This window comes from Lepisosteus oculatus, chromosome 16, assembly GCF_040954835.1.
Source record: "Lepisosteus oculatus isolate fLepOcu1 chromosome 16, fLepOcu1.hap2, whole genome shotgun sequence".
Lineage (NCBI taxonomy): Eukaryota > Metazoa > Chordata > Actinopteri > Semionotiformes > Lepisosteidae > Lepisosteus > Lepisosteus oculatus.
In genome coordinates, this window is record NC_090711.1 from 20,389,032 (window position 1) to 20,461,120 (window position 72,089).

Consider the following 72,089-nt stretch of genomic DNA (forward strand, 5'->3'; position numbering starts at 1 on the left):
AACCTCCCACCCCTTCCCAGTAATGAGTCGTGCTGCTCCCGCTGCTGCAGAAAGTTCTCCATACAGGTGCTGCTTCTACAGGTTGGCACCCTGGCCAGTGGCTGAGAACAGCCTGTGGGTAATTCTGGATATTATTATCTTACTTGCGGTATAAAGGTAACGTTATACATTTTAACGCGGTATAACCTGCTTGTTTTGAATGGCTGCATCTGTAGGTTGTGCACTTTTGTCCAACTGAGCAATCTTTCTTTCATAAAATATACCCATTTTAATGTATAATGATTAACATGCTGTAATACAGTTGAATTTAGAAGTCTAAAGAGTATTCAACTTAAATTCTTAATTGAATAAAGATTCTCCCTCAGTAGTGATCGGGATTTGAAACCGGATGTTTTCTGGCGACAGCTCAAATGCTGTACAGGAGAGGTTAAGCTTTATTAGCTCCACCTGCCAGTTTTACAAGGTGATTCTGGATACTATTAATATAATCTAATTTGCATGTGGTACAGTGCGGTATACTGCGACACCCCCACTGTGTTCTACCGCAGCATACCTTGCTTGTTTTGAATGGATGCATCTGTAGAAGTTATTCAGCGCATCCAGAAGGGTGGATTCTCCATCACTGCCGCATGGAGTAGTCCTGTAGTCAGTAATGGCCTGGGAACATGTGCCGCGTGTCTCTGGTGTCCAGGAAGTGACCGTGAATCTTCCATGCGTAGTTGCACTTTGCCTCCCTGATGGCACGAGACAAGTTGGCCCTGGCAGTCCAAAGGGCTTCCTTGTCACCTGATCTATGTGCTACATTGTGAGTTCTTAGCAGTGCACGGACCTCTGCAGTCAGCCATGGCTTCTGGTTTGCCTGTGTGATAATAGATTTTGAGACAGTGACCTCATTTATGCACCTGCTGATGTAGCAGGACACAGATGCTGCATACTCCTCTAGAATAATATGTTTTTCATAGGTAGCGGCCTCCCTGAACATATTCCAGTCTGTGCTCAAAGCAGTCCTGTAATGCTGAGGTGGCTTCCTCTGGCCATACCAGGGTCTGTTTTAAAACCGGTTCTGCACGTTAGAGCAGTGGTCTGCATGCAGGAATAAGCATCACAGAAATGTGGTCGGAGTAGCCCAGGTGGGGGCGGGGGACGGCCTTGTATGCATCAAGGATATTTGTATAAGCTACATCCAGTATATTCACCCCTCTGTTTGCAAATTTAACATACTGGTAGAATTTAGGGAGGACTGTCTTAAGATCCGCGTGGTTGAAGTCACCGGCACCAGTAACACAGCTGTCAGGGTGAGCAGTTTGTAAATCACTGATGGCCCCGTAAAGGACATGCAGCGCCTCTTTTGAGTCGGCACTGGGCGGGATGTACACAGCTACAATCATAACAGTGGTAAATTCCCTTGGTGAATAAATGGGCCGACACTTCACCATCATAAATTCTACTAGCGATGAACAGTGACTGGAAACCACTGAAGCATTAGTGCACTACTTTCTGTTTATAGAAACACCCACACCGCCTCCATGAGACTTACCAGTCGCTGCGGCTTTCCTGTCTGCTCGGAAGGAGGTCAGTCCATCTAGCTGAACGGCCGTGTCTAAGATGTTGTTTAGCCATGTGTCCGTAAAAATAAGGGCACAGCACTCTCTCATCTCACGCCGGGTCTCCAGCTGTAATCTTAAATAGTCCAGTTTGTTCTCCAGAGAACGGGCTTTAGAAAGAAAAACTGACGGGAGAGTCGGTTTGTGAGGATTGGCTTTTAGCCTGGCATGGATTCTGGCTCTCTTGCTCCGCTTTTGTTTCCTTTCCCAACGCTTTCGGCTTCTCCTCATACGGACGACTGCAACAGGTGGCGCCGCCAGTGTGGGACCTGATCCTCGCAGTAAGTTAAGGTCGCCTAGTCTTGCCATCTGAATTTGAGCAGATAGTCCTTGCATCCTTGCAGGGTCAGACAATCATAGACTCTTGGGAAATTAGGACTAGAGACAAAATGTAACACAGGAACAACATTTAGCACCGTTTTTACCAGACCCAGATAAGCCGCTACATCTGTGCTCACCGCCATTCAACAGTTGTAGTGCCTGTTGCTCGTGTGCAGGTGGTTCAAAGAGATAAGAGAACCTGTGACAAGGGGAGAAGGGTCCTGGTACCCTTTATCATTAGTAGGTGGCGTAGTTATTCACAAAGCTGATGGACTTCCTACATTAGGGGTCACAATCCGTGACATAATCACACGTACCTGAATTATTAGATTGTGTTAAAAATTTGGCTGGAGAGAAACCAAGAACACTGAAGGCCTGGGACACTGACACCAGCTCTCTTCAAATATTGTGACAAGAATGTTTTCTGAACAGAAATCACAAGAACCTGTCATGCCCTTTTTTTTTAAACAGTAACATAGTGGGTTTCGCTGGTCAGCATTTCAGCAAATCAAATGAATTCAAATGATTACAAGGAATTCAACATTTAATCAAATTAAAATCAATTTAAAATAATTTTAAATATGAAAACATCACATCCAATTCAATAAATTATTTAGTTTTAAAATTGTAGTTCCATATCCCAAATCAGGTTTTTAGTAGGAATACAATTAAGCAATTATAGTATATGCACCACAGAATAGATAAATAGCAAAGTGATACCATAATTTTATACAATTTCTGTGATCATTGCACTAAGAACTCAACTGATGTTTTGATTTTGTGTGTTCAAAATCTCATCTCAACTAAACTGTCTTATTGCAAAATAACAATGTTAAAATGCTGGTTCAATACTATAACAGCCATAAAACTGTTAAGAATAAAGGAAAAAATAAAGAACACAATTATTTTACACATTATTAAAATAAATTCAGAATTAAAAAACTCGTAGGATTTAAGATATCGTACCAAATTGTTCTTAACTGCATAATACAGTAAACATGAAGGTGAGAATCAATTTCTTTCCCACATTTTTAAAGAATGTTTCAGGTCTTTTGTAATATATATTCATTGTAATATAGTCATTTTAAATACCTTTTTTACCAAATACTTAATATTTAAATGTGCAAAGCAGTTGTGCTTTACAATTTAACATTCTCAGTTTCTATCCAGAGATTTAAATGGTTGTTTGCAAAATGCTGTTTTTTAAACTTGTGATAAACTAGTTTTGGAAAGTACCCTTTCTCTATTAACTATGAAGATTTAAAAAACGTTTTTCTTTTTTTTAATTGGGCCTCATGTGTAAAGTTTTATTTTGAGCTTTAAGGAAGTAGGAAGGCATATGTAGTTTTCTCTTACAAAATATTCTAAAACATTAGTTGTACAATTTTGAAAAATTACTTTCCATCTTATCTGTTTTATGTAATGATAAATAATGTAATGTATAACACACTTGTTTCAATTGTATTGCATTTTATTATTTTTGAAATTTATATAAATTGCCATTCATGTTGCCAACCACTTCATTTTTCTTTTTCATTGCTTTTCATTTTTAGTTTTTTTAAATACCAAATTTACATATTTTTAGTACTTTGAGACATTCTTCACTTTGTTTTTTTACAATAGTAAAGTTTTTCTAAACAAATAAAATTTTCTTCAACATTTTGTTTGGAGTATAAAACTGTAGATATTGGATTTTAAACATTAGTTTAGTTTTGTGCATGAGAATGCAGACAAATGCTGTTTCCATTGGACAGCTGATCAATTAATTAACACCTGGAACACAGAACCCAAGCTATACAAGACTGACTAAAGGAGTGTAGTTAGGAGTACAAAATACATGTGGGCTAACTGGTTGTTTGAGAAAGTGATGGAAGTGGCCGATTATGTATAGGACAAGTGTAAGTTGACGGAAAAGGAGGGAAAATATAGAAATAAGCTGAGTTTATCAGAGGGAGTTTGGGGTGAAGATGCCTGAAAGAAAGTGTATGAGTATTGGTATAAGCACAAGGATGTATCTGCAGCCCTGGTGTGCGGCCGACACCAGTGGTGGCAGATAAGCGTGAAAGAGAAATCGCAATAAAAAAGAAATCGTGATAAAAAAGAAAGTGTGTTTATGGGAAAAAAAAACAAAGCATTAAATGAAAGAAAAGAAACTTTACTTGCTACAAAGAAGAGTATGAACAAAAGCAAAAAAGGCTGTGCAGGAGGGTCGAAAGCTGAAAAAGGGTACAGACTGTCAGACGGTGTTTGGTCTAAGCAGGACTGTCGGAAAGTGTCTGAGCAGTGGTGAAAGAATAAACAGACGGATAGTGGAATAAGTGATGTCGAGTTTGAGAAGTTACGCTGTTAAAAAAAGATACATAGAAGTGAAATAAAATACATCGTAGTACGAAGAAAAAATATATTCTTGATGTGTATGTATGTAAAAGAGCGCAGTGCGTAACTGTGAGTTTTGGTATAGTAAATGATGGTGCGAGTGCGTTTAGCCAGCCAGACTGGGTAGAGAATTAACTGAAGAGACTTAATGAAAACAAACGATGAAAAGCAACTTAAAGAGACTTGAAAATATAAGAGCGTCTGAAACGTATAAGTACAGTACAGGTGGACTTAAATGAGTTAGATTAACAGTTTTTGTATTTACTGTATATACAATTAGTTGAAACAAAAGTTGATTTATTTGAATGGCTTGAAATCCGATATCGCTAAAATGCTGTAGATTTAGAATCATGACTGGTGGATAATACTGTGAAATTTGTAGAACTAGATATCTCTATCGAATTGTGAGAAATATGTACACGAAGGTGAGAGCAAATCTCACGTAAATTTATCACCCAGCTAAGAGTTCTGTCTGGGGAGAATAGTCTTTTGAAAGATCTGTTTACCAAAAGATTAGATCCTGTAAATCCCTTGTAGCCTTCCTAAGTCTGTCCCAGTCCAGTGTGTAAAAGGAGTTAAACCTAAAATGTGCTGTTAGTGGTGTGTCAGTTTCTCTGTTATGGGATACTGGAGCACTACTGTAATGCGTGTCTCACTTCACTGTTCAACAGTGTGCTATAGAGTAATTTATATGGCGAGATGGCAGGAGGCCACAGGAGTATTGGGGCAGCGAGGTTTACTTGCTGAGTACCAGATTTTAACATTGATTTTAACATTTACGTGCACTTATCACCGGAATGTGGGTGGTTCCATCCCAGATCTATTGGGCTGGGATGTTATGCAGCATTACAAGGAATGACTATACAGAACAGGGTATCACGTGGCTTCAACTGACTGTGATCACTCAGTATGTTGATGATATTCTGAGTGCTTCCCCTGACGAGGAAACCCACAAGTCTGAGCTGCTTCAGGTTTTAGAGTTTCTAATATTAAGCAGTTATAATAAGCCCCTTGTGTGTCTAGGACTATGTAACTTTAACATTAAAGAGTGCAGTCCAAGGACAAGATTGCTTTGGTTCCAGCAGCAAAAGCCGCCTGTAATAATTTGAAACAAGCTCTTTTACAGGTGCTGAGACTGGGGTTTCCTCAGATGGATCCACCATTCCTTTTTTATGTAAGTGTGGAAAATGGGTTCTGGGCAGCTGTACTGACACAGGGGCATGGAGATAGGCACCGCCCGGTGGGATCCTATTCAAGACCATTAGATGCTGTAGCCAAAGGGTGGGGGACCGTGAAGATTTAAGAAGATGTAATACTGTTTACTGATGAGTCCTCTCTGATGCATGAGGGAGAACAGAGAACAGGCTGAGCTGTTACAACAGAATGCAAGGTGCTAACGACTCGAAAATGCCCCTCCACTGCCTCAGCGCAGCAAGCCAGTTAGAGCCCCCATGGAAGATTGTAAAAAGAAAGATGTTAAAGGGTTACTGTATATGTATATAACGTATGTATTTGTTGCATGTAGGCCAGAATTCTGGATGGCTATGGAGAAATAGGATTCTCTCACTATGGCAGGGACTTTAGTTAAGAATCAGTTAAGAATACTGGGTTTGTCTCTGAACAGTTAGAAGCTTTGCAGCTGCCGACTGAAGTAGCTGTGGTTAAGTGTAAATAACACAATAAAGAAATAATTCCAGTAACTCAAGGGAACAACCGTGCAGATGCAGGTGTCAGGTGAGCGGCACTGGGAGAGCAGGAGTCTGACCGCTGTGAAACCTCTATTGGGGAAAAGGGAGAATTTAGGTTGAGGACTCTAATAGACGTGGTTAGAAAAGAATGTGGGGTTGCGTGATGATGGGGTGTGGGGCCGTCAGCACACCGGACACCCTGCATGCCCTCACAGCCTAATGCACTTTGTAGCAGGACAAATGCATGCTGTCAGATACCCAGGTGTGAATCAAATGGTGCACCGGTTGTCCCAAAACTGGGTAGAAACTGGGTTTAACGCAGTAGCCATTGATGTTGTATTTCAATGTGATGCTTGGCAAAGGAAGCTCAGGTGCGGGTGCTATGGCTCAGAAGGCCAGCCCCCGAGGGACCTGTCATGTACTGGTAATTTACTTTTGTAGCTTGCCGAGATGTAAAGGGAACACTGGACTCTTAATGATGGTGGATCTGTTCTACCTCTGTAACTCACAAACATTTGATGATGAAGATAATCCCTTGGTGGGGACTGCCCTGCCACTTGGATACTGAGCTAGGGGTATAGTACACTGGGAATGTGTGTCAGGCTGTAATCGCCTCACTGGGGGTGAGGTGGAGGTTACATGGTCCCCATCATCCACAGTCTGTGACCGACTGTGAAATATCAACTGAAGGAACACCGTGGGTAGATGCTTTACCAGCGGTCCTGTGCAGTCTGCGGACTGGAGCAAATGTAACTGTGAGACTGAGCCCATTTGAAATCATCACGGGCAACCAATGACATTCCCTGGAGGGCCAAATTTGTATTATAGTATTATAGGTTGTTAACTGAAACGATGCACAGAGCTCATGAACAGGTGCTCGACGCTTGGGGACCTCCAGTAGGGGGAAGACATGACCCGAAACCTGGCGAGTGGGTGTGGGTGAAGAAGAGATACCCAGCTGGGATGGACCATATCAAGTGCTACTGACTACCGACTCTGCCATCGAGTGACAGGAGACCGCTGGATCCACACATTGCACTGTCACCGAGCCACCACACCACCTTTCTGCACAAGGAATGGCCTTCTTGTGACAAGACATTCCAGCCTTAGAGTTATGGCAGGAAAGGGGTCTAACTGATAAGGATTCCAGTTGCCAGCTAGAAACACCCCTTCTCAAGGAAGGAAACCTAACACTGACCATTTGACCAAAATCTGTGAACTGTCCAAACACCATGACCTCCCCCCATTACCATAATAATAACGTCAGAAGCGGCAGGAAAGGGCTATATAAACTGGAAGTTTTGTACCCGCACAAGTTTTGTACCCCCTTTGAACAAAGCTTCGGTTTTATTGTTCCTTGCATGCAATAAAACTCATCTTTTAAAACTTCATCTTGGGATCCAGAACTTATTTGTCTGTTACAACAAGGGTAAGGACAGCTGCATTTTACTTTTGATTACTGGAATATTGCTAAGAGACAATACTTTTTACTTGAGTAGCAAAACTGGAAAGGTGCTTTTACTAAGTTACTTGTTTTTGGAAGTAGCAGTACTTTTACTCAAGTAACATTATTTGAATACTTTTCACACCCCTGGTCTAAAGTGTTAGTGTGTTATTGTTTAAAAAGGAGGGGTACTTGAGGAAGTAGACTTATCCCGTCTGACCTTCACCTGAGGGCTATCCTTGAATCGAAGAAGCTGCACCCAAACACCAGACTGTATATGTGTAGTCAAGCATGCCTGTGCTTGAGGCTTTCAAACACTGTCCTCTCCAACAACATTGATAAGATTAACTACAGTAGGAGAACAATTCATTCAGGAGAAAACCCAAGAAAATACAGATGGTTATGGAATTCAAGGGTGCAAAGAAACATGCCCTACACCAAATACGTTAGAAAACCAGAACTATTCATGAACCAGTCCTGCAATTGTTTATGCCTTTTGGAGAAAGCAGAGATCTTAGAGCGGTACTAAATGTGGAAACAATGCGTTTAATACTGAGGTGGAACTGAAACATCAATCAAAGCAAGATGATGCAGTTTTGAGAGACGTCTGTCAGGGACAGAGAAAAGGTGATGAGAATAACCATGAACTGGCACATGCCCAAGCTGGGGGATAAGTGTGCATTGTTCATCAACCCTCTTCACTTTTTCACCATTGTCAGCTTGAGTATGGGCTTGTACAGTTTTGTTTCTAGGTTTATATAGAAACTATAGCCATGATCCCCCAAGAACATTTCTATTTATTCACTTGCTAATTTTGGGTTCAACCATAAAACTGTGGGTTCAAAACGTAACCCATGGCTTTCGTTAAGAATGGAAACTTGGGATGCACAATACGCAGAGATGCAAAGAGTCTTCTGCTGTCAGATAAAGCACTTGGCATGCATTTATCTGAGGAGTGGATTCATGGAGATGTAAGGAGCCCTTTGCAGAACCAATTGTGGAAAAAAAAAACACTGTGATAGCTTATCACATAAAAGTGCCGTTGATATTGGAGAGATGAAGCAAAATGAAATTCTCCCAAACAAGGTACTTGAAATTAATGCTAATTTAATTCAAGAAACCGCATTTTCATTCAGATCTGCCTATATGGTAGCCAAGGAAAGACTAGCTTATAAAAACTCCTCACTCTCCTCACTTTTTGTGTTGATCTGAATGGACCTCCTCTGGAGAGATTCGATCCTATGCCTTTCGTATCATCTGGGATTAAAGCAGGCCACCGCCTGTCCACTTCATAGGCAACAGGACGGACACCGAAGACAGCTGAGCCCAGACCTCAGTGGTCACTTCTATTGTAAAGGTCAGAGTTTTACTCTGGTCTCCACGGTGGATGATTTCACTGACTGTGTGAACTCTCTCATTTCATGTTGCAGCCTTGGGCTGGAAGTGTAGCCAGGGAGTCTAGCTGGCTTGTAAGCAATCGTTACACCATTACACTATTCTGTGGTATCTGGGTCCGATTCAGAAGTCTTTTTTTTTTAACTATTGTAAGATGATCAGGGGAAGGGTCATCCAGGACAGGTATTTCAGGAACGACCTGCTCAATATACTTCACTTAGACCTGAGCAAGATGGCCACGAAGAAAAACCAGCTGACCTTATTCCGAAAAACAAGGAGACACAGGTGTGTCTCATCAGGAAACAAAATATATATGCCCAGGAAACAGTGAACCAGCACGGAAGCCAGTAGGTGAATGCGTTTTGGAGGAGATAGTGGAATTAGGTTGGTGTTGGTACAGATTGAAGAAATAAAGGATTATGCTTTACGGTTTTGTGATTTGGATACAACGCGGATTTGTGGTACTTAACAGACTTTGGAATTCGGAATGAATAAGGATTGAGAGAACGGATAGCGGACTGGCTTGGAAGACTAACAAACTGGAGAAATGGAGAAAAACTCTACAGAAATTAAAGAAGAGAAGTGTGGTGTGAGTACTTTTGTCTCGGTTATATAAACCTTTCTCCTGGAGGCGCTACATTTGGTGGAGGATGTGGGCAGCCGCTGATCAGGATTTTCCCTCTCTCGGTTTGTGTGTGAGCTCTCACTAAAAAAAATGGAATAACTGATACAACAACTATCCCAAGACACACTCACCCAGTTCCAGGCATTAAAAGGACAACAAGACACTATACAGGCACAGCAGGAGGCTAATAAAATTTAAACTGAGACTAATCAACGAATTACAGAAGAACAGAATTTGGTGAGAGAGGAATTCCAAAGATTAGGAGAGGAAATTAGATGGTCCTCGGTAACAGGGAGAGATCCCAGTAAGAAGAAATTGAGCTTCAAGAGATGACAGAGTTAAATGATGTGGAAGCATATTTAACAACTTTTGAAAGAACAGCTGCCAGGAATGCATGACCCAGAGAGCAATGGGCAGGGAGAGTAGCACCTTAATTGGGGAAGCCCAAAAGGCTTATTATTATTCGGCCTGAATCAGGATTGAGAGAACGGATTGCGGACTGGCTTGGAAGACAAACGAACTGGAGAAACAGAGAAAATCTCCACGGAAATGTGAAGTGTGGCGGCAGTACTTTTGTCTCAGTTACATAAACCTTTTCCCCGGAGGCACCACACTATATAATCCAATGGTCACTTTGTATGTGTTAGTTGACTGGCCCTTCATGTGTGATGCCCCCCCCCCACAACCAGGGGTGAGCTCCCCCTAATGCCAAGATATAATTCACACCCTGCCCTTTGGGATCAATAAAGTCTTATCTATCTGTTGTAGTGGTCGCTGTTTCCACATCCTGCGTTTGGCAGGGAGATGCCGAGGTGGCAGGGCGGTCAGATCTGTCAGGAGGAGCAACGGGATGTTTGAGGTTATCAAGTAGAGTTGAGGAGTAGAGGAGTTTATGGCCATATGGACAAGAACATTGGACCTCGTATTCATGTGATCTCTCAGGACGTAAACAGTACAGCAGACAACACCACACAGTGCAGGCAGTGCATGGTGACAAACTGTAATAAATCAGACAACCAGAACAATATGTAGAAGTGAAAGAAAACACATGGTACACCATGTAGAAAGTGTGTGGTGCAGATGTGTATTGAGTCTGAGGCTGTTATGAGTACAGACAGCACCAACTGTCCCTAATTATTCAATCTGCGTTCCACACCCTGTCCTTCACTATTCTAGCCCTCTGCTCACTCCAAACCGACGCTTGGTATGAGGAATCTTTCCGCCTCCTGAGCTCTCAGTACTTATGACCTTCAACATCTTGCTCGCCTATCGGACCCCTGTCCAACTGGTACCTATTGACCATTCTTCCGTCTCGTCCTTCTCAGATTGGTAGCCTAGCTCTCCTCTCTGGACTGGACTACGCCTGGACCGATCGACTACTCTCCTGCCTCACCCTTCTCGGACTCGTTCACCTCGGATTCCATCAGACACCTGCACAGGTTTCATAAACCTCATCGAAACAGAGGAATAACAACGTTTAACATATCACTTTTTTTCTGTGCGTAGGAAACCGTTACATAAAGTGTAAATCATGCACTACAAATGTTTCAACAAGTGGATCCATATTTATATGACACACAGAAGTCCTGTCAGAAATCAACCATCGTGTGCCAGATAAACGTTTGGTCTTATTTAAAAGTCATCTTTGACTATAGGCCTCCCAGAAGTCTTGTGCTGCTGAGGAAAGCAGGTAAACATTATCACCATAATTAAAGAAAGTCCAGAAAAGAGCACAGTGAAACAGTGCAATAAGTCTTCTTAACTGAAAGCTTGAAAATAAAAATCTTTCTAAAACTATCAAGAAGCTCTGGGCAAGCTGAAGATCATGGAGGTGATATAAAGATTTTATCCAAATACAAAGAGCTTCACATTGAGCTACAGGAATGTCTACTATCAAAACTGAAACCCAGCTGTAAATGTATGATCATATTTTGTTTTGATATTCTACTAGGAATTTGTCTTTGTGGTCCTGTTTGAGAGCAGTCTGTCACAGTAGCCGGGGGCTAGCCGTGGAGAGGGACTGGTGAGACGGAGGGCCCTGTGCCTAGCGGTAGGAACAGAGCAAACGAGAGGGTTCGGTCCGGGCTTATGGTATCGGGCGGAGTCGGAGCGAGACATGAGCCCTCAGGTAGCAGACGTGGGGCTATCTGGTGAGGCGAGCCTCTCGACAACTGATCCCAATGCCGAGCGCGGAGGAGAGGGAGACCCAGAAATATAAAGCCCCAGACAACTAGACACACCGGAAGAACAAGGAAAGGACAGGGAAACTAGGAACAGGACCGAGCAGCAGCGCCCTCTAGATGTGCAGGGCGTGACACAGTCAGGGCTTCTAATGATGTGTCGGAGTGGAAAGCCTCTGGCGTGTTTTTCTATCCAAGACCTCCCAAACCATCACCAGGCAGCCTTGCTTTCTCCAACACAGGTTTCTGTCCTGTGACTTGGTTGGATGTGCTCATAAAACAGCCAAAACTCTGTTCTTTACTGTTATTACACATGTTCACAACACCTTTATGTTTATTCTCCTTTGTTATTTTCTGTTTGTGTACACAAGAAAGACTATTAGCAATGTGTTCTATACATACGCTTGTTGTTATCAAGCTCATTAAGGAATGCTGTCATTAGGATTTTGAATGTCAAACATACTGAAGTATGGGGACACTTTAACGCTCATATATATGGGTTTAACTTTGATGAAACCATAAATATCTCAATTAGTACGAAGAAAAAAGGAAATATGTACCATCTTCTCTTTTTGAATAGTACTTCCTGGAGCTTCTCGCTCATCTGGAGAGACAACAGGCCACTGAACTCATTTCATCCAAAGTGAGTCCAGACCATAACCTAACCAGACCTGGAGCCTATGACCCACCAGTGCTCACTGGCCAGGGCAAGAAGGTTTGCCATACCTGTCAGGAATCGGCTCCCCAAGACCGAAACATTTTTTTACATCAACATGTATGGATTTTCATCAACACGTAAGTTTTCACCCAACATTTCTGGAAGAAATTATCAAAAACATTTACTCTTATTTAAATCAGTAAATAAGAACAAGAACGTTTTCCCTTAATTCATACTTGTATATTAATTTATGAACAGCCACTTCTTAAATATTTTTAATATTGTAGCACATTCACCTGGCGCTGCGGCTGAAAAGCGTCCAGCTGGGGTGCGCGGTGAGGGCCAGGACAGGAGGAGCAGTGGGCAGTGGGCAGGGACGAGTAAGGCTCCTGACAGTTCAGCCGACCCACTGCGAAATGGGCGTACAGTCTGGGGTGATCGCCCGGATTCTTGTAAATAGTTCCCTGGTTTCGCACCTGTTATACTTGTACTCAACTGCCACCCTATCCCTCGGTAACTACTCGAATAGACCCCAGTGTGTTGCTCTCTTTCTCTTGTTCTCTCTGGCGCTCGCTTGTTCTCTCTCTCTCTCTCTGCTGGCGCATGAGCACGGGGGTGCTGTGCTGGCTGTGCCAAAAAATAGAGCGCTGTTCTTCAGCCAACGAGGGTCTGAGTCACTGTGTCCGTCCTTGCCGAACCGAAAAATACTACACTGGTGTCAGAGTGGGAGAATAGACAATGAGCAGCCGTTGATGTCGGACTCAGAGAAGCGCCGGTTCCCCCAGCAGCCGAGCAACCCCCTAAAGCAACTTTTGGGGGCGAGCAGCAGCCGCCAGGGGCCGGAACGGTTCCTCAGCGCCACTGGTGGCCACAGCCTTTATCAGGGCTACCCAACGGTGGCTCACTCGGCGGAGGAGGGACCCTTTCCTGTTTCACCTCAGGCCATGTGGCGGGAAGGAGATGCCAGACCAGCAGGGTCCAGCCGGCACCGGTGCGACCAAGCTGATATAACGGGGAGGTTCCATGGCAACTCTCTGAGGCCCAGTTCCAGATGGCAGCCTGGGCAAACGGCTGATCTCAGGTCGAGTTGGCAGGCCACTTGGCCGCGGTTCTGGAGGGGAAGGCCTGCCAGGCTCTGCTGGATGTACCTGGGGACCAGCAGTACAACTACGCGGCATTGGCGACGGCCCTCCGGAGGGGATTTGGCGGGAGAGGGTGGTGGCCCCCGTCCTGGCCTTCCCGGATCCGACGCTGCCCTATGTGCTGGATACAGACGCCAGTGATACGGGGGTGGGCGCAGTGCTAGCACAGGAGGGGCCAGACGGGGAGAAGGTCATCGCACACTTTAGCCAGGCGCTTGATAAGGCCGAGAGAAATTATTGCGCCACCTGGAGGGAGCTGCTGGCTGTAGTCACGGCGGTCTGCAACTTCAAGCCCCATCTGTCCGAGACCCAGTTTGAACTGCGGACGGACCATGCTTCCCTCACCTGGCTGCTCAACTTCAAGGAGCCAGAGGGTCAAATGGCGAGGTGGATTGAGATCGTGCAGGAGTACGACTTCTACCATATGCTAGGGACTTCAACACATTTAGTAGTGCCGTTTTTAGCTTCATTTTATCTCTAGTGACTATTGGAAACTAGTAAATAATTATGGTAGAACCTGGCCTCAAGCCCTAGAAGTTACCATTTTTAACATCGCTATGAAGCAGAAAAGGGTTATTAAGGTGATGAGTAACCTTTTGAATTCAAGACAGTGGCTTCATTCATTTAGGGCTGCATCTTTTTTAATGAACGCAAGTTGAGCTTACTGTGACGAAAACGTATTACAAACAAAAACTGAAAGAATGTTTTGAAAGATTAGAAAACCGAATGTTACAGGATGACTAAATAGTATAAAAATCATAGTTTTAATCAGAGGCTACATAGAATTACTCCAATTACAACCCCCACAATAAAATACAGTATATTATGCCATTATCCAGCATAGAACTGAAGCACAAAGCATATGCAAATGATCTATTCCCTTAGATAGGCGCACACAAAAAAAAGCTTTCGTTTGTTCACATAAGTTATATTTAAGCTATAAAGAAAGAAGCAGAAAATAATGAGATAAAACTAAAGCTTTCTGTGCAGCAAGGTTAGTCTATGCAGGCAGAAATACTGAAAATCTGATGATAGTCTGAAAAAGATATGAAAAGCATTTATAATATTCTTTTGAACAAAAACGTTTCAAGTATTCTCGGCACTTGGAAGCCATCACTATTCAATATAAACCAAAACAATCTTTTTAATTGCATTTCTACAAAATTTTAACAGCGATATATTTTTTTTAAATGCAGTTGATAGAAATTATGGTTTAACAAATTTCACATCTTTCCACAGAATTCAAAATATTTTCAATTACATTTTAATACGTTTATTTATTATTACCGAGTGAAATATTTGAATCAGTACCGGATATAAAACATATTAAAAACAAAAAAATTCAAATTAAAGCCAATAACAACGTGTTTAATTTGTTAAAAATTAACAAAGTGCCATCGTTATATATTTATTAAAACAGGAACATTCCAACAGTGTACAATTACAAACCGTAATAGTTTAATCACATTGACCACGCAAATCCTACCACGAGTAGCAATAACACAGTTCAAGCCAGTATTTTGACAAAAAATAAACTTTAGTTAAATTCACTTAAAAATATACTTTACTTTTAGTATACGTTAAGAAACCGAAAGTAGATTACAAAATGTGTTCGTGTTGTTTGAAATCTGCCGTATTTAAAGAAAAGTGTTCGCTTTGGATGTTAATGCTTTTAAAACTTTTAAAATCCCGTTTAACTGTAGGTCGAGTTTTTTTTAAATGTGGTTTTATGAAAGAACTGAAAAGACGAAAAAAATTCACTTAAAATGTACTTTACTTTTAGTATCGGTTAAGCACCAGGAAGTAGATTACAAAATTTGTTTGAAAGCTGCAGTATTTAAAGAAAAATATTCGCTTTGGATGTTAATGCTTCTAAAACTTAAAATCCCGTTTAACTGTAGCTCGCGTTTTTTTTTAAATGTGGTTTTGTAAAAGAACTGGGGAAAAAGACAACCGTCACATATTTAGAGAGAGACGCTTCATTTCGGAGGCGAGGAAAACCCTTCCACAAATAAACTGGGATCACTTCAGAAAAAAACCGAACGGAAATTCTCTAAATGAACGGTAAAATATTCCAAACTGAATTAAAAATACTTTTAAACAAATATCTGGATGTGCGCTTGGAGTGAATTTAGTGGACGAATTAAAAATAAAAATTCGAATTCAAACAGAATCCAGAGTAAAAATACCGATCTGTCTCCATGTAACCCAGTCGTATATAAACATACTTTAAATCGGAAAAAACAACACGCTAAACGTGTTTGTGTCCTTTCTCCTAATCATCCCATGTTGTATCACAGTGAATGTACTATGAGACCTGCAAAAAAACCTCTGAAGTAGCGAATGATAACGTTTAATTTGCATTCTTGCAAAACCTATAGTACGTTTTTCCCGTGGCTACAAGGCTGTACGATCCAAATTATCTCAATTTGGGATTTGCTTATACCGGGACAGAGGAAGAGCCAAGACCACAGTGTGTCGTGTGCTGTCAGAGTCTCACCAATGAAAGCATGAAGCCAGCACATTTAAGGCAGCACTTTACCACGAAACATGCGCTCTTGAAGGATAAGCCTGTTGATTTTTTTCAAAGGAAACTTAAAGATCTGAAGCAGCGCAAGTCCACCATAAGGAACAGTGCCACTCCAATTTCCAAATCCCCAGAAGCATCTTACTATGCAAGCTTGCGGATTGCTAAAGCGGGTAAGACCCACACTATCGGTGAAGAACTTTGTTTACCGTTGGCAAAAGAGCTGATACTTATGTGTGGAGAAAAAACTGCTAAACAGCTCGACCTGGTGGCCCTTTTGAATGACACAGTCATTTGTAAAATTATTGATATGGCAGATGTCAAAAGTACGCTGACAGAGTGCGTTAAGATGAGCAGATGCTTTTCACTGCAATTAGATGAGTCTATAGATGTCGTCAATTTGGCAAATTTGCTTGTTTACGTTAGATATGAGTTTGAGGGCATGTCGCATGAGGACTTTCTGTTCTGCAAGCCGCTACCAACAAGAACTACAGGAGAGCACGTATTTCATCTTCTGAATGAATTTATTGAAGAGAATGGCATCGACTGGAAACAATGCGTCAGAGTTTGTACAGACGGTGCTAGAGTGATGACAGGCAGACACAGCAGTGTTCTTGCACGAATTAGAGAGGTTGCTCCAGATATGAAGTGGGCACATTGCAGCATCCACTGTGAGGCCTTGGCAGCCAAGAAAATGCCTGAGGATTTGAAATCCGTGATAGACTCTGCTGTCCAAGTTGTGAGTTGTATCAAGGCTCGACCAATGAATTCACGTCTGTTCAGTGTGCTTTGTAATGAAATGGGCAGCAAACATGTGTGGCTTCTGCTACATACTGAAGTGAGATGGTTATCAAGGGGCAGAGCGCACACAAGGCTCTTTGAGCTGCTCTCTGAGGTACAGATGTTTCTGCATGACCAGCAATCTCTCTTGGCAAGTCTATTTGATGATCCAGTGTGGCTGGTAAAATTAGCCTACCTGGCTGATATAATCACATGTTTCAATGAGCTGAATATGGGACTGCAGAGGCTGTCTTTAACAATTTTTTACATGATTTGACAAGATCACTCCTATAAAGAAAGAGCTGCAGCTTTTTGTTAATAAAATCAATGCAAGTGATGTCTCCCAACTGAATAACTATCTGCACACACATGGTGTGGCATTTTATGCTGCTGTTCATGATGTGATTGAGTGCACCTCTTGTCATTGGAAGAACAGTTCTCAGAGTACTTTCCAGTTGAGGCTACAGCAGACTGGATCAGAGTGTTCTTCTTTTAAAATCCCACAGCTTAGCTTCCAATAACCTCTTCCATACTTTTTCTTCTTACATTTTTCAATTCAGTACTTAATGCATTGTGATCTGAGAACCAGATCGACTGAACAGTCACATTTGATACAAAAATATAATCAAAGGAACAAGTAAGTTTATATCATGCTGAAAAAAAGAAGAAAGAAAACAACGTTTCGGCTGTGGAGCCTTCTTCAGCCTTCTTCTTCCACACCTGAAGAAGGCTCCACGGCTGAAACGTTGTGTTATACAGGGTTCTGTGATGTAGACTGACTCATCTTTCCCTTCTGGATGTTGTTTAAACCATTTCCTAGCATGTTCGTAATGCCACGGCAGTGCTTCCGCTTTTGGGTCTAGATTCGATACAATATTACACAAAACAGAAACGAAAATTATGTCCAGTTTCAGGGGGATGTTGGGAACTGTCCTCCCTCCGTCTTCTATTGTCCTGTCGGCCCTTTGTATGTATTCATATTTGTTGTTCCAGATAAAATGAAAAACTATTCTTACAACCTCTTTCCTGAATAACAGAGGCAGAGGGAAAATGTACGCTAAAAAGATGAGTGGACAAGATGTCTGTTTTAACTACTGCTATCTTTCCTGTATATGACAGTTGTATACTTTTCCAGCAACCCAGTTTTATTTTCAGAAATCTTAGTTTTACTGTCCAATTTAACCGTGCTGACCCATGCATTTCAAAACTTACCCCCAAAGCTTTAATAGGTCCAGATACTAACTTTAATCCACCCGGTGTCTCTTTCCTGTTTCTCCATGTGCCAAAATATTTTATTTTGCTTTTTCCGATGTTGAGCCTCGAACCCGATGCTTCTCCGAAATGTCCATTGATCTGAAGTGTCCTCATGACTCCCCTGTCTGAGTCTAATAGCAAGACTGTCGTCTGTGTAAGCTGCAAGTTAAGCTTACTGGCCCCTACTGCCAGGAATCATTATACCTGTTACCTTATTATTTTTAACATTGGTTCTAGGCAGATTACGTATAGTAAAGATGACAGAGGGCACTCTTGCCTTACTCCCTTCTTGATGGCAACCGTCTCTCCTAAAAACCCATCGATGTTGACTCGAGTTCCATCATTGATATACAATTGCCACAGCCAACCAATACATTTTCCCCCGAAACCAAATCTTTCTAAAACTTGCCATAAAAAACTGTGATTGACACGATCAAAAGCTTTCTCCTGGTCTAAATTATTAAAATTAGTGGTAAGTGCCTATCTTTGACCCAACTTATAGTATCTCTGATCAGGTGTAAATTCCAAAGTAGCGTATACTCTTTTACTCCACAAGTTTGATCATGGGAGCTGAAAAGGGGGCCTGCCTGCTTGCCAAGAAAGTTGAGAGTGAGAAAGTGCACAGAGGGAGGGAGAGAGAGACACAGATGGACAAGAGATGAGACTCGAGAAGAAGGAGCTCCAGTCCACCTCGCTTGCTTGCTGGTTATGTCTGTCTTTTCACTGCTGAGAGAAGGTGGTGCACCGTTCCCGGAGGTGCTGCAATACCGGGCCGATGTGTGGAGAGGATGGAGCAAGCTCCTGATCCAGCTCCCTGTTCCAAAAACGGTTTAATATGTAGTCCTCCGATGGGGGACGTATCAAGATATTAAACTGAAAGAGCATTCTTTTTTTACAAAATATACCTTATTTCCATACTTCAACTAAAAAAAAGGAAACATTCTCACAAATAATAAACATAGCATGCAGTAAAAAAACTTTTCGAACAGCGGTGATTGTCCGTTATCAATCTATGCAAATCTATGACGGGGACGGATTTGTGCAATTAAAGAGTCCCTCCAAGCCCTATCACTTGCTTGTGTCCGTTAGTCCCTGTTCAGGGCCCAATGTCCTTTCCAGGACTTCATCCTCCTTCTGAGGTTCGCCAGGATCCTCTCCTCCAGCTCCCTTGCTCCCCACTCTGTTGTGCCAGATGAGAGTGTTCCTTGCATCCCACAGGCCTTTTTTTGTAAGGGACAGTAGTAGCCAGAGTAGGAACTGTGTCCCCTTGTCCAATCCGGTAGGTGCCAGCCCCAGCAGAATGTACTGGTAACTAAGCACCGCACCCGTTCCCAGGAGTTGCATAATGTTGTCCATTCTGCCCCACACCGCTTTGGCGAAGGGTCAGCTCCAGAACGCGTGCTCTTGAGTCTCCTCGACAAAACACGTGTCCCGGGGGAAATGCGGCTTCCTGGTGATCGAGTGTCGGTAGAGGACTTGTCTGGTTGCCAGTCTCTTGTGTACGGCCATCCAGTTGAGGTCCTTCAGTTGGTTGTCCAGTTCTTTTGGCTGCATCCTTTCCCAGACTTGTGTGGGAATCTGCAGCCTTTCATCTGCGACCAGATGCCCCCTCACCTCTTTGTACAGGGCTCTGTGGTTGGTGCAGAGCTCTGGCTGTCTCCTGGCCTCGTACCTCCTGCTCCACTTGACAGCGTGGGTGTAGAATTCTGGTTGCCTCTCTGTCTTGGGCCCAGTGTTTGACCACTGGACCAAGTGCCTCATCGGGATGGAGAGCTACAGCCAGACAAAGTACTGGTACTTGTGGCCGATGGGCTCTTGCAGTGCCCGACAGAGGTTGCAGAAAAAGATGCAGTTGAGTTTCAGGGGGAAATGTGGGACATCTCTACCCCCTTCCTCGACTAGCTGGCACATCCGGTTCCTCGTGATATACTCGTACTTGCCACCCCAGACGAAGCCGAAGATCATCCCTTGCAGCGCTCGTCTGAGTCTGGCCGGCAGCTGGTACACCACCGCCAGGTAAACCAAAGCCGGCAGGATGTCTGCTTTCAACACCATCACTTTCCCTGTGTAGGACAGCGACCGCGTTTTCCACAGACCCAGCTTTGCATTCACCCTGGCGATCCTCTCGGTCCAGTTGCTGGTCTCATTGTTCTGGTTCTAAAAGGAAACGCCCAGTATTTTGAGGAGCTCTGAGCAGAGCTCGAGACCCTCCGGTGCCGTCATCCTGTCCTTCCAGGGCCCGAAGAAGATAAGAACATATTTTGGTTTTTTTACGAAAGTTTTATTCAAAACACAGCAAAATCATCACGTCGGTCACGCCTCACCATACAGTCTCAAGGGCAAATAACATTTTCACAATTCAACAACCAATAAATGAAATCCCAAATCAAAAGATTCTTCCATTTTTCCTTTGCGGCAAAGTAACCCCACCTCCAAACATCCCTTAGAACCCTCCCTCGCACTATCCCCTTAACCTTCTCCACCACCCGTTTCACAGACCGCACAACATTCAGCTTGGCTAGCTCTTCTCTTGAATCCCACACCACCTGTTTTATTAGACTTGCAAACAACCAACCCAAAAACCCACTGTACATGGAACAACAGACCTCATACATGCCTCAAACCACAAACACACAAAACTCTTAAACCGCCCCTCAACCCCACCACCAAGGACTTTACACAGCCCTGAAAAGAAACTACAATCTAGTTCAGGAGTAAATTTGGAACCCCCTCCCTCCCTCACTTACATCCATGTACATAATATCCCTCTTAATGTATTCATACTTCCCTCCCTACATAAACTCAAAAACCATCCGGGTCAGCAGTCTCCTGAATGTCTTCGGCAGTGGATACACCAAGATACACCAAGGCCGGCAGTACATCAGCCTTCAACACAACCACCTTCCCGACAAAGGATAATCACCGTGTTTTCCACAACCCAAACTTGACTCTTACTTGCGCAAAAATCAAATTCCAATTATGCAGCTCATTCCCTTCTCTCCGGAAAACAACCCCTAAAATCTTCACCCCATCCCCCAGGCACTGTCCACACTGTGTGCCACCCGCCACACTCCATCGCCACAGACTTCTGCACATTGAGTTTGGACCCTGAAGCCCCTGCAAACTGCTCAAACCTGTATAAAGCCTACCTCACACCACCCTCAGATGTCAAGAACAAGGTGGCATCATCCGCATATTGTGAAATTTTGACCACCTCCCCTCCACTCCCTGGCAAACACAGCCCGTGCACCGCTGGATCCGCCCTCAAGTAGCATGCCAGGGGTTCCAGATACAATACATATACAAACAGTGGGGATAAAGGGCACCCCTGCCTCACCCCAGAAGACTGCAAGAACCATTCTCCCTGAGGCCGTTCACCACCAGCCTACTACCTACTGCTGCATACAGAATCCCTAACCAATTAAAAAAAAAACTCCCCAAAACCTAAATGTGCCAAAATCCGTGATTAACCCTGTCAAATGCCTTCTCTTGGTTCACATTGACCAGCAACAGAGGCACTCTCTGGGCCTCTACCTATGCCACCACATCCCTAATCAGTGCCAAATTCCCTAATACTGACCTCCCTGGGACTCCACAAGTTTGGTCCAGGTGTACCAAATCTGGCATCACAGTCCTTATCCGTTCTCACCAGAACCTCTCCAATTAACTTGTAATCTGTGGTCAACAAGGTGACTGGCCTCCAGTTTCTTAGATCTGTTGCATTCCCTTTCTTAAATAATAACACTATCAGGCCTTCCCTCATTGTTCTGCTCAACCTGCCGTCCCTATATATTTCATTCAGGACAGCAAGGAGTACTGGCCCCAACAGATCTCAGATGGTGGCATAGAACTCCTTAGGGAGCCCATCCACCCCAGGACTTTCCCATCCTTGAAGAATTTAACAGCATCTTCCAATTCCTCCAGTGTGAAAGGATGCTCCAGATCCTCCGTCCCGCTTCTGGTCAGTCGTTTATCCTAGAAACTCAGGAAAAAATCCCCCATCCCTTCATCAACCTTCTTTTCCTCTAACAAATCGGGATAAAAATCTGTTGCACACCTCACCATCTCTGCACTCTTCTTCACAACAATGCCGTTTCTGGTACGCAGTGCCCAGATCACTGTCCCCCTCTGTCTCACCCTTACCCGCTGTAAGAAAATGGTGCAGCACTTCTCATTTTGCTCAATAAACTCTTGGCACCTTCGTACCAGGAACCGTCGAGCTCTTCCTTCGAAGAGAGATCTCAGGCGAGCCTTCAGAACTGCTAGCAGGTCATGATCCATGACCAGCCCTGCGCTCTCCTTGGCATACAAAATCTCAACCCTTCTCATGACCTCCGCCACCTATTTTATATCCATTTTTTTTTTAAAACAAAAACCGGTACAGTCAGAGCTATATCAGAGTTTACCATTTAAAGGCATAAAGGTTATAGCATAGTTATATATAATGGCTTAGGAATATATACTGAGCTCCTCTTTTAAATCTAAAGCTCTCAAAGGCTTATCCCACAAATCTTTAAAACGGTCCAGAACCTGAATCTTAACTTTTCCAAAGAGATCAAGTCTCAGTCTCAGAGAGATCAAGTAATTCCCAGAGAGCTAGAGAGTGAGGCTCGTCACCCACCCACCTGGTCATGATTGCCTTTCTTGCCAGCATCAGGGCAGGCTGGACTACTTCTCTATGGTTCAGCAGCTGAACAGGCAAGGCTCCCAAAATGCACGTGAGAGGATGAGGATCTAACTGTATAAAGCTATTTTTTTACATATCTCCCACCAGAACCTCTGGACATATGTACATTCCCATTGACAGTAAAACAGTGTTCCAACCTGGGTTTTACATTTAGGGCAGTTAGGTGATGTGCCTGTGCTAAATTTGCTATAGCTCTCTGGAGATATATATCCTCTATGTAACAACCTGTACTGCATTTCTTTATACCGGTTACAGACGGAGATTGTTAAAGGCAATGAAAGAATAGTTTTACAAGTGTTATCATCTATACAGCACCTCAGGTCCTGGCTCCAGATTGTCTGTAAAGATTTTTGGAAGTCTACCTCATGCCTAGACAAGAAAGTGTAAAATGTGGATAGAAATTTCATTGAGTTCCCGTTCTTTAGAAAGATTTTTTCTAGTGTGTGCGAGCTGCTGAATAAGTCAAGACCACCATTCTTGGTACTCACATAATGCCTGATCTGAAGATATTTAAATAAGTCTCTTGTTGGTATATTATATTGTGCTTGAAGACACTCAAATGATTTAAATCCCCCCCCCTTCAAATAAGTCAAAAATTCTATGTATACCTGCTGCTTGCCAATTAGTAAAGTGAGAGCCTCTTTTCAGGAGGTAGGTCCGGGTTACCCACAAGTGAAGATAGCATATAAAGAGAGGGATAATAACTAAAGAATTTAGTTATCTTGCTCCATGTTCTCAGTACATTTATTATTAAAGGGTTCTTTTTAGCTAGTGGAGGTACATTAGTCATTTTCCTGCCTAAGAGGTTTACAAGAGAGGCTGGTTTACCGTGTTCAGCCTCCATATCTACCCAGGTGGAGTCTGGGGGTGCATGAATCCACTGCTGGAGGATTCTTGCTTGTATTGCCCAGGTATAGTATTTCAGATTTGGCAATGCACATCCACCGTAATCCCTGGGTAACTGCAAAGTCTTATATTTGATTTTTGTTTTTTTTCCTGTCCACACAAATGTTGATATTGCTTTATTCATATCCTTTATGTCAGCTTTAGTCATGGGAGTGAATACCATAGATAGAGGATAGAGAGGTTTAGGTAATATTATCATTTTTACCAGGTTAATTCTGCCCAGGAAAGATATTGGTAAATTTGTCCACTGGTTCATGCTGTACTTAAGGAGAAGTCTTATATTTACAGAATACAGATGTGAGATTTTGGGGGTCACCTGAATCCCAAGGTATGTGATACCCTTAGGATTCCAGTGAAATGGTTTAATATAGGCGGGTTCTCCTTTTCCCATGTTCCCTAAAGGCATAATCTCAGATTTACTGAAATTGACCTTAAAGGCTGATACGGATGAGAACATTTTTATACCAGTAATAATTTCAGGTAGGGAGTGAACAGGGTCCGTTCTGTCATTATTACATCATCAGCATACAGCATAATTTTGTGATGTCTTCCCCCCAGTTGGACCCCCTTGATGTTTGGATTACATCTTATATATATAGCCATTGGCTCAATTGCTATAGCGAATAGCAAGTCTTCACCTAGATTAAATATCCACCTAACATCAAACATATATTCCCACTCCACTCTATCAAAGGCTTTCTCCGCATCCATCGACACAAGGAGGCTTGAAACCTGTAGCTGGTCAAGATGGTGCATTATGTTAAATAATCTCCTGGTATTATTAAATGAGTTTCTTCCTTTAATAAACCCTGTCTGGTCTGGGTCAAATAGACGCTATCTTGCATATAGAACATCTTTTTCAGCTTTTTTTGTCACTAGGTTATTAAGTTTTGACCAAGCTTCTTCATTCTTCAATTTCAATTAGAATTTTCTCAGATTTAGCAGTGTAAAACTCTTCCAATTTTGATTTTTTTTTCTCAAGTGTTAATTGCAAAGAGATTCGTTCCTTTTTCTTTTTACTGGTATAAGAAATTATCATAATTATCATCTCATGTAAGCTTTATAAGCCTCCCATACTGCCCTAGGATTGGTTTCTTCAATGTCATTGCACTGTAAATATAGCTTTGTTTGTTCATTAAGGAACTTTCTGAATTCATCATCCAGCAGATTAAATAGATTTAGTCCCCATACAAGAGAGCGCTCCACTGGTCGTGGAGAGGACATACTCATTGTCACAGCAGCATGATCTGATATAGTAATTGGATCAATACCTATATCTGTTACTAGATGGGCCATATGGCTGGATAGGAGGATGTGGTCAATACGAGAAGCTGTTTGATGTGGTGAAGAGTAAAATGTGAAGAATCTCCATATATCAATAACATCTATTTCGCTGCATAAATTTGTCACTATTTTGGAGAGTTTAGATGATGGTACATTAGCAAATGGCATCTTACTGTATCTAACCTAGGACAGAAAGAAAAATTAAAGTCTCCTGCAAGGATAATATTGTTACAATCCATAATAGTGAGTTGTCCAAACACATCAATAAAGAATTGTTCGTTTTGTTCATTAGGGGCATACTGTATATACATCCTATCACCACTCTTCCCCATATAGTAATCCTTTAACTATTACCACTCTACCTTCATTATTATTCATTATTCAAGTTGAGTTGACTGTAAATGGAAGATTCTTATGAATGAGAATAACCACGCCACATTTTTTGTTGGAGAATGATGAGTAATAAACTTGACCTACCCATTCCCTTTTAAGTTTTTTATGTTCCAGATCATTCAAGTGAGTTTCCTGTAAAAATACTATTTTAATCTTATCTCGTTTCAGGACGCTCAGAATCTTTTTCCTTTTCACTACGCTATTCACCCCTTTTACATTCCAACTGCGTATCTCAACATTATTCATGGTGGGTTTTTTAGTTGTAATACGGTAATGCAGTGGCTGAATTGTAGTATAATGCAACATAACAGTGAATAGCAAATAGAGCAGCTGCACGTACCCGTTCCATATATTTTAATGAGAAAAGAGAAGAAGAAAAAATTAAACAATGTCTTGGAGAGAGAAAACAAAAATTCAGTTTGTGACCACACACAGTACATGAGGTAACAGCACTTGTCAGGTATTTAAAAAAGAAACAAAGGAAGTTTGTTAATCTTCTGAACATTGATTAATGGTAATAAAGACAGAAAGAACAGTCTTAGAACAAGATTACTAGACTCAGTCTGCAACTAAACTAAGAAAAGGTCGAACAAAATTGTTTAGCTTCTCTGCATAGTTAACAGAGAAGTGAAACTAAAGGTTGCCGCTAGTCACGCAGCTGCGGCAGTCGGCAATGAAGTACGCTCAGTTATAGGGGGTTCAACTATTATACTAAAACAAAAACTGTCTACTCCTCGCCAAAATAATTCATCACTTCAATTTCTATACAAAACGGTATCATCTATATCTCAACATTAACATTAATAACAGAAGCTTAAAAATAGAGAACATTTAAAATGTCAGAAAAGGTTCTAAGCGCAGGCATAACCGCTCAGTTCTCTGCTCGATCAGTTCTACAAACAGAAGCCAAGGCTGCTCGTTTAGCAGCGGACCTCTCACATTCTATTCAGACGTGGAGAATTGCTGTTGAATATTTTTAAGGAAGTTCTCTGCTTCTTTTAAGCTGGAAAGAGTAGTGGATCCCCCCAAGGCATCAAACACTTTAATGATCGCTGGATACAGGAACAAATACCTCAGTCCAGCATCACGCAGCCTCCTTCTCGCTTTGGCTGTTTCCGCCCTCTTTTTCTGCACTTCGACCGAGAAGTCTTGAAAGAAGGAGATTCTTTTCCCCTCCACAATGATTTCTTTCTTGGCCCTGGCCGCTTCCCTTACCTTCTGCTTATCCAGGTAGTTGTGCAGCCTCACCAGCACGGCCCGAGGTGCAGGTGTTCTGCCCTCCCCCGACTTGCGCCGGAGTCCCATGCGATGGCAACTTTCCAGCTTGATTTTGTCCCCCTTCATTTCCATGCCAAGGGTTTCAGGGATCCATTTCTCAAAAAACCCAACTGGGCTGCTTCCTTCGATGCTTTCTCTTAGGCCGAGGATTCTCACGTTTTTCCGCCGGCTTCTATTTTCGAAGTCTTCAAGACGATCCAATGTCTTGCGCAGGTCTGTCTCAAGCACCCGTATCCTGTTGCCCGCAGTTACACTGCCTTCTTCCAGGTCCGAAACTCGCTGTTCCACTTCATCTATTCTTTTAATCACTATGTCCATTTTAGTGGCTATAGCAGCAACAGGTTCTCGAATCGTTGCGAGTTTTGAATCTAATATTTCGGCGATGTTTGATGTTACTTTTTCTATGATTAGGTTTGTCTCAACTGTACCGTCTCCCCCAGTGAATTTGCCATCTTGCTCGCCTTCTTTCTTGACGCTTTTGTTTGGTTTTGGGTGAGAGGGGTTTGTCCGAAATAGTCGACAGGTGACATTATTACACTGTAAGAGTGTTATGTTGGTATTTTGTGTTAAAAGACTGTATTTTTATGCCTATTTTGCTGAATTCGGCAAGGAGCTCGACAGATACACGTCCTTCTCCTCTTAGCGCATAGCCACGCCCCCCAGTCCACCAAAGACGAAAAACACCCCTGCAGCCCTAACCACTCTGTAAACCATGCCGGAAACTGTGCCCTAAACTTCTCATTCTGCAAAAACTCACATCCATCCTCCACACATCCCTCCCAAAACTCAGCACCCCAAACTCCAACTCACACAGCAACCCATCATGATCAGAAAACCAAGATGGATTCAGACTTACATCCACCACTTGCATCCCCTGAGGCACAAACCAGTAATCCAATCGACTCCTGACCCCACGGGAATTCCTCCAGGTATATCCCTGCTGGTCAGGGAAGAGACATCTATATGCATCTTTCATGCAGAAGTCCCTCACTACCTTCCCCCATAATTGCCCTATAAAGTCTCCCTCCCGCCCCTTATCAAGACACACATTAAAATCCCCTCCCACTAACACAATACGGTTCGTATAAAAAATACGAATGAACACCACCCACACTCTATCCTTCCTATCTCTCAAATGTACCTCCTGCAGAAAAACAACCAAAAAGCACACAGACTTCAGAAACAAAAAAAAAAACCCTGTCCTCTTCAGCCTATCTTGCAACCCTCTCATGTTAGCAGAAAATACAGAAAAAAAACATGATGGCATCAGTAGTTACCTATACCAGCATTGCTCAAGAACTCTTATATGTTGGCCGCATCCTGTGGTGGGCGTTCGTAACTACTTGTGCTACTCGGGGAGCTAGGAGACCAGGCGAGGCTTTTGCTGACCTCCGTTCCACCCCCCTTACTCTCCTATATCCCCCCAATTCCCACTCCCTGGGGCTGGGGATTCCAAGTTAGCGCCTTCTCTTACACACCCCCTCACCTTCTACTACCTTGGATATTAACCTGGGAGGCGAGAGCGACTCCCCTCCAGCTTTCTCCTTCAACTTCCACTTCCATTTTTTTTTTCCTATCACCAGTTCAAAACCATCTCCCTCCCCTCCTTCCTCTTCTACTATACTGCCATCTTCACTCATTTCAGCCTCTCACTGACTCCCACTCCCTTCCCCCTCCTCCTCCCTTAACCCCTCCTTTCCACTGACTTTCCCGCACCCCCAGCATCCTGTCTTCTGTCCTCCTCCTCTTCTTCTGCCTCTTCATCAACTGGGAATTGCTCCAAATACCTATTATGAAGAACTATTACCTGTTCTGGTTGTCGGTCCTAACAGTCCTTAAACAGGTGCCCAGCTTCATTACATAAGGAACACCTTGGCCCTTATCACACAGTCCTTTATCTCGTGCTCCTCCCCCCTGCATCTCCGGCAAATCATCTTATTACATTCTGCTGCCAAATGGCCACCACATCTTCGGAACAATCTCGGCTGTCCTGCATAAAATAGAAACACCTGATTGGATCCCTAAAAGTTTGCCGGTGGATGTCTAAAACCACCCCTCGACATGTCATCCATCCGGAATTTGTACTGCCAATGGCCAGTCCAGATTCCCAGACCGTCTTGCACCCTCTGTGCCTCACTCAGGATGTCTACGTACCGATGCAAGAAGGCATATATATCCGTTTCTGGCACAAGAGGCCAGAAAAAGCCGTAAAGATGCATCACTTTGCACACAAAACACCTCCTTCAGATCCAGAACTTGCTTCAATACATGCTGGGAGAAGTCCTCCCTCCCCAACATCAAACCAACATCTCCCAGCCATCTAAACTGGAGAGTGTTCTTCAGTCCAGGCCTGAGGCCGGCTTCCATGTCCAGCAAAAACAAAAAAAAGAAAACCCTAAAGATAGCAAGAAACTCACCTGGCACTCTGAACAAGCGCCCGTCCTTCTCCGGGAGTCCTTGGAAGTGTCCAAACCCAAAAAGAAGAAAAGAATAATCCAAGCAGAAGAAGCAAATCCAACACAAGAAAATCTTAAAAAACACGTACTTCCTCCAGGCTCCGGTCGCATCTGATCTTGGCCAAAAGGCCGAGAAGCAATGCCCCTAAAGGCATCGACCGAGTTGGCCTTTTGTGACAGGCTGACTGCCCTGGAGCCGGGAACTTGCGCAGCTGCCGGCCTCCCTGCAGCCAGAGGACTGCCACCTGGACTCCGCTCCCCCTCTCTCCTGCTCGCCTGCCTGCCTGCCTGCATGCCAGTCCCGGGTGGGGTCCCTGCTCTTTGATCTTCTGTCAACGGCCCAACAAAGACCACAGCCACGGGGGGTGCCAGCCTCCTGCTCTAACAGCCAGTCTCCCCCACACACAAAGCCAGTTCAGATCTTTCAGTAGATTATCTAACTTTGCCGGTTGAATTTGAAGCCACACCTCCTTTGTTACTCCAGGGACAGCATTGCTGCTCTCCCTCCTTACTAGCTTGTACATCTGCCTCTGCCTCAGTGTAGTCAGCCCTTCCTTCACTGCCTGATGAGATTTTAGCCAGTGTACTGCCTATAATGCCATGGCAATTGTTCCGCTTTAGGAGTTATGTTTGTCCATGTCACCAGATGTCTCATTACTGGTGCAAACCAAAGATGCTCAAAGGAGCTGCAGTTATGTGATGGGTTCTCATGCAATTATGTACATACTGTACACTGGAAATAAAGATACAGTCCAGTTTTAAAGGGATGTATGGCACTTCCTTTCCTCCATCCTCTAACAGTCGGTACATGTCTCTTCGCTTAATATACTCATATTTTCGCCCCCACATAAAAGTGAAGACTGTCTTGACTACGTCTCTCTGGAGGTGAGCTGGCATAGGATACACCACTGCTAGGTGGAAAAGCAATGGCATGACATCTTTCTTTAGTACCAGAACTTTCCCTATGAAGGACAGCGATCTTGTTTGCCATCTCCCCAATTTCTCTTTCACCTTTCTCAGACATTCCTCCCAGTTTAATTTTACCATACTTTCCTTATGAAACTGTACTCCTAGCACCCTCACTGGGGTTTGTCATAACTGTTAATCCACATATCGCCTCCGTTCTATCTCTCCATGTCCTATAATATTGAATTGTACTTCTGCTTTTATTCGACATAGAACCCGTGCCCTTTGCAAATCCCTTCTCTATGCTTAGTGCCCTTTGCATACTTCATTCTGTACTATGGAACAGGGTGATGTCGTCCACATAAGCCCCTACTTTGACTTCATGTCCTCCACTTCCAGGGACCAGAACCCCACGCACGCCTGGGTCTTTCCGGATTCGCTCTAAAATGGGTTCGGTATACACGATGTACAACAAAGGGGATAGCGAACAACCTTGACGCACTCCACATTTAACCAGTATTCCTCCGCCTAACCTGCCATTAACACACACCCTAGTTTCCACCTTCCTATAGAATGTTTGTAACCAAGTGACAAATTTCTCACTTACATCCATTCTTCTCAGTGTCTCCCATAGGACAGCGTGGTTCACCCTGTCAAAGGCTTTGTTTTGGTCCAAGTTCACCAACATTAATGGCAGTTTTCTATTTTCAACCGATTCCAGCGTGTCTCTGATCAGATGCAAATTCTAACTTATTTTCCTACCTGCAACTCCGCAACTCTGGTTTCCCTGCACTAGAAACACCATTACCTTCTTCAGTCTTCGTCCCAGTATCTTTAATCTACACATAACAGTTGTAACGGCCTCCAATTATCTAGGCTAGTCTTGTCCCCTTTCTTTTATAAATCAGAGCCAATATCCTAGTTCTCATAGTTGGCCCCATCAGACCCTGTTCCAAAATTTCAGTAAATACCTCTGACAGCAGTGGCTCCAACCTTTCCCAAAACATCACATAAAACTCGGTTGGTAACCCATCCACCCCAGGGACTGTGCCCTTCTGCAACCCTTCCAGTGCCTCCTTCATTTCTACAGTTGTTATTGGGCCATCCTCCCCTTCCTTCCTCCCCATCTGACTTCACACTCACACCAGTCATCAACCTGTCGCGCATGCCAATATCCATCTTTATTCCTGCAAACAGTTCAGTGTAGTTTTCAGTAGCACAGTCCAACATTCCTGCTTCATCCTCGACTAATCTCCCTCCCGTCTTCAGAAGACTATTACAGTGGTCTCCTGCTGCGCTCTCATGGAGCCAAAGAACTGGGGTGAGCATTGTTCCTCTCCTTCCATTCGTGTACCTCTCAGCCTGAAAAGATAGTCCTTGGCCCACTGGAGCCATTTTGTTCTGAGAGTTGTCCTGACTTACTTTCTGCCCTGCACGTTTGGTCACGGTCGATCACATAAGCTAGTACTCCTTTCAGGCAGTTCACCAACACCTTGGCAATTAGCTTGCAATCCACACAGAGCAATTACAACGACCTCCAGTTCTTTAGGTACGTTGCTGACCCTTTCTTGTACAGCAGCGTGAGGATGCCTTCCCTCATCGAGTCGCTCATGATCTTTATACAGAAGATTTCTTCCGTCACCTGTATCAAAATGGGCCCTACAACATCCCAGAATGTGCGGTAGAATTCAGCGTGTAGCCCGTCTCTACCTGGAACCTTACCTAGCTTCATGCTTAGTAAAGCATCACCAAGTTCTTTCAGGCTGATTGGCACCTCCAGGTGCTCCTGGGCCTTTTTGGGTATCTGTGCCACGATGTTATCTATAACGTTGTCCCCATGAGTTCATCTACTGGCTTTTGGGAAAAGAGAAGCTTATAATAGTTCCTCACTGCTTCCAACATCTAATTGCTACCAGGTACTATCCTCCCCAATTGGGTCTGGATGCCTGCCATCACTTTCCGCATTTGCCTCTGCCGTATTTGGCAGAAGAAGAAGCTGGAGCATGTTTCATTTGCTTGTAAGTATTCCACATGAGCTCTAAACAGGTACATTTTTGCCTTTTGTTCATAATAACCTCGTAGTTTAGCTTTTGCCGTTGAAATAGCCTCCAAACTCACCACCGTGCCCTTATTACACTGAGAATATGAACTATTCAGTTCTTCCTGCAGCTTCCTACCCTTCTGCCATTCTCGCTTGAGTCTTACTAAGAAGTAAGCTCTCGACTCCCCCCTAATCTTCTTCTTCAACTGCTCCCACCAGTCAATCAGGGAGATACCCTGCTTTCTCTCCTTCCACCACTTACACAGTTTAGATCTCATTAGACTGACATACTCTGCTTCCTTCAGAGTCTCCGTGTTCAGTTTCCACACCCCACGTCCAAACTGATTGTTTAAATGTGGAAAGTGAATCTCCACCTGGGCATGGTCTGAAAACCCAACTGGCTGCACCACCGCCTTCTCAACAAGTGCTGCCTGTGATGCAAAAACATAGTCAAGGCGTTTTGCAGTGCCCTGAGCGCTCCTCCACGTGGCCCCAGCTTTCCCCTTTGCTGTCCGAAAGGCACAGTCAAAAAGGCCAAACTGAGATAAATGGAGGTTAAGTTGACTCGCCCTTCTTGTCCTGGAGATCGACGTTAAAATCCCCTCCTATAACAATCCACTTGTTAGTCAGGCAGACGGGGTCTTTAAAGAAGTCTGCCCGTAAAGTGCCATTGCCTGGGCATACACACACACTGGAAGCTACTAACACCAAAACAAATATCGAAAAAAAACACTCTCCCAGGCACTACATTCTCACATCTTTCTACCATACAATCGTTATTACCTAGTAAGATTCCTACGCCAGAGGAATGGACTCCACCAATATTCCACCGTGAGTCTCCTCTATCCCACTCCCGTGTAAACTGTACAACATCACTCTCATCTTTTAAGTGGACCTCCTGCAGCAGACAGATGTCAAAGCACACCGTTTTAAGGTAAGTGAACACCGCCGTCCTCTTAAACGTGATCCTTAACGCACGTACATTTAATGTTAGGATCTTTGGCATTAGGGTTATAACAAGGACTCTGAGTACTGGCATAGGAACGGCATCAGCTCCATATAAGCCTGACACACAGCCACCCCTCTTTTCCTCCGTAAAAACAGACTTTCTATCCTCCCACCCATTCACAGCCCACTGTCACCCCCATGAGCGCCTTCATTCCACGGTGAAAACTTGACGCCCGGGTTGGGTACTGCATGTTCCCATTCTTCCATGCACAGTGTTCTAAGAACTGCACAGGAGATTCCAAAGTCTTCACCACCATGTTAGCATGTCTTTGGACCCCGTTCTCAAACATTTCCTTAAATTCACCTTTATCCTCTAGCTACAGATGCAGCCATTCAAAATGCGTGGGCGATACTGTATTATTTTCCGGTACGCTGTACGCAGTCTACCGCGAGTTACCGGTAAATACCACGAGTTACCGGTAAATACCGCTAGCAAAATAATAGTATCCGGAATTTCCGCAAGGAGGAGCTAATAAAGCTCAACCTCTCATGTTTGAGCTGTCGCCATCAAAGTCTTTAACGAAGATATTACTAATAGTATTAATAATGAATAACCTTGGACAAGCTGTAAGTGTAAACTCAAAGTGTTGCCCTGGTCCACATTCTTTTTTTCATTGACCGTCTTTGTAAAAGTAACACCACAGCATTTCGCAATCACGCATTTGTTTCCAATCATGCAAAGTACAGTAATTTTTGAGAATCGATTCACCATGCCTTTCACATGCTCATAAAAGAGATTGATTTAGGAACATAAACATATTACCGTATGCAAACTGTACTGTATACAGTATGTATATGTATATTCAATGTCTTAACTGTGCCCGTTTAAGTATTGAATATTTATATGGAATTTTACCACTGAAGGGAAATCTTAGTGCCTGAGCATAAAAAGAATATGAGCATACTGCAACGCGTGTGAAGGCCATAAACTATATTAATTTTGGAACATAAACATACAGTATATGGCTGGTCTCGGTACTTTAAAGAAAACATACACGAAACATGGTTTCATTATGACCAGAATCGGTCTTGAGATATTTTTAACTTGATTTACAGTATTTGAGAGTTATGTCTTGACACCGATACTACGTAAATACTGCTCACGTATATGTTTCTAGGTTTATATTATGCATTTCATATGGTCAAATTACTTTTGAGCAACTGATAAGAAGCGCGAAACGGTATGCCCAGGGCGTTTTAGTTTTAGTTTTGTTTTAATGCAGTGCAGTGGATTGATTAGAGATATCAAGTACATACAAGTCATTTTTTAAATGTTGTAGTTCGTCTTGTAAAAATGTTACGAGTACATCATCTGTCAACAATTACACAGGTTCTGTTTCCATATTGCGGATTTTGGTTACGTATTATTATTTTCTAATTTCACGTTGTGAATATATGATTTGGGCAAACAGAACCGCAAAGAAGTACATTATGGGTTGTTGTTTTTTTTTTGCAGTTTTATCTAGAACAAGCGATGCTTAAACCTTTGTCTGATTCTTGTGAAACTATCCACACGACAGTTACCTACTGTAGGAGTTGACTTCAGTGACGTCACTGATGGGATGTTTCTAAAAATCCATCCACTGTAAAACGTCTTCTCCAGTTGTCCTGCATATGTATTCGCTAATGAAGCTGTGTGTTCTGAGCCTGGTTCTCTACATTTCTGTATGAACCAGCTTAGAGGGCTAAAGACAGCTTGTGTTTAAATTGAGTGTAAGGTAATTTATGCTTCTAAAGTCATGGTCAGCATTTATTATTGTACTGTGCTATAAACTTATTCTGTGCCTAATTACATTATTTTATAGCTTTATCAAATCTGTACATTGTCGATAATTTTTCTGTAGTGCTTTTTCAGTCCTCAGCATGTGACCGCGCCGGTGGCGCTGTGGGTTAGGTTCCTGACTCCCATGTCACACGGTCTGTGGTTGAATCCTATGAAACTATGACTTTATTTTTTAACAAACTTTTCTTTGAAAAAATGAAACATTTCCCTTGGTCAGAGATTAAATAAAACCTCACTCGCACCAAACAAATTTATATTTCTAAATATCACAACATGATCGAATTTAAGTCTTTTTAATAACAATGAATTGCACTTGGAATCTGTCCAAGCCCTCCTACGAAAATTATTTAAACTGCGACACTTATTCATCTCTAAATAAACTTTATTTTATATAGCGTTTTAAGCGAATAGGTAATTAGTGTTAAGGATTCGGTATGAGGGACCGAAACCAGTGAGTGAACCCACTAGCAGGAGCTGACAAAGCCAAGCCGTAATCCAAAAGCAAGCCGTAATCGAAGGAACGAGCCGAGAGTCCAGGGGAAGCCAGATATCCGAAAGGGAACGAGTACCGAAGCCAAAGCGTGATCCGAAGTCGTAGACAGTAGAGCAATCCGATAATCCAGGGGTAGCCAGTGATCCGAAACAGAGCGTAAGTAACCAAGCCAAGCCGAGATCAGAAAAGCCCAAAAAGTCCAAAGGAAAAACCGTAAACCGAAAGCCAAACAAAAGACAAACACAGGGTAGAAGTAGGAGTAGCGCAACCAGGAAGCTCGAAAGGAAAAACCAATACTGAGCAACGAGGTAGGGAAGGACAGGTGTTTAAGTAGGATGAGACGGGGGTGTGGTGGTGAATAGGAAAACTGATAGGTGAACTGATGGATAGGGGCTACGCCTACTTCTGCCTCCTCCGTTGCCGGGAGGCAGGGATCGTAACAATTAGATTGCTCATAAACCTAATCGCTTTTTCTACATAAACACAGCGTGATTGCTCTCTGAAAATGCTTTTCCTTTATATTTAGGCTCAGATTTCAACTATAGATCGTATTATTATAAACTTTCTTGGAAAAATGTATTTTATGTAAACCATGTTTGCTATTAATTCATTTAGGGCTAAAATACGTTCATTGTCTTCCAATTGAGTCGAGTTGACATTGGAAGCCTGCCACTCCCGGACTGTTACACCAACGCATTACCATGTTAAAGCGATTTCATTGAGGAGCCTAGCTACCAGTTAACACTGTTCTTCCTACTTTGAAAATACCTGTGAAACCGGTTTAATTCGTCACAGCCAGCACTCCGGCAGAGAGGGGGTTGTACTCGTTAATGTCCGATGACATACAAGTGGAAAGATTACAGATTTTAATCGTCTTTTTTCTGAACCAGGGAAAATCTGATCATGTTTCTCTATAACAATAATAAAAAACTTTATTTTACATTATTTTACATATCCTGCTTACACATCGCACGACTTTAATAAATCTATTCTTTATTAATACTAAATAAATAATACTAAAAATACTACAGCAAAGAGGTTACTTGATTTTTGGAATAATTCCAAATTGCACAATGATCCACTGGCATCCCTGAAGTCTGTTTAGTCCATAATCTTCCAAATACAATCACTAAGCAATTATAAGAATTAAACCATCCTATTTCTTTGTGATGTCCTGTAAAAACTAAACCTATTTTTATAAGGCTTTTACTCAAAAGATTTCCAAACACACAAAGCATTTGTGAAGTACTATAGTATTTCTAAAGGTTACTGGTACAACATCAATCATTAAAGCTTAACAATAAAGTTTAGATTGCTGACTATGGACTAACTACATTAACTAACTGCAATGCAACAGTATACATTTTACAAGTAAGAATATCTGGTTGAATTCTTGCATTTGTAGCCAAATTAATGCGAGAGATTTTAAGTTTTAACAGAAGAAAACTACGAATATGAAAACAGCCATAACAACAAAAATTACTGTGCAAATATCAAAAGGCTACTTCAGTAATGAAATAATAATCACAGTAGAAACCAGACACTGTTTACACCATATTGTTAAGAAAGACTCAAGACAGAAATGTTCATGTACAGCTGGAAAAAACAACTTCTAAAACAACAGTGAAGGCTGCAACATTACGCCCATGCTTTTCAACACTTGTAAGGATAACCTTAAAACTTAGGCTGTTGAGTCCAATCAATTAAAGCTGGAGTTCTGCAGGTTGTACAGGCTTAAAACGTAGATCGGTAGTTTATCTGCAATATAGTCCAGTACTTTAGGTGTTTCTTGGTTTAATTTTCCTGCTTATTAATGCTTACTTTCCTACATTTCCAATGCAGTTCACTATCATGATACACAAAAGCCAAACCATAAACTTTGAAGCTAGCAGACTTCAAGAAAACACCTGTTGGTGTTAAATGGTGAGGTTTTATTATAATCTAACAAACTAGCTACATTTTTAACACACTTTATAATACACCACTTTTTTGTTGTATCCCAAGTGATTTGAAGCATTTCTGTTTTAATTGAACTTCTAGAGTTATTTCTCCAATGTTTAGGAGGATATCGCCATAATAAGGGCATGCTTGTCATATGCTAAAAGAATAGCTTATAACAGGAAAGGCAAAGTCTGTTTTTTTTAAAAAAGCTCCTTTAAAGCCTGTGCCCCAGAAGGTCCATTTATGTTGAGCTGTGAAAGTGCTTTACAGTAAAAACCTTGTGTAAATGGTTAAAAGCAATGATCCAGGGACCAAAGGTGATTCAGGAGCCTAGAACCAATATTTGTGTGCTCGGTGCAGTCGGATGTTGAAATTTGTTCCCCGTTTTTGAAAAAGTCCCACTGTATGCTGTTCCTTTTATTTACAATAAGAATCTAGGAACCTCTAGGAGACATCAACTGCAAAGTGACATGACCGAGAGCCTCTTGAGTCCTGCAGATACAGGGTACCTTTTAATGAAATCAAATGTGTACTGTCTTGAGACATGGGTTCCTGCTTCACTCTCAAACACCTACGATGAGCCATCGGTCTGGGCCAGCGAATCTTTAGCCATCTCCTCCAAAAATTCCAAGGGCCCTTTGCCTGGTTTCTTCACTAAAGAAGACGTGTGACCTGTCGCCTTCCTTTTCCCAGTCTTCTTGATGATGGTGATGTCCATGTCCTCCTCGTCTTCCATATTATCTGCCCAATTACACTCTTTTCTCCACAGGGTCATGACTTGGTTCTTCCACCATCGCCCGCAAGCACTCCAGTGGGTCATACGTGACTCCCATGTCTTCCCTCTCTGCACCAGCTGGATCTGAAGCTTCTGTTTGGCCGTGGTGATCTTCCTCAAAGGTGAGTTCTGCCATCGTCTGCCTGCAGCTCGTCTCGTTACGCACCTGTCACTCTCTCCTGGTTCCATCTCCTCCACGATGGTGTCACCGGCACCAACACCGGCTTCTCGATTGGCACAGCTGCAGGGTCCTTCACGTGACGAGCTGAGGACGTGCTTGCTGTAGGTATGCCGCCAGTGACAGCAGCAACTTGTAGACATGCCCAGAGCCCCCACACAAATTGTATTTGGGCTCTGATCTGCATGTCAATGCACTGTGACCTACTTCATCGCATTTCCTGCCACCTGGACATTGCAGTCTGAAGCATAATGACCTCTCTGCCCATAACGCCTACATTCAAAATGTTGCTCTGGGTAATACAGGTAATACAGGTAGCCTCTTTTAACCCCACAGGGTAGTGTAAAAGCCTGTCCTCTGCTTTGGGGTCAGCTCCGAAGCGAACCATGTACATTCTCTTCCTGTTCCATATTTTCTTCCTGTCAAGTATCTTTATCCCAGTATCCTGCACATCCAAAAACCTTTTTAGGAAGTTCACAATGTCATCTTTGAACATGAACATGTCATAGGGGCTAAACACATGGACCCATAAGGGCCTCAGCTCATGAGCAAACAGTGGCTCAAGTAAAAAATTTACAAAAGGCTCTTCTTGTCTACGTGCAGTCAGTATGGACCACACCTTCACACACGGGTCAGGAGATGACAGTGAAAGATCGAAAATGTTCTTACCCAGGAAGCTCTGGAGGCAATAAACATCTTCCGGTTGCAAGTGCAGGTACTTGAAGATAATGTCCTCAAAGGCATCCCTCTCAAAGTCCTTTTCGAAAGCTTCTTTCCGTAGCACGAAACATACCATGTACCTTGGCTTTGCATTCTTGGTGGCCGAAGTCTTCTCCATTTTCAGCAGTATGGCCGGAATCCTCTCCCCCACAAAAAAGTCTAGAAACTCAAGCTGCTGTCAGGCCACGCACTTGGGATCTTTGCCAAAAGAGCGAGAAGCGATGCCCGATACTGTTGTAGACAAACATGTGGGGGTCCCTCTTCCAGACCGTGGCATTGGCTGCCACCTCTGGATCCCAGAGAAGGCACAGCTGGCTGGTGGCATTCCTGCAACAGGCAGCCGCCTGGACTCCACTCCCACTGTTGCCCAGCTTCCAGCCCGACATGCGGGCCTTGATCTTCTGTCAATGACCTGACAATAACCGCAGCACCAGGGGGTGACTACTTCATTAGCTAAGGCTCCTCCCACAAGTTGCAGCATCTACTGACCTGCAGGCAGAAACAGAGCAGCAGGTAAGGAAATGACAAACTGGCTTTCAGGTCACACATATTTACCTCCCTACCAGACAAAGGACAGAGGAAGGAAAAAGGAAGATCATCAGTCCCCTTTGCTTGCGTGGTCTGTCACTGGACCTTGAGAGAAGGTAGTGCACCATTCATGAAAACATAATACCATGTCTATGCATAGCAAGCTCCTGATCAATTTCCCTGTTCCAAAAATCTGTTTAATATGTGCTTGCCCATATGGGGGACATTTTGGATATTAAACTGAAAAAAAAAGATAAAAAAAAAGTTTATTCCAAACAGTCAATTAACAGAACAAAAATACAACCATCCAACTGCAGACCCTACAACCTAATCCCCATCCATCTTTCCCTTGCAGCAAAATGACCCCATCAATGTACATCCTGGTACACCCTAAACTGCACCTCCCCCCATCCCCAACTCACTGCTTCACCAAGTAACCTAGTTCTACAACTCTTGAATAAATTATATGTAAAGACGTAAAGTGTAAAAACCTGCGTACATTCTTTCAATGTTACAAAGCAGACAGAAACATGAAATAGTTTAACAGACTACAAATCATGAACAACAAATTTTATTATTTGAAAACACATGACCTAAAATATGAATTATCACTTAATGGCATTTATTACTATGTGAATGTATATGAACTAATGATCTGTTAATCATTATATGATGTTTGTTAATGACTCATTAATGAAAGTTATTATAAAGTGTTGCTGATATTTTTAACTGCCAAAATTCTTTAGTTGTGTGGTTCAATGTTAATATTACTTATCATTTGACATGAAATTATACATTTTTCTACAAAAATAACAGTTTTTAGTATGCATTCTTAGAAAAGGATACAAAAGTATAGTTTTATTAAGTTTATAGACTGCGTATAGTTAGAACAAGCACAAACATTTCCAAAATATCTACCATAAGTTACAGAGGTGAAGACTTTGATGCACAAAATGTTTATGGAGGTGGTGGAATACTGTGTGTGCTTAGTTTTTATATTTAGCCATCACTACTATCTACTGTATGTACATTAGGTATATGTTATGTATGAGACTATATGAGACCAAATGGCTTTAAAGCCACTACAGTACAGCATGTGTGAAATATATTTTTTAATATCAATATTTAGTTAGATTGTTTCCCGATTACTTGTTGCTTAAATTTGCATTACTTTAGGTATATATTATGCTATACTTCTGTTTTTATTTTCAGCATCAAAAAATTTCCCTTTAGTTGTAAAATTCCATATTAATATTCCAAGGGGATTTAAACATGCACAGTAGAGAAAAAGACTAAATGAAGTAATCGTTTCACTAACACCTAACGTACCACAATGTAGGCCTCTGAGATTTTTTTGTATGCAGTGTAACTTTTATGATGTGTAAATGTATGCGTTGTTAAGTTGCGTTATTTTAAAATAAATCTGTTTGTTTGCCCTAGTTTGTCTCCAGTTTTATTGCACATCTGACCTGCACTAGAGAACATAATGAGCTTGCATGACAGAAGGAGCCTCAGGCTGGAATCAAACCCCAGAGCAACAGAGCTGAGCGACATGGTTCCAGAGGGACTTCATGAATATTAAATATTCGGTACAAGCAGCAAAGGAAATTAAGAAGATGTAGGTGGAATTCAAGACTGGACAAACACCTGGCAGATAACTTTTAATATTGCATAAGTCGGCATACAGGAAGCAGAATCACACCATACAGAAACATACTTCTATATACTACTCATACCCTTAAGTAACAAAAAAAAAAACAGTGGTGCAACCACTAAATTCAGTTTGTTAACCGTTCGTGCTGACACTTTGAGAATCAGAGAGACTTGTGATGTCAGACACATTCAGATACACTTTAATAAGTCATCTTTTGTGTGAATAACTGTGCAGTCTGCTGCAGGGCAACACCTAACCCTGCCGTACAATGTGCTGATCTGAAAAGGAATAGAGACCTATAAACTGGATAAAGTGATCATACTGGTCTCAATGCCACTGTGTGCTGTGCTGGTAAAAATATAAAACTATTCTAGAACCGTTTGAGGACTTTTTAAAACAATTAGCTCACTTTAATCACTGACACATTCTCTGTCCATTATAGTTAATATTTAATTATTGACTTGATAAAAATTGACCATTTAAAGCTCTAATTATGGAGGAAGCAGCTCAGAAGCTTTGCTTATTCTTAAAAAAAGAAATGGGATAAAATCTCTGGCAGTGTTTCTGGCCTGTAGTGTCTCAGTCTTGCTCACAGTCTCACATTGGTCACTGATCTCTGATGAGGACCAGCTGATGGCCTGTCACAATTATCTTTTAATCTCTTGCTGGAAGTAGAGCTTAAAACCCTTTACAAACCCTTTTTGTCAAACCCATGTTTTTGTTTCATTTTAGCCTCTGTTGGTGGATTTTGAAAAAGACCTGTTCATTCTGGATTGCAAAATAATTTTAATACTTTAATGAACAGTTTGTACAATCAAAAACCTTGATTAGTAATGATTTAACACAGGAAGTCTAATGAGTCTCTGTAGGTTTTTTTAACTGTCGCACATTATTCATCCCATCAACCCTCCTCTGTGCATCTTTTCTTTTATCATCACTGACTATTTCTTCAAGCAATTCAATGTACCTGCACATCACCTGAATTTCTTTTATTTTTTTACTCTTGTTTACTGTTCCAGTGCCATTGATGGATGTTTTTTTCTCTTTGGTCTTTCATCAGGATCTCAGCCTGTCTGGCACACAGTGTTGTTGGGAATCTTTTGTTTTCCTCTACAACCGTTCTATTTGTTCTATCTTCATAAGCACCAAGCTAATCCTGTGCTGCATCTCCTTCAGTTTGAAGATAATTGGATGTAATTGACATGGTCATCAGCATAGGACTGATTGTGAACTTGTTCTGGTGCAATTAGCTAAAAAGAATTGCAGATAATTGTCTGAGCATAGACACTGTACTTTGTTAGAGACCAGGATATTTACTGATAATAACTACTGTGATGTCCTATAGTGTCATAGTGCTGTAAGGCCTGTGACCCCAATAAGAATAAAATGTTTCACCAAATTATCCATTTGAAGTGAAACTGAGCAAATAGAGGCATCTATTAGCTATATGCTGAGGCTGTACTCAAACCAAGCAATTTAAAGCGTCTTTAACATTGAGGAGAAGTTAAAATTAATTATAGGAATGTAAACATTAAATAGAACTAACCTTTCACAACTCTAGAAAATATTCTCATCCAGAAAGGTTTTTCCCTAATAGATACACTTTATACATCTGTTTTAGTGCTCAAAGTTGGCTACACTACTCTGATCCACATTAATACTGTACTGTAGCTGCTAGTTTTTCCTGCAGCTCAACACTTTGACTTTATACATCGTAAACAACAATCAGAAATTTCTTAAACGAATATGGTTTCTAACACTGTGAAACAGTCAGAGCTCATTTGTATTCACATTCCTTAATTTATGCGAATTAATTGTTTCATTAAAATTGTGTGTGAGTCCTGTAGCAATGTTTTCCTAATAGGCTGCTGTGCCAGTGAGGAAGATGAGAACCAGGGGCAAGAGGAAGACTGGACAAGTGTTTCTTGACTCTTAAACACCCACATCCAGGATTAATAAATAAGCTGCAAATTTACAGACTAGAAAATGAAAACAAAGATATAAATGAACATGGCATCACTAATACTCTCACTGCACTATCTGTTACTACCTGACAGATTGCATATCTAGTACCTGTTAGTGTCACAGAGGCAATTTCCAACTGGAATGAATTCCATCAAACATTTTGTAATATCTCTGGAAGTATAGATAGTAGAGATCTAGTCTAGGGCTTAAATTGAAGCTAACCCCTTGGGCATCAATTGTAAACCAAGTTATCTAACATGTCTTACTGTGCCCACTCACCAGACAGAAATATCCAGAAGAAAAAGACAAAACAAGAAGAAACAGATTTTTTTAATAATAATATAATAATAATAAACTTTATTTTATATAGCGCCTTTAAAGGTGGCTTCTCAAAGCACTTTACAGGATGACAATAACAATAAATAAGAAGAATACAACAATAAATAAGAAGAATACACAAGATAAGACACAATTACAATTACAACAATCCAACAATAACAATAGAGGAGACCGTGGAAGGTGGTACTAAGAAGAGCACAGGGGTGAAGAATGGAACCAGTTCAGTAAAGGCTTTTCTGAAGAAGAAGGTTTTGAGTCTGGATTTGAAGGAGTTTAGAGAAGGTGACTCTCTGATATCCTTGGCCAAAGAGTTCCAGAGCTTGGGGGCATAACAGGAGAAGGCCCTGTCACCCATACAATATAGATGGGCTTGGGGGACAGTAAGGAGGGCAGAATTTGAAGAGCGGAGGTTGCGAGGTGGGGAGTAGGGCAATAATAGTTCAGACAGGTATTGAGGTGCCAAGCCATGTAGAGCCTTATAGGTGAGCATGAGGATTTTAAAGTCTACGTGGAATTTGACCGGAAGCCAGTGCAAGGACTCCAGGATTTTTCTTCTTCAAAGATCAATTTTTCACGTTGTGTCCTGATAAAAAAATGAAAATGCTTGTAGATCTTTCCCTGTGTGTCTCCCAGCCTGGATACAAAATTGAGACAAATTTAACAAATATATACAATTCAACATATTTTTTGTAAAGACAGGACCTGGAATTGTATTGTTCACAGACCAGGAAATTTTGTAAAAAGTACCGAAAAATAATAAAAAGCTCGAATAGCTATTTCAATTACTTTAGAAAGCCTCCAGAAACTGCTGGAGAGGATGAACTGCAATTCATTGTTTTCAGGCAGTAGCAAAAATTCCTACCTAGGCCTAAGTTCCTACCTTCCCTTCTGGTCATAGCAAAATGAATGACATAAATTTGATGCTATTAGACCAGCTTTGTCAGAGTTTTCTTCGTTCCCCTGTGTCTTCCCTCCTCCTTCAGGTCAGGAGGTGTCAGTCCATTTTTGTTTTCAGGTTGGTAGGTGTTGCTGCTGCTTGTGGGCGGGGTCTATGCTAATGAGTTAACCTCCCCCATAGCTGTGTTCATTGTCAGGCCGTTGACAGAAGATCAGTGCCCCCGCCAGTGCATAAAGCTGGCAGCAGGTGACAGCAGGAGTGGAAGCCAGGTGGCCACCTGCTGTAGGGAAGCCACCAGCTGTGCCTTTACAGGGCTCCAGAGGTAACGGCCTATACTGCAGTCCACCAGCGGGATGCCTGTACCTCGTTCCAGTCAATTTATAGGTATTGCTGCTTCTTTTTTTAACTGAATTTGGACTATGTGGCTTTTGTGATTTCACCTGAAATTGTTCAGGTTTAATGGACGGTGGAGTCTGATTGCATGTTTGGAGAATGTCGCTGAATATTGATGTGGAGTTATAGGATGGAGATCAACCATGAATGGGCCTGCTAAAAGGAGAACCTTTGTGGATGAAGTGCTTCTCAAGACATTTGGTTTGGAGCTGGAGGATGTCGACTGTGTTCAAGATTTTCCAGGTAAAAAGATCTTTGACTTTGTCTGCTGCTCAGTGTTCAAGAATAGGACAAAAAAAAACATGAGCTTCTAAATGACTTTTTCATTGAGCCTTTATTTGCAAGAGAGCTTAGGCCTCTGATAGTACATCTGTTCAACCCGTATGTTTGGAAGAAGATATTTTTAAAAGATTAGTTGATGTACAAAGAACTGTATGATAGGCTTTTTGTATTATCGGGCAGCCGCTTGCGTGCAGATGTGGAGCAGCGGGACATTTTGTTATAGATTGCACTGCAGAAGCGTGTAGTAGTTGTGGCCCAATAGGTTACTTGGTGTCTGCCTGTGCAGAGGAAATCAAATGTAATTTGTGTGTAAAGACTGTTTGCAGAGGGCAAAAGGTTTTGCAGCTGTAAGCAGTAGGGACATTGGCAGACCACAGTCATGTAAAACTATCTTGTCTGCACATGTTTTTGCAACAGAGTAAAAAAGATGGAGGCACCTGAAGGTTTTTTGAGGGAGTGTGAATGGGTGAAGGACAATTTCTTATCCAGGAAGAATTAAGAGTGTTGAGAAATATAATGGAGTATAAGAGAAATGGAAGAAAGGTTTCAGGTTTGTTGACAAAAGAGGGTCCTCTGGAAAGAGGGAAGAATTTTGCAGGATGAACTGAATAAGTTATATCACATGTAATGAAGGTCTTCATATAGATATGGAAATAGTTTCAGCTTTAAATACAAAATTAAGGTTCTTTTATTGGGGGGAGGGACAAGGAATATTGTTTCAAGCCTGCTTGGCATTCTTGCAGCAGAATGGACCTTTCTACACCTTCTTTTTCAGTCAAATAAAGCAAAAACAAAGGAGAAGGATGATGGAGGGAGTTCAGAATAAGGACAGTGTTGTGGTCACGGAGAAGGGAATGTTGGAAGCAGCAACTGTTTTCTGCCAGGACCTTTTTTCTAGCAAAAAAGTAGATGAGGAACTGAAGGAGTTTTCTGGAAAACATGACGCAGGTCCAAGAGGAGCACAAAAGAGACTTGAGAAACCTTTTGATTTAGAGGAGCTGAGAGCGGCTCTGGTAGGAATAAATTCAGGTAAAGTGCTGGGTATTGATGGGCTGCCTACAGGATTTTCCAGTGTTCTGGGACGTTCTGGGACGTTCTGGGACGTTCTGGGACGTTCTGGGACGTTCTGGGACGTTCTGGGACCGATTGTTGCAAAACATTGGGGCATATTCTTCGTAAAAGACAAATGGGTGACCCTGTGTGAAGGTTTATTAACCTTGCCTCTTAAAAAAGGACAGACATCTTACTTGAGAAACTGGAGACCTTGTACAAAGCATTGTCAAGATTATAAGTTAATAGCGAAAGTGTTGGGTTACTGTTTGAAAGAAGTAAGACTTGCAGGGTCAAATGAAGAAAGATCTGTTGAACTTCACATTTGGTGAGGGATGTGATGCGTGGGCAGAGCAAAGGAATATTCCTTTAATGTTGGTAAAATATTTGATGAGGTCTCGCAAGGTTTTTTGTGGTGAGTGATGGAGCGAATGGGGAATGTAACGTTTTATGTGGGCATTGGTAGAGGAGTGAATGTGTTTGTCTTGGCAGTTCACAAGCATTGACGGTGTACTGGTACCAGGGAGCGGAGGGAGTGTGTAGAGAAGGCATTGTATGCGGATGATGTCGGCTTGCAAAAAAACATTGGAGGTATTGTGTAGAAATAAGTATGGTAAAGTTCTTTGGGTTATGGGAAGGACAGATCGATGCACTATTGAGACTGGAGAACTATGAAGGTTCAATATGAGTTCTGGATGTTCTCTGTGGGTCAAGGAGCAGCTCAATATAATTGGTGATGGAGATTAGAAAAGATGAGGATTAGTTTGGGGTTATGGGAGAATAAGCATTTGTCCTTTGCTGGGAACCTTCTAATATTAAAGATGAATATCCTACTGATATTGGTTTATTTGGTTGGTGTGTATCCAAGCTTGCAAGATACCATGGGTATTTGATGAGATTTCCCCACACAAATTAAATATGAATACAGATCCAGTCATTCAAAATGTGTACTATGCTGCATTAAAACGTGTAAGGCATGGCTGATCACAATGCGGGTTATGATAATAGTATCCGGGATCACCTTGTGAAACGGCAGGTGGAACTAATAAAGCTTAACCTTTCATGTACAGCGTTTGAGCTGTCGCCAGATAATGCCTGGTTTCAAATCCCGATCACTGGTGAGGGACAATCTTTTTCCAATTAAGAATTTAAATTGCATACTTGTTAGACTTTTAGTAATGTTAAACTGTATTGCAGCATGTTAATCATTAAACATGAAAAAGTCGGTATATTTTAAAAAAGCAAGATTACTCAGTTGGACAAAAGTACACAACCTTCCAGCTTCATCATAAATATTTTATGCCTCAGTCTTTATGGAAGCTATAACTAATTAATAATGAATAACCTTGGACAGGCTGTAAGCTCAAAGTATTACTGTGCTCCACTTTCTTTGTAATTGTCTGTATCTGTTTAACTGTTGTGACACTAAAATACTTTATGTAAAAAAAAATAACACCACCCTCTTGTTTAACCAGGTTGTTTTGCACAGACTGTTAAACCAGAGGACGAGAGGGCCCCTTTCTTCAAAGCATTTCATTGATCCAATCACATTATTTTCCATTTGTACAAAGTAAGTTTTGATCTCCAATTCACCATGCCGATAATGGTTTCCTGGGGATTGCAAGACAAGGCCCTTTTCCCTCTGGACCCATTGAAATTAATGGATGTGGTCCACTCCCAGTAAATTTCATAAGTCACAAGATTACGGAACACAAGAGTGGTGTAGCAGTCGGCTCTGGCTTTCCCATCTATGCCGATGCACTGCACGAACATTCTCCTCCTTCTCTTGACTGATGGGCAACAGTTGGATATCTGGGATAACTGTATGTTGGATTGGCATATGTGAATTTTGCTGTGTAGATGGTGCTTCCTGAGGGGAGATGGACAGAGGTGAGAGCGTCAGCCAATTTCTGGGCAGTGGTGAGCAGAGAGGCCGGGATGCAGTGTCCTAAGGTGGTGTGTGCTCTGCTGGGGGCAAAGGGGTTTGTAGATGTGCATTCCGCCAGGTACAGCAGGGTGAGGCACTTATAAGGAGATGAAGGTCTGTTTGGAGACAGCTGACCTAGCATTTGACTGCCTGAACATACGGTCTCTGACTTCTGCATCTTTAACCTCCCAACTATTCCCGGTAATGAGTCATACTGCTCCCACTGCTGCAGAAGAGTCTTCACACAGGTGCTGCTTTTATAGGTTGGCACCCTGGCCAGTGGCCAAGAGCAGAGACTCACCATAATAACAGAATAGAATAACAGAATACATATAAGAAATAACATCATCCAGTAGTATTCAGCGGTTGTGGACCAGACATCAAAATAAAGCAGTAAGACGGATGAAAACAAGTTTTTTACTGTCCTGGTAGTCTTTGGAGCTCATTTTGCGTGTGGGGTTTTCCTGAAGAACAGGTGGCAAAGAAATATTTCTAATAGAATGTATAAATCAATACAGCTATAATACCTTGTAATATGCACTATAATCGTCTATTTCAGATGAATCCGAGGCAGCTGAATCTCCATGTCTCTTCCCGTGAAGTCTGTCTCCATACTATGGCTGTTCTAGTGCAGGCTTGCAGATTGTTTTATTTTTGTAATGGGAACTCAACTTACTGAAATCCCTTGGTGTATTTATATTATATTCTCATGTGCGAGTAGAATAGGCGAACCTTCCAATTAAAGACGGGTTACTTTCGCCCAAGACTGGCAGGAAACAGTGGAAACTTGCCACACCTGGACTGTTAACTAGATCAACCTTTTTTAGTAGCCTTGCAAATGAGATCACACTGTAGGATATGCACTTAATGCTCCAGAAGTGTCACATTTTACTGTACATGTCAAACCAGTTGCTTTCTGTTGCAGATGCGCTTCCGTAGTGATTTATTTCCTCCATAGCCTCTGCTTTATCTTTTATACAGCCTATTCCAGAGACCTTTTCATTGTCTAACTATGAGCATGTAGATTCCAAAATGCTCTACTGCAGCAGAAGTGAGCAATTACCTGCTCGAAAATGAGTGTGTTCCCAAAAGCATATACTGCATAATTATCGCAGCATTTGCAAACATTCCCGATGCATAACCACGTTGTGTACTCTGCATTGCTCCATTTTATACCTTGACAGGAGAATACACTGTATTAATTATTGTTGCTGCTGGGCTTGGAGCTTTGATTCGCCTACTTTTTTGACTAGCTTGCAGAGAAAGTCATTGCCCTGTGTTTTCTTTCATTCATAAAAAGGTCAAGGTAGATCACATTTTATTACGTATTTGTATTATTACGTATATGTATTTATTTTTGGGCATTTATAATACAGTCCCTGTTGCCCCCATTTGGATTAAAATAGCAAATGCGTGTTTTAATTAAATGCTTGTATTGATTCACAATCTGACAATGCAAGACGGAACAAAAGCATCTGTGAAATCTTTCCGGAATGTCCCCCACTGCATCAACAATTTTAGGAAGAACACGGAACGGCATGTTAAAAAAATTGTTGGAACTTTGGTCTGTCAGTTCTTCTTCCCAGAACTTGTAAATCGCATTGATCAGTTCTTGCTTTGTGCTGGGTTTTTCTGAACAGTCTTTCAGGGAATACCATACTGTCTCTTGGATTTAAATCTGGGGATTCAGCTGGAGTTTTCACCCAGTTCACTCCCTCTGCTTTAAGCCTCGCCTTTACAGCTGTGAATTTTGAGTCATTGTCCTGAAAGGAACGGTGCCTTGATCCATGGTGCTCCCTGATGTATGGGACAGCATGCTGCTTGATCACAACTTCCTCAAAGAATTCACGATCACTTATTCCTTCGAAAATAAGAAGTGGTCCCAGGCCTCTACTAGCAATAGCTCCCCAAACGTGAGCCTTCAGTAGATATTTTTGCTTTGGCTTATTCATATCTACTCTTTTTTTATGAAATCGACACCATTGAAAACTCTTCCAGAGCCACTGTTTCATCAGTGAAAAGTCAATCATGAAATGCTTCTCCCTGTTCTATCCATTGAAGCACTTGCTTGAGCCTTTTTTTATTTATTTTTATCATATGGCACGTTGGTTTTTTTTTACGGTATATCTCCATCCAAGCCCTCTGCACACTTCTTATTGATGTCGGACTCGCGTTCACACCGAGGTCAGCCCACAGCTGTCTTTGAACTTGAGCTGTTGTTAGCTCATTTTCATCCATCACTTTGTCAGTGGCTCACACAATAGAACTTGTGGAGAGTTCTGTGGGGTGGAGAGAGACAGTTGAAGAAAGTAATTTCTGTACAGCTGGTACATTCTGACAACAGTTGATTATAAGATGATCTGTCAAAGTGGAATGAAATAAAATATTATGCAGAAGACCAAGATAATGATTTATGTTGCACTGCCAGATTTGTGGATCAAAGACATTTAATTAAACACATTTGCAATCGAAATGGGTGGGGGGGTAACGAGGACTCTTATTTCTCTCTTCTGTCTCTTATTAACATTCATAAAATGCTTTTATTCATTCATAATCTGACTCGCATAACACACAATCCCGAATGCCCAACTGCTCAACAATCTTAGGAAGAACATGAAACAGCTTGTTAATAAAATTGTTGCAATTTATGTTCTGTTGGTTCTTCGTCCAAGAACTATATATATGGGGCGGCATGCTGTTTTACCATGACTTCTTCGAGGAATTCACAGATGCAGCCATTCAAAGTGTGCGGCACAGACACGTACCGGGGGTAATTGGCTACGGCCTCGCGCATCTGTGACGCGCGATGACGCAAAATACCGCGGTACGTGATTGGTTGACCGACAGGGGCACTCGTGTGTTGGTCGGTTGTAGAAAGATTGAAATGTCCTTACTGTGCCCGTTTTAGTATTGAATTTTACCACAAGGGAAGTCTTAGTAGCTGAGCATAAAAATAGGAGCATGCGGCAACGTGTGTGAAGGCCTTAAACGATATTAATTTTGGAACTTAAACATACACACCAGTATTCCATTTCTCCCTAAACATTTTAAGCATCGAAGTCTTTAACTAACATGTGAAATGGCGTGTAAAAAAGTGGTAGTTTTTAAGCTTTTTTCCTAATATAATATGGAATCATGTATCTCAAGAAATTAATAATTATATTCGTGTACTGCGACAGGGCTGTGTAGGGCTTTTGCCTCTCTTCATGTGACTTCCCCAGTAGACTGCTGGTTTACGTGCCTGATTAATAACCCAAAAGGTGTGTGTTCAAATCCAGCCGGCGCTGTGACTTTTCTTTTAACAAACATTTCTTTTAAAAAACAGAATAGCAATATTATGAACAATTAATTGACTTTTATATTTCTAAATATCGCAACATGATTGATTCTAAGTCATTTTTGATAATGAATAGTCACCTTCTTCCCTTCTGACAATGGTCCCTGGTGTGTGTGTGTGTGTGTGTCATCTTCCCGGTGTAGCTGATCTTTTGCTCCCTGGGTAAACTTACAAAGCATTACAGAACTTAACATTTCTATTATCAACAAATTGTAAATACGATGTTTACATTGGCATTATTAATTTTTCACTTGGGTGTATGGAGGATTGTCAGCTGTCACTGAGAGTAGACCCCCTCTTAGGCTGCGCAAATCACCTTTTACATTTTTATAGAGAAATGGAGGCTGTATGCGTTACAATATAAACATTTTTATTCATTTAAATTGCAAATGTGTGTTTGTGTTTTTTTTTATTCACAATCAGACAAATGCAACATAAATTGATATCTTTGTCTTCTAAGTATCTTAATAATAAACTTTCAGCATAGCTTTCTCCCTGTTTAGATTCATTTTTCTTGGGATTTTGGGATCAAATGTGGAGAGATTAGATTGTAATCGTTTTTATTTTATTTTTTAAAAATTTTAGAAAAGTGTAATCTAAACTAAAAAGCTATACACTACCTGCTATATAGATACACATTAAAATACTTTCGGGTTCAGATTGGACAGACACAAGAACTCAGACTTGCGGAGTTAAAGCTGCCTTTATTTTTCTTCTCCGTCACCACCTGCCAGCCCAGCTCTCTCTCTCTCGGATGTACTTCACTGTGGGAGAGCTGCACTGTCTCGCTCTTCGGCCTCTGCCCGGGGCGAATCCACTGCAATTATGTTTAGATATTTAGCCCCGGTGGGGCGTCTGCATTTATAACTTAGTTTTTAGTTTTAGTCAAGCAATATGAAGCATCTCTTTACTTTTAAGTCCCTTAATTACCATTAAGCACAGCTTTCTCACCACTAAGACTACTTTTTGGTACCATCCTTAGACAAAGCAGAAACTTGTTGTATTTTCCAATGACATACAAGTGGAAAGATTACAGATTTTTATCGGCTTTAATTTTGTTACGTTATACATTTTAGAAACGTTTCATCTATACAAACACCACAAAACTATTCTCGATTGTATTTCTGAATGGTGTTACACTTAGTTCAGTTTTAAATGCATCTAATTAAGAAAGTTATTAGTTAGCATAAGCTCTTAGTAATCAATAATATTGATTTTAGCACTGTAATAAGTTGTTGCACTTTCCCCCGCATCTTGTAAAAATATATTTTCATTGTTCAAATATACATTAAATCTGACTATCATATAATAAGTTAAATACAAAACTAAAGAAAAAACAGGGTAAAATATAATTCAAAATAGTTTGCTAACAATGTTAATTGTTTATAAATAATAAAATGTATTAACTAAGGAGTAGGATGGCACAGTTGTTAGTATGCTTCGTTTTTGTTTCTTTTTCATAAATACAACAGTAGTACCTGATGTCTCAGTGGCTTTCAAAATTAAATTATGCATGCAAACCTGTGAACTGGCCTGTGATACTGGCCATGTCATACTCTGCATTGTGGAATAATAGTTTATTTTAAAGGATAGAGAAAGCACAGAAAACAGGCAGTTAGATTGATCAGATTAGTATTTAAAGCCATTTAGCAAAGAGGGAATGAGAAGAGTGACAAACTAGTATACTTTAGGTCTTTTTTTTTCTGAACCAGGGAAAATCTGATCATGTTTCCCTAAAACAATAATAAAAAACAATTTTATATATCACCTTTAAAAGTGGCATCTCAAAGCAGTACAGAAGAAGTTAAAAGGAGAGAGAGAGAGACACACACCGGTTTTCATTGACAAAATATTTTTTTTTTTACATTCTTCGTCTAACAGGAATGTTCACAAACATGTGACTGTCTTAAACAGACTCACATTCCCGAATGTCCCCCGCCCCGGTCAACAATCCTAGGAAGAACACGAAACAGCCTGTTAATAAAATTGTTGCAATTTTGTTCGGTCATTTTTTCCTCCCAGAATTTATAGATCGCATCGATCAGTTCCTGCTTTGTGACGGGCTTAGCAGTTTTCGGAACATAGTCTTTCAGCAAATGCCAAACCATCTCTATCGGATTTAGATCTGGGGATTCGGCTGGAGTTTTCACCCAGTTCCCTCCTTCTGCTATAAGCCTCACCCTTGCTGCTGTGTGTTTCGGATCGTTCTCTTAACAGAGACGGTGCCTTGATCCAAGTGCTCCCTGATGTATGAGGCGGCATGCTGTTTCACCACGACTTCCTCGAAGAATTCACGATCCATAATTCCTTCAAAAATAAGAAGTGGTCCCGGGCCTCTTCTAGATATACCCCCCCAGACATGAACCTTCAGTGGGTGTTTGGGCTTTGGCTTGTCCACATATATCCCCTTTTTACAAAATGACATTGTTGAAAACTGTTCCAGAGACACTGTTTCGTCGTTGAAAAGTACATCATGAAATGCCTCCCCTTGTTCAATCCATTGGAGCACTTGTTTGAGTCTTTCCTCTTTGTTTTTTACTCTTATCATGGGGCATGTGTTGGTTTTTCTGTATCTCCATCCAAGCCTTCTGCACACTCTTATCGATTGTCGGACTGACGCTCACACCAAGGTCAGCCCATAGCCATCTTTGAACTTGCATCGCTGGTAGCTCATTTTCATCCGTCAGTCTGTCGATGGCTCCCCAATAGGACTTTGGGGGGGGGGGTTGGGGAAAGAGATCAACAGTTTGTTTTAAAAACAATGTGCGTAGTTGTATTTACATGCAAAGAAAGTATTTTTGGAAAGTTATTTACCTTTGAATTGTCCTCGGTTTAGATCCTCTTTGCCTCCTCTCCCCTTTATAATGTCGTCTCACTGTGCTTTGACAAACGAAGATGTCCATCGAAGCCAAATGCTGTACAACGTCTCGTGTTGACTTCCCATTTCTTTTCATCTTCATTATTTGGTGATTTTGGCCGTAGTCTGTCTCCTTACCAAAGCTATACAGTAGTGCAGCTTGTTGTCTGTACCTGTATGCAGTATGGTACAGATAAATCTTACACCATACCGATGAGCTAATACGAGGGAAAGACACTCCTATTTTATTTAAAACACAATACGCCAGGAAATATCTGCATTAGCAAGCTAAAAAAAATTGCATCGAAAACCCGGGCGTAACAATTGTTTCCTTTTTCTGATCACTCACTGTCTGGATACTCCTCTCACCTGCCCTGTTCTAGGTTTTCTTGTTATTTGCTGATTTATGCCTGCTGCGATCCACTCCAGCCCTTACTTATCCCAAGTTGTTTGAATCGCCACAATTCAAATAGAGAAAAAATAGCTGACTGACAAGATTTAAGATGTGGCTGTCAATGTTGGATTAAAAAAAAACACATTGCATTGCTTGAAAATAATTTTTATTTCGAGAGACTGGATAAGTAATTCATATTGAGATTTGTTGATAATTGGAGGAAGGTTTTGCTTTAATGGTTTGATATTTGATTTTGTATTGTGGTTATCTATGTTTTTGGTTGGTATTATGTTTATATGGTTGTTTTTTGTTGGTTGTTCGTTATTATGAATGTCATTTTTGATTATTGGATATAAACAGTATCAACTAAACTCCATTAATATAAGTATCGAGTGGTATAAAATAAATACAGCTTTTTAGTATAGATTACACTTTTCTAAAAATAAAAACGATTACAATCTAATCTTTCCCCGTTTGATACCAAAATCCCAAGAAAAATACATCTAAACGGAGAAAGCTATGCTGAAAGTTTATTAAGATACTTAGACAAAGATATATCAATTCTATTTTTTTAAAGAAATGTTTGTTAAAAGAAAGTTGCAGCACCGGCTGGATTTGAACACACAACCTGTGGGTTACTAATCGAGCATGTTGACCAGCAGGCTTACTGGGAAGGTCACATGAGCAGAGGTGAAACAGCCCTACACATACAGAATCAACAGGCATTGTACAGCGTGTATTACTGTGTTGCAGTACATGAATATAATTATATCATTATTAATTTCTTTAGATGTGCAATTCCATATTATATTAGCATTTTACATGCTATTTCACATGTTAGTTAAAGACTTCGATGCTTAAAATGTTTAGGGAGAAATGGAATACTTGTGTGTTTTTTTTTCTTTAAAGTACCGATTCCTGGAATCTGACTGGCTGACACCCTTCTGAAGTGGTACCATAATATCTGTTATGCAGAAAAGAAAGCATAGATAAAAAAGCTTGGATTCTCATGTATCTCTTAAAACGGTTTTTGTTATACTCTTGAGGATCCTTGTGATATTTGGAGCTCTGGTTGAATGATAAGTGGCACAGTTTTAATTTTCGTTGTTAGAAATTATGAAACACTGTTAAAAGCAAGGGAGTTTTTATGTCCATTATAGTAAAAGAAAATGCCTGACAAAGTAGGTATTGGACAGTTTCTAAGTGCTTGTACAAATGTGCTAAAGAAATGAACAAAAAAAGTAATTTATCCTTTATCATATTGGCTAGCTAATGTCCTGTCCTCCTTAGTTAGATCAACGAAATGCTGTGGTGTTTGTCAAAGAAAAAAATAATCTTTTTGTTTAAAATGATGGTTAGAAAGAATGTGGACCAGCGTAATACTTTGTTTACAGCTTGTCAAAAGTTATTCATTATTAATACTATTAGTAATATCTTCGGTAAAGGCTTTGATGCATACAATTTCTGCATAATTAAAATATTTATAATAAAGATTGGTTGTGTACTTTTGCCCAACTGAGCAATCTTGCTTTCATAAAATATACCAACTTTTTAATGACTGATTAACGTACTGTAATACAGTTTAAATTTAAAAGCTCAAATGCTGTACATGAGAGGTTAAGCTTTATTGGCTTCTCCTGGCGGTTTTACATGGTGATTCCGAATACTTTCTAGCATGAAGTCAAATGATGCGATACTGCGTTTTGATGCGACGCCCACCACAGTATACCGCGAAATACCACACCCATTCTGAATGGCTGCATCTGTAAGTGGTCCCAGGCCTCTTCTAGATATATTCCCCCCCCCAGATCTGAACCTTGGCATGGTTGAAAACTGTTCCAGAGCCACTGTTGCATCAGTGAAAAGTACATCATGAAATGCCTCTCCCTGCTCAATCCATTGAAGAGCTTGTTTGAGCCTTTCCTCTTTGTTTCTTACCCTTATCATGGGGCATGTTGGTTTTTTTTATATCTCAATCCAAGCCCTCTGCGCTCTCTTATCAATGTCGGACTCACGCTTGCACAGAGGTCAGCCCACAGCCGTCTTTGAACTTGCACCACTGATAACTCATTTTCCTCTGTCAGTCTGTCAATGGCTCACAAAATAGGACTTAAAAGAAATCAACATTTATAAAAAATGTGTAGTTGTATTCCCATGTAATAGAATATTGTTACAAAGTTATTTACCTTTGCATCGTTACCTTAGTTTCTCTTTGCTTTCTCTCCCCTTTTATAATGTCATCTCACTGCGCTTTCACAAAGATGTCCATGGAAGCAAAAAGCTGTACAGTCTCTTGTTGACTTCCCATTTCTTTTCATCCTCATTATTTGGTGTGAGAGTCTTCTTGATTTTGGACAGTCTGTCTCCTTACCAAAGCTATAGTGCAGTATGTTGTCTGTCCCAACAAATGGTACAGATAAACATGTACTATACTGACTAGCTAATATCTGGGCAACTTTTCTTTCCTCAACTCGAACACAATATAAAATACTCAAATTTAAAACAATATGCCAGGCAGTTTGATAGACACATTAGCAAGTTAATGCAATTCTATTGAAAAGCCGGGCGTGATTTCTCTCCCAGCCTCAGCAGCAGACAGATAATTTTCTTCTCTGTTTAGCCTATCTGTCTGTGCTCATTGAAAAGCCGGGTGTGTTTTTTTTTTTAGCAGCAGACAGATTAGGCAAAAATAGCTCTTACAAGTGGCTATCAAAACCCTGTTTTCCAGCTTTTAAAGTCACACAATGTGATTTCACAGATGTCTGCTCTTGTCAGTAACAAGTTATGCACAATACTAGCAAAAACCTGCCAAGGCACCCACGTGCAGTAAAGCGGTGACCCCCCCCAAAACCCAAAGCATTACAGCATCATAAATCCCAAATTTATGCTACACACAGCGTCCCATTTCCCCCACCCCTTCAGAAAATGAAACAATTGCAGTTCTCGAAGACTGAAAAGCATTGCTGGAAGTAGTGCTGGCAAGCAAAATGAAAGCAAAAATTAAAGCCAGGCTGACCTGGACCGTGGCTGGCCATGGAGAAGGGGCTATGGGCTGCTCTACCAGGACATCGATCTCTCCTGGGGGGTCCAGGGCCATTTGTAGCTCATGGCCGTCGTGACCCATCAGAAAGGAAGAAAGTGCCAGGACCAAGCAGCTCTGTGACCTGTGAAGGAGAAGACCAAAAGACTGGAGCTTGTGCTGCAGATGGACCTTCAAATCTGGACCCAATCCTGGACTGTTCCCACGCGACTTCACCCTGTGGGACCTGTCATACCGCCTTTTTCGTGTGATGCTGGCATTTTGCCGCCCTGTTGTGGGTGCGCACTGGAGGGGTTGGAGCTGGGTACACCTGGAACCTGTCCAGGGGCATTTGTAGCTCACGGCAGAGCATGATGAAGGCTGGTGAGCTGCCAGTCGGGGCATGCTCTGTGGCCCTGTAGGGGAGGAGAGTGCTGAGCAGCATGGCTGAGAAGGAACAGCCCTCGGACAGGTGGACTCTGTGGTTTAGACCAGTGCCTCTGTATCCCGGTTGATTCCTGGCCACCACACCAGATCCCTGCACCGTTGCTTGACCATAAGGCCCAGTTGGCCTGCATGTGCCATCTGGAGAACATGTCCTTGGAGACTAGCTGGAACAACCATGCAGGTCCCCTGGGCAACACAGGAGTCGTTCCAGCAAGAGCTCATCTTTGAGAAGGGGCCCGGTTCAGCCAAGACTTTAGAGGGCCAGCCCGAGCGTATGAAAGTGCGGAGCTGGGCGAGCACCGGGTCCTGTTCTAAGGCCTTCTGTAGTTCCTGGAGAGATACTATGGCCTGAAGTGGAGTGTAGGGCATTTGGATGAGGTCAGGCTCGAGTGTGTCTGATTCAAGACCTCCAGGCAGGTTAGGAAAGGTTGCAGCTCTACTGTCCCGCTCTACATTCTCATGTCCTGGAGTGAACTTCAGTGCAAAACTATTGCTGGAGCCTCTCAGACCAGTGGTGGAGTCTGAGTGGTCGATGCCCCGTTCCTGAAGTGGTGAGCAGCACAGTGAGGGCCTAGTTGTCCGTACCTAACGTGAATCTATGACTGTATAAATACCACATGCCAAGACCTCTCGTCGGGGCCCCTCGCTCCCCCAGAAAGTACTTGGGTTCAGGTGGACTGAGAGTTTGAGGGACGAAGGCGATGTATTACAGCTCCCATGGGGGTGCTGGAGGCATTGCAAGTGACGAAGGTGGGTCTGGAGAGGTTGAAGTGTGCCAGGACAGACAGACAGACAGTGAGGTGAGCTAAGCTTTCAAGAGATGGATGATTTAGAGCAAGCATGAGTCCAAACCAAGGGGCATCCTGCAGCAGCTGACACAGTGGGCCTGTAGTGGCTGAGTAGTGTGGCAGAAACTGGAGATGGCAGGCTGCTGTTTGAAATAGGCTGCTGCTGCTTGCGCTGTCTGAAGAGAAAGCAAGCAAGCAAGGAAGGAGGTGACCTGTGCTGGTGTGGTAGGCTCTCGGATGCACTGAATGGCCTCAATGTTGGACTGCAGCGGGGTGATGCCGGCACCTATAAGACGGAACACCACAAACTCGGTGTTCAGCGGATAACATACCCTCTCCATTGAGGGTGAGGTGGTTGTGGTGATGCACCTTGAACACCCTGTGGAGGTGCTGGCACGGGTGTGGATGGCTGGCACGGGTTGGGCCACGAACCACAATGTCATCGTGATGGACTATTCCAGGGATTCCGGTGAAGTAAGTGATGTCCACTTTCTGGAAACAGCTGGGGGCAGAGCTCAATCTGAAGGGCACTCTTGTGTAGCAGAAGACACCGATGTGTGTGACAACTGTGAAGTTCCGGCCGTCATGGTGGAGAGGAATCTGGAGGTATCCCTGATGAAGACTGAATTTTGTAAATAGTGGAACCAGAGAACTGTGGGGAGGAGGTACTTGTCTGGGATGACAGATTTGTTCACTACCTTCAGGTCCACACAGACTTGCAACCACCAGGTTGGACACCTATGGAGAGGCGTCAACGGGTTCAATGAAGCCTGCATTCTCAAGTCTCTGGAGTTTGGCAGTGACCTCATCGCGGAGGACCAGCAAAATGCGGCGCAGTGGCTGGATGACTGGGCACATGATGGTGTGAAACAGGAGCTTGTGGTTAAACGTGGTTTTTCGGCCAAGGCCATGGAACACTGCAGGCCACTGGGACTGCCACGGAGAACTGATGGTGAAAATGGCTGAGCCGCTGCTCTCAAGCAGAGAGAACCCGAGGCGAGTGAAAGGTCCAGTCCCAGGAAGTTGGCGCCATTGCGAGACACATGGAAATTGAAGGCAGAGAGAGTCCTGGAGCCATAGTGCACTGGTAAGCTGATTGAGCTCACTATATCAATCAGAACTGCCATAACTGTACAGGGTGGTGGATGGTGGTGAGAAGAACTGCTTCGATGAGAGATTGAGGATGGGAAGAGCGGCCCCAGTGTCCAGCAGCAGGGTAATTCACACACTGTCCAGCTCCACAGTGCACATTTTGGAAGCTCTGGGCACTCTGTTCATTGTATGAACTATGGTAGGAACAGAGGATGCTGAGTGCCGCAGGCGGGCCGGTGCTGAACGGCAGACCTTGGCAAAGTGATTATACTTGCTGCATGGTTGACACGGATGCCCTCGGACAGGGCAGTTCTCAGCCCTGGTGGCATGGGAGGGTGAAACGTGATTCTCTCGGCACCTGGGAGGAGACTCATGCAGCATGTCTGTGTCTTGTGAGTCTGGGCTGCCTGGCCGCTGCGGCTGCTCCACATGGCAGGCAGCGAGTGCGGGAGAAGGAGAAGGAATGAACGCTAGTGAAGAGGACAAGGCAGCGGTGGCCTCAACTTTGAAACGCTATTTGAATAGCCTTGTTCAGCGCTACGTCATCTAGTGCTGCGAGCAATCTTTCTCTGACTTTCGTTATTCATGTGCTCCACTAGCTGGTCTCTTATGATCTTGCATCATGCCAAATTGGCAAGAGGAGGCCAGTGCCCACGGGTCCGCAGCAAACTGATGCACAGACTCGCCCACGGCGCTGTCTGAAGAGAATCGTGTGGAGGATGACACTCTGGGGTTGATGAGCTGCGCTTTCAGAAGTTCCACAGCTTCAGTGCATGTTACAGTAGAGCTGAGACTGTGGAAAGTGTGCTGTCCCTCTGTCCCTAAGCAGTGTACAAGGATCACTTTTTTTTTTTCTGGGCGACGGCACATTTGAGGTCAAGTGCAGCCCAGTAAGTCTCAAGAGTCCAGCCAGTGAGTCCAGGGCACTGGCGTGGAACGGGAGAGATGGTGGGAGTGAAAGCTCTATCCTTGTCGCCAATGTTACCTGGCGACACCTCTGACAGCCACGACCACTCTAATCTCTCCGTCTGTGTTCTCAAAGACGGTTTTCCGAACTCATACATCAGAAAGACCACCGAAACTAAAATTATTCTGCAGCTAGGATCACATTCTCCCTTCCCTTAACGACAGATTACTGTTCTTTTAAATTTTCTCCATTTATTGGAAGTTTCATTTCACACCTCTCTGCACCCATTCTGACTTCACACCTCTTGATTGGCCTCTCTTTCTGTCCCCTGCTCCCGCCTCTCACTCCTCCTCCCTCTCAACCTTTGTTCTCCCGCTACTTTACCTTTGCCTACTGCCCTGTCTCTCTCACACCTGAAGAAGGCTCCACGGCCGAAACGTTGTGTTCTTTCTTCTTTTTTTCAGCATGGAATAAACCTATTACTTGTTCCTTTGCAGCCTACGCATGCTGACGCAGCTACCCACCTGAACTACTAAATTAGATATTGCATGACTTTAAAATCCATTTAAACTGGGTGACGTTTCTTCCACGCAATCAGGTTAGTCTTTGTGTAAGGTTTTTTATTTAAACATTTTAGTTTTGTAAACGGGCATACAGGAAAAAATCACCTTTTTTACAGGCATTAAGTAGATCAGCAGGTTGCTGACAAAATAGTGCATGTCACACTTTATTCAATATTTACATCTGAATAAGAAAGCCAGGTGTTAACAAACTATTAATAATCAATAATAACTTGCATTGTAATTTGTTGCACTTCTTCCACATCTTGTAAAAACATTAATTTACAGGCTTTTTTCAAATACATTAAATCCACCTATCAGAAAATAAGTAAAATGAATTCAGTCTTAATTTCAAATTATTTATCTTCAATTTTGTCTCTTCCTACTCTCTCTCACTGGCTTAGATTCAGACACCGAATGACTAAAATGGGAGGGAATGTTTCGTGCCAGTCAGCGCATTATCATTTTGTGCTACGGGGAAGGCTTGTCATTTATTTCAGTCTCCTTCACTCTGCCCAAACCACCCATTCAAAAGGGTGCAGTGTTAAAAACTCTCCTTAACTGAGCTGCTCATTTAAATAGTTTTCTTATATAAGCTCTTTTTTTTTTTTTAGACAATTCAGGTGGGGAGCTGCATAGGCTGCAAAGCAACAAGTAATAGGTCTATTCCATGCTGAAAAGAGGAGAAAGAAAATGCAATATTTTGGCCGTGGAGCCTTCTTCAGATGCGAGAAAAACAAGGCAGTAAGCAAAGGTAATGTAGCATAGGAAAACCAAAAGCTGGGGGAGGGGAGGTGGGAGCAGGGGACAGACGTAGTGGCCAATCAGATGTAGTATTCAGTCGGGATAGGTGAAGAGAGGTGTGAAGTGAAACCTACGATGAATAGAGAACTTAAAAGAATGAGTCTGTTGAGAGAAGGGGAAAGGTTTGATCTTAGCTGCAGGATAACTTTAGCTTCTGTCTTTCTGTGGGAGTTGGAGGGAGATCATCTCAGACAATAGAGATTAGTGTGTTCATGGCCGTCAGATGAAATGAGAAACAATAGGCTTGGCGAAATCTTTCATCCTCACAGCCCTCATATGCTTTCACCCCTTTTGGTTGGGCATTTACTGCAAGAGATACAGTAAGGTTGCTGGAGGTACAAGATGTCATCTGAGTGATCCGGAATCATCCTGAAGGGCTTTGAATAAGTGTTGTTAGATATGTACTTGCAGGTGATGCAGAAAGCTCTGTTGCAAAGGAAAGTGCCTGGTGTGGATGGCCGCTGAGAGCAGTCAAGGGAGCTGTGAACAAGGTTACACTGTTTTTTGCAATCCCACCAATGAAGGCATCATCCTGTCGGATCGAAAAGTTAATAGATCTGGGGATAGAAAGTGTGGTGGGGTCGCACAAAAGGAATGCGGTTGTTACGGTGGGAGTTTCCGCTTCGTAACAGTGGTCCGAGGGGTGTTTTTTGCTCGGGCAAGGGCATAACACTGCTGGGGTATCCTTTGTTGATGGTGAGGAGGAGTACATTTTGTGGGGCTGGTTCTGGAAATTGATGTTGCTACAGAGTCGTCAACGCCAAAGGAACTATGAAAAAGGAAGGGTTTTTAGTGTTTGGGATGAAATGAGCTGTACAGGAGATGGTGTGAAGCAGTGGGTTTGTAATAGATTTAAGTAGAGAGTTGGGGGTAGTTGATGTCTAGAAACAGAAGAGAAGTGGAAAGTGTTAACTGTTTATTTGAGGGATGAGTGAAAGTTGGTGAAGTGATGCAGAAAGTGCTCAAGCTGGTTGTTGGAGCATGTGGCAGCACTGACGCAGTCATCAATGCATCGCTTAGAGGTCAGGGACAAAGCTAGTATAGGAAGTGAAGAAGCGTTCTACCCAGCTGACAAAAAATATTGGTATAGCTGGGTCCCATTCTGGTGCCCATGGCGACTCCACTAACATGTTGGTAAAAAAGGTTATTGAATGAGAATGCGTTCAGTGTGAGAACCAATTCTGTGAGGCGTACCAGGTTGTGGGTGGGTGGATCAAGCACTGTGTGTTTGTCTGGCATTTGCTTGAGGGCTATAAGGCCATCATTATGGGGAATGATGGTGTAAAGAGATGTGATGTCCATGGTAAAAAGTTAATATTCGGGGACCTGAAATTGGAAGTCATTTAAACGTTGGGGCACGTGGGTGGTGTCCTTGATTGTATGAGGGAAGACCTTCAACCAGTGGTCTCATAAGGCTGTCGAGAAAGTCCGAGATGTATTTAGTTGGACCATTGCATGCTGATACGATGGGGCATCTGGTTTGTGGATTTTGGGGAGGTGGTAAAATTGAGATTCCTGGGGATGTTCAATGATGGGGGAGTTCCTTACTGTTAATAAAGGAGATGGATACTACTTCCTTTTGGTAGTCGGTGGTAGAGTTCTGTTGGAGAGGGACATTGGCTTAAGTGTTGGTTAGTTCTCTTTTTTGAGACGCGATGTTTCACATGTCAATAACTCCACCAACAAATGACACAGAATCTTACTGTATATAAACATCCAGAACCTGGTTCTATTTTGAAAAACATCATCTTGAATAAAGCTAATCCCAGGTCTAAACGAGTTCATAAAGCCAGAATTACTATTCAATTCAAGGTGTTTTATTAGCATGACCAATGGGTACAATCAGTATTGCCAAAGCAATTTAAAATAAAATTAACATGGAACAAAACCTCAAGTAAAATAAAATCTAAAGACATGTCATAAAATATTTTAATGTACTGTAAACTTATTGAGCATTATTGGGAGACAGGCTCACTGTTTCTCAGGCTGAGACAGGGGATCACATACTGGGCTGCCAGTTCACCTGAGTTCCCTCCTCCCTCTCCCAGTAGGATTGGGACCTGTTGTGATTCTGGCAGGTGTGGGAATTCTGGTACTAGATTTCTGAGTTTATTGAAGAATGTTTCTCTAATCCCAGAATATCGGTCACGGTGCAATAGGAAGTGCACCTCTGTCTCTATTTCTCCTCACTGGCACTTGGAGCACAGCCTGTCCTCTCTGGACAGCCATGTCTGCCTGTGTCGCCCAGTTTCTATGGCCAGGCTGTGGTCACTGAGCCTGTACTTTTGTCAGGGTCTGTTTCTTTTTGTTTATATTGGTCAAATATTCGGCTAGTGTGTATTGCCTGTTTAGGGTTCTGTAGCATTCCAGTTTGTGTGTGTGTGTGTGTGTCCCAGTGTGTGAGATTGCCGTGTTGTGGTTAAATCCGAGTTGTGATGCTCTAGCAGTGGTGTCCTGATGCTAGTTATTGTCAGTGTGGCTTGGGATCACAACGGGTCCCAATCCTACTGGGAGAGGGAGGAGGGAACTCAGTTGAACTGGCAGCCCAGTATGTAATCTCCTGTCACAGCCTGAGTGTGTGTAGGGTGTAAATGTGATCAGCTGTGCAGTGATCTGGTAATAAGCCTATATTACTCTTGCTCAGGACATTGTGTTCGCTAAGGAAGGCCAGTATTCGTGTGTTCAGGGTACTGCAGAATACCTTCCCCAGGTTACTGTTCACACAGATGCCTGGTAGTTGTTGGGATTGTTGTAACAGAAGAAATAAGGTTCTTGATCCCGAGATGAAGTAAAACAGATGAGTTTATTGCATGCAAGGAACAATAAAGCCGAAGTCTTGTTTCCCGCAAGAAACAACAAAACCGAAGTATTGTTCAACGTACTGTTACAAACTTTTGGGTTATATAGTGTTGTCTTCTCCGTTTCTGACGTCACTCGGTCTGATGGTAAAGAGGGGGGTTCATGGTATTTGGCCAGTTTACGATGTTCTGGGCAAATGGTCAGTTTAACATTACACCCAGGGGGGTTCCTAGCTTGCATCTGCAATCCTTCAGTTAACCCCCTTTCCTGCCATAAACCCCAGCTTGTGACTTAGAAGTCTAAACCCCCTACAGAAAGGATTAAATTCAAACCCCCGTCTTCACATCTTTCTTCATTTCCCCCTTATAAAATATGGCATACGTCAGTGTAGCCTATTTTTATACATACAATGTCAGGGCAGATCTTTCCTTTCTTGGCGAACAGGGATGTATTGCCATGTCATTGTACGTTCCACGGTTATAGCAAGATGTGATACATGGTTTTTGTGAATGTGATGATTACAATTATACATATAAACAATACTACTCCTACAGATAAACACTATAAAAAGGTTCCACCCCAGGCCCCAAACACAGACTTTACCCAAGACCCAATTCCCCAATTTTCAGTATAATAGTCCTGATATTTCTGTCCCTCATTGTAAATGTGTTGGGCCAGATCTGAGACGTGCTCAGAATTATCAGGAATATATGTGCAGCATTCAGTGTTAATTACTGCACAAGTTCCTCCTTTGGCCGCCAGTACATAATCTAAAGCTAGTCGGTTCTGCATGGCCACTGTTCTGAGGGCTACCATCTCATCATTAACAGCCTTCAGACTAGATGAGGTAGAATTTGCTAATTCTTCTAAAGTCGAGGCCATTTGAATTAACTCTCGACTCAGAAAGTTCATGCCGGCTTGTGGAAATATTATACCTAAATAATATTCCCAATCAGCCAATTTTCTTTGTGGTCTGTGGTTAGGTCCGAAGGGGCTGTGGATTTGAACACGGATATGAGGAACCACATATCCTAAATAACATGAGCCAGACCACTGGACTGGCTACCATGGGTAGGCTCGTTTTCCACAAATGAAAGATGTTCCGTTTGGCGCTCCCCATGCCTCTGAAAATAAGAAGCTTATACCGAATTGTGGGGTGTGCCGATCCCATCCTGGAATTTGGAAGGTAGAGGTGGATATATTTGCAGCGATGGTAAGGTTGCATCAACTCCATCCAACCAAGTGCAGACCAATTAGTGTGCTGAAAACATATGTTTCCCTCACGTTCCTTATTGAGAGTCAGGTATGGTGGTGTATGGCTTCTGTTATATTTAGGAGCGTAAGAGCCTGTGAAACTCGTGGGCTCTAAGCCTTGCTCCTGTAGATATTGTAATGTTGTGCAGGTTAAAGTCGTGTTATGGCAACCCCCCATAGTTTGTCATGTTAAAATCTCCTATATTATCTTTCCAAATGATCATGCCTATGACTTCCTCGAGACGCCAAGGAATGGCTCCCATAGGAAGTCCTCCCTGTACATATTTGGGTAATGCGGCACACACCCAGCAGGCACTTTGGTTGGTTTTCTTAGCTGTCAGATAGGAGAGGCCTAAAAAGGAATTAATTCCATGTTCTCCTTTGTGGGAGAGATGATCATTAATTCCTGCGGAACATAGTCCTACAACAACAATTATTGTTATAAACAGAAATGATTTCATTCTGAGTCTGTAAATGGGGATGAGGCTCGTCGGCAGTGTGGCGCGTGGATCCAGCGATCTTTTCCTTCCACTCGAACCGCAGACTCGGTTGTCAACAGGATCTGGTAGGGTCCGTCCCACCTGGGCTGGAGAACCTGTGAAGGAAATTTCCTGATCCACACCCACTCTCCTGGGATGAGGTTGTGCCCTCCTTCAGGTGGTGGTCCCCACGCCTCCAGGACCTGCTCGCGGGCTCCTTGGGTGGCCTCTGTCAGCAACTTGCAATAATACAAAGGAATGGTTGATCCATCTGAGGAAACCCCAGTCTCGGCACCTGTAAGAGAACTTGTTTCAAATTATTACAGGTGGCTTTTGCTGCGGGAACCAAGGCAATCTTGTCCTTGTACTGCACTCCCCCCTTAAGCAGATCTGTTAAGAGTTGTGCTCACCCTGTAAAAAACATTGCACCCAGGCCCTGTTAAAATTTCACAATGCTAGACACAAAAGGGCCTTATCATAACTGCTTCTATTAGACACTCTAAAGCTGAAGCAACTCAGACTTGTGGGTTTCCTTGTCAGGGGAAGCACTCAGAATACCATCAACATACTGAGTGATCACAGCCAGTTGAAGCCATGTGATACCCTGTTCTGCATAGTCATTCTTTGTAATGCATAATATTCCAACCCAATAGATCTGGAATAAAACCACCCATTAAAATCTGGTACTCGGCAAGTAAAACTTGCTGTCCCAATACTCCTGTGGCCTCCTGCCGTCTTCCTATATGCATTACTTTATAGCACACTGTTGAACAGAGGAGTGAAACAAGCATGACAGTAGTGCTCCAGTATCCCCTAACAGAGAAACCACCACTCCATTAACAGTACATTTTTAACCACTGGACTGGGACAGACTTAGGGAGGCTACAAGGGATTTACAGGATCTAATCGTTAGGTAAACAGATTTTCTCACAAGACGTTATTCTCCCCAGTCTCGATTCTAAACCTACAGCGTTTCAGCATGTCTGGTTTTGAGACATTCGAATAAAACCAAATTGTTTCCACTATTGCAACTAATTGTATAAATTATAATTTATAATACAAAAACTGTTTAACTACTTTTACGTCCACCTGTACTGTACTTATACGTTTCAGAAGCTCTTATATTTTCCAATCTCCTTAAGTTGATTTTCGTCAAGTCTCTGTAGTTACGTCTCTAGCCAGTCCCGCTGGCTAAACACACTCACACCGTCATTTAGTATACCAAAACTCACAGTTACACACATACATGCCGGCACACAAATTCATAAAACACACATACACATCGAGAATATATTTTTCTCTTCGTAATACAATGTGCTGTATTCTTGTTTTACTTCTACATTAATCCTTTTAATTCCTGAAGCACACTCCAGGTTCGCTGCATTTCTAATTTCGGGTGCGGTACTTTAGCCCACCGGTCAATATCTTACGGTTTTGGATTTGATCGTATGGGGGAAATCAGGGAAGGTAGGTGCGATTGCAGACCCCCTCGACGGGGTGCGAGACAGTGTTAGAGTGGCGCTGTAATCAACGGCACCAGCCCCTGCTACATCAAGTCCTTTCCCACTTCGAGTGAGAGTACAGACCTGCGGGCGCCCTCCCTCTAACAGGGGAGACCCTGATCCGTCTTTATCACACTCATACCAAGTGTTATCCCAATCAGACCCCCCTTCTCCATATGGCCACTGAGGGAATTGATCCCAATTATTTTCGTTTCCTGCCTGTTTGTTCCCCTGTGGGAGAGCAGGATATAACTTAGTCGCTGGCTGCAGCACATTAACCAGTGCAGCGTGACCAGGAGTTAATTCCTAATTCGTTTCTCATTCTCCTGTACTGCCTCTTTTAATTTTTTTTTCCTATACTCTTTCGTAGCGAGTAAAGTATATTTTCTTCCGGGTTTTTATTTTCCCCGTAAACACACTTTTAAGTCACATCCCAATTTCTTTCTTTTTCGTCATGTATCTGCCACTACTGGTGCCGGCCGTGCACCAGGGTGGGAGCTACATGCTTGTGCTTTTGCCAATCAATACTCATATATGCTTTCTTTACAGGCGTCTTCGCCCCAAATTCCCTCTGACAAGCTCAGCTTTTTCCATATTTTTCTCCTTCTTTTCCGTCAACTTACCGTTTTCCGATATTTAAACGGACCCTTCCACCACTTTCTCAAACCATCAGTTAGCGCACATGTTCGGTCTCTTTAAGATTTACTTTTGTCGTGTGTGAGGTAACAGCTCATTCAGTAGGGGGATGTTTTCACTTGGAAAAACCTGTGCATTCCTGCACTCATTCAGCTAAGGGCGTCTGTTACCTCCAGATCTAAATGCCTCTCCGAGACTTTAGAGAGGACTTACACCGCACTGTTCACAGGTAAGAAACGAGACCTCGAAAACCCCCTTTCTTGATCAGTAATTCACCATCCCCAGAACGCCAGCATCGCTGCTTTTGCCCCGGGGTGGACTTACGCACTGAGCTCAATCAGGGCGATTCTCGGGTCTCAACGTCCCCCAAATCCTGCCACTTAATGCCCCGCTCCCCACTATGAGGTGCGCCCATGCCAGTGTCGCGCGTGTGTATATGTATTTCACAAACAAGGAAAACACCAAAAACATACATACATATATCTCCACTCCTGCTTCCTTTAAAACAAAAAAAACCACGCCACGCCAGAAACCACGCCACTCCAATCTGTGCACGATCAAGGCGTAGCTAATCTCAGGACCCCGGGCGTAATTAAAGCCCACACCAATCCTGGATTATACGTGCATTTAATGCACCACTCAGCTCCAGAAACCCGGGCGCAATTAAGGCCCACACCGATCCCGAGCCACAGAACTCCGGGTGCAATTAAGACCCACACCAGTTCTGACCTTCAGAACTCCGGGTGCAATTAAGACCCACACCAGTCCTGAACTACGTGCATTTAATGCACCACTTGCTCTAGAACCCCGGGCGCAATTAAGGCCCACACCGATTCTGAGCCTCAGAACTCCGGGTGCAATTAAGACCCAAACCAGTTCTGACCTTCAGAACTCCGGGTGCAATTAAGACCCACACCAGTCCTGAACTTCACGGTAAGGGTCCAAAACCCGTTCAAAACTCCACGCGCAATTAAGGCATACACCAGCTTCGAACGCCTGTACACAATACCGCGGAACCCCTGCCAGACCAAATTCTGGGCTTACAGCAACCAACCCATTACATACACCGGTGCCTTCCCCGGGCCAGAGGAATTCAGAAGTTCACGTTTACTCCGTCATCTCGGGCGATTCTCGCAGGGAGCAGAGATTTCCCAATCGGTCAGAGAGAGTCGGGACTTTTAAATAAAAGAGGAGTCCTTACCTCTTAGTTATGTGCGCGCTGACCGTCTCTCCTGCCGATGGGAAGTTCTGCGCCTTCTGGAGCATCCTGCCGACTACGCCAAATTTGTTGTAACAGAAGAAATAAGGTTCTTGATCCCGAGATGAAGTAAAACAGATGAGTTTATTGCATGCAAGGAACAATAAAGCCGAAGTCTTTTTTTCCCGCAAGAAACAACAAAACCGAAGTATTGTTCAACGTACTGTTACAAACTTTTGGGTTATATAGTGTTGTCTTCTCCGTTTCTGACGTCACTCGGTCTGATGGTAAAGAGGGGGGTTCATGGTATTTGGCCAGTTTACGATGTTCTGGGCAAATGGTCAGTTTAACATTACACCCAGGGGGGTTCCTAGCTTGCATCTGCAATCCTTCAGTTAAACCCCTTTCCTGCCATAAACCCCAGCTTGTGACTTAGAAGTCTAAACCCCCTAAAGAAAGGATTAAATTCAAACCCCCGTCTTCACATCTTTCTTCAGGATCAAGTCCATCTCCACTCTTATAGATGGGCGTGATGAGTCCTTGGTTCCAGGCCTCGGGGAAACATCTGGCTGTCATGATGAGATTGAGGAGTTTGAGCAGGGCTTGTTGCAACTTTGGGCTGCTGTGTCTCAGCTTCTCATTTATGACTCCATCATGGCCACAGGCTTTGTGTGGTCTGAGGGCCTGGAGTTTGTCCAGTAGCTCCTGCTCAGTGATTGGGGAGTCTAAGGGGTTTTGGTTGTCTTTGATAGCCAATTCCAAAATTGCGACTTCATAAATGGTGTTTTGGTCTGATAGAGATTTTCAAAGTATGTTTGCCAGATTGTTCCATTTTGGATGGCCAATTCTTCTGGCTTTGATTTGTTTAAATTGTTCCACTTCTCCTAGAAACAGTTCTGATTTAGTGACTCCTCAATTTCTGCAAATTGTTTATGTATGCATTTCTTTTCTTTTTCATGTTTGTCAAGCTTTACCGTATCACAGTAGCTGAGGCGTAGATCTGCGTGTGGTTGTTTGTTTTCGTAGTGCATTTCTGATGGTTTTTGCACTCCATATCAAACCACCTTTCTTTTGCTTTTGTTTTTGGTAGTTTTTTTTTGTTTTTAGTATAGATTTTGATGCCAGTTTGTGAAATAGGTGATTTTGTTTTTGTGTGGCCAAGTTTATGCCTAATTTTGTTGGTTTGTTATGGAGTGTTTAGGAATGTGTCCAAATTTCTTCATCGCATGGTGCAGTTTGGTATCCATCTAGGCTGTCTGTGTCCCATCTGTACGCCTGGTTGAGGTCATACAGCTGGCTGGGCTGTGTCGGTGCGTCTCTATGCTGGCATGCTCTCTTCATGTAGAGTGTGATCTGGCTATGGTCAGAGAGATGAGTTTGTGGCCTGACGGTGAAGGCACTGATACAGGAGGGGGTCCAGGTCGGTGGTGGCGTAGTCCACCATACTGCTGCCTAGAGAGTCCCCTCTAGCCCTGCCGTTGACGATGTACAGGCCCAGCCCTTGACAGAGCTGGAGCAGCTTGCCTCTGGTGCTGGTGTGTGGTACAGAGGGAGTTGTCCAAATGCGTGAGTGTTTCCCTGTGTGCTGGTGAAGTCTGCCAGTGTGCCTGTTTGTGCATTGAGGTCATAACAGAGCAGCACGTGTGGAGACTGGGGAGAATTCCCTTACTGTAGTAGGGGGATTAAGAGGGTGGGATGTAGATGGCACACGGGAAAACCTCATTTTCTGTACATGTGGTATTTCTTTTGGTTTTAAGTCAAACTTGACTCTTCTTTCTTTACTAGTTGTATGGAGTGACTGAGCTCTGCTCTGTACCAAACAATGATCTCTGCCCCGGGTGATTTGGGGTTTTTTGACAGAGGGCACCATGATCTCCTTGTAGCCTGGAGGACAATGGGTAGCCAAGTCTCCCTGACAGTCTCCTGTAGGATCATCTGTCTCCTTTACATTCTTGATGATAAACTCAGGATCAGTGCTCTTCAGCCCAAATGCAGATGAGCCCAGACCCTGAATGATCTACATACTAATCGTTAAGGATCTCATTGTTAGCATTTTGAATGATCTTTGAAATTTATTGTTTTCTGGAACTGTATCAAATTCATGTCGGATATTTGCATCAACAAAACCAGAGTATTG

General features: G+C 42.6%; 1 long non-coding RNA gene and 1 pseudogene across 1 annotated transcript; one reads left to right on the forward strand and one right to left on the reverse strand.

Moving 5' to 3' along the window:
* Positions 1-18,728: 18,728 nt before the first annotated feature.
* LOC138223521 (U2 spliceosomal RNA) lies at positions 18,729-18,897 on the reverse strand (annotated as a pseudogene).
* A 25,747-nt stretch (positions 18,898-44,644) lies between these two features.
* Positions 44,645-49,176, forward strand: LOC107075941 (uncharacterized). The gene is made up of 3 exons (XR_011181774.1): positions 44,645-44,863; positions 47,428-47,522; positions 48,439-49,176. It is a non-coding gene; the product is annotated as an uncharacterized lncRNA (long non-coding RNA).
* The last annotated feature ends 22,913 nt before the right edge of the window (positions 49,177-72,089 follow it).